General features: G+C 40.5%; 3 protein-coding genes across 6 annotated transcripts in view; 2 read left to right on the forward strand and 1 right to left on the reverse strand.

Annotated features, from left to right (window-relative positions):
- Window positions 1-12,372, forward strand: part of TBXAS1 (thromboxane A synthase 1) — a 259,885-nt gene extending 247,513 nt beyond the window's left edge. For both annotated transcript variants that reach the window (XM_066183899.1, XM_066183900.1), the window contains 4 exons: window positions 5,567-5,655; window positions 8,079-8,216; window positions 10,088-10,250; window positions 10,860-12,372. In XM_066183899.1, the coding sequence (XP_066039996.1) occupies window positions 5,567-5,655; window positions 8,079-8,216; window positions 10,088-10,250; window positions 10,860-10,934 (465 nt within the window). In that variant the 3' untranslated portion in view covers window positions 10,935-12,372. The remainder of the gene's footprint in view (window positions 1-5,566; window positions 5,656-8,078; window positions 8,217-10,087; window positions 10,251-10,859) is intronic.
- A 4,426-nt stretch (window positions 12,373-16,798) lies between these two features.
- LOC136289779 (protein mono-ADP-ribosyltransferase PARP12-like) lies at window positions 16,799-33,293 on the reverse strand. Its single transcript, XM_066183901.1, has 12 exons — window positions 32,956-33,293; window positions 32,036-32,171; window positions 30,071-30,365; window positions 29,009-29,107; window positions 25,249-25,372; window positions 24,307-24,502; window positions 23,571-23,691; window positions 22,218-22,314; window positions 21,258-21,336; window positions 20,876-21,006; window positions 20,092-20,243; window positions 16,799-19,177 (listed from the first exon to the last, which is right to left on the reverse strand). Exons 1-12 carry the CDS (start codon window positions 33,270-33,272, stop codon window positions 18,909-18,911), a joined length of 2,016 nt encoding a protein of 671 aa, XP_066039998.1. The 5' UTR covers window positions 33,273-33,293; the 3' UTR covers window positions 16,799-18,908.
- A 2,265-nt stretch (window positions 33,294-35,558) lies between these two features.
- On the forward strand, window positions 35,559-60,096 carry SPIC (Spi-C transcription factor). Of its 3 annotated transcripts, none has more exons than XM_066183904.1 (6): window positions 35,559-35,645; window positions 51,547-51,573; window positions 52,184-52,277; window positions 53,884-54,002; window positions 54,918-55,026; window positions 58,558-60,096. In XM_066183904.1, exons 2-6 carry the CDS (start codon window positions 51,571-51,573, stop codon window positions 58,983-58,985), a joined length of 753 nt encoding a protein of 250 aa, XP_066040001.1. In that variant the 5' UTR covers window positions 35,559-35,645; window positions 51,547-51,570; the 3' UTR covers window positions 58,986-60,096. The 3 variants fall into 3 exon arrangements, with proteins under 3 accessions (XP_066040001.1, XP_066040000.1, XP_066039999.1); XM_066183903.1 differs by lacking the exon at window positions 35,559-35,645 and adding an exon at window positions 50,096-50,166; XM_066183902.1 differs by lacking the exons at window positions 35,559-35,645; window positions 51,547-51,573 and having other exon boundaries at window positions 52,152-52,277.
- The last annotated feature ends 9,625 nt before the right edge of the window (window positions 60,097-69,721 follow it).

The following is a 69,721-nucleotide window of genomic DNA, read 5'->3' on the forward strand; positions in this document are numbered from 1 at the left end:
GAGAGGTGGAGTTAGGGGTGAGGGTGACTGCCAGGTGATTTAAACAAAAAGCTGTAAGACTAAGTTTGTCTGGCACTAACAGTCTTTAAGGGGAGCTGGGAGGAATTTGTTTGAGGAGTCTGAAGCACTGAATGTTGTCACATCTTGAGATGGGCCTCAAAGTAATTTTTTCAAACCCAGTGAGCAGCCACCCAGGGTGGGGGTCAGACCCTGACGATATTCCACTTGAATAACAAGCCAAGCAGATGAAACAGGTGGCAGATAACCCACACGGAATAAAGAAATAAATTGAAATCTTGGGAGTTTGTGTTTGGGATAGCTTTTTCTTGCTTATGGGGAAAGATGCAAGAGGGGACGGAGCTGAGAACTTTAATGTTGATTTCTGAGAGCGTGTGAGAAGACACAATGCCGATGGCAGAGGCTCTAGTGCTATCAAGGTGTGTTCTAAAGATTTGAGGGGTGCTAGGCAGCTCAGAAAGTCTCTTTATCTGGAAAGTCAAGCATTCTGGAACTCAGGCTTGTTGTCCTATGTTTTTATTCCTGAACCTTGCTCTCGATTCTATAGTCAAGAACTTAATATTTTCCTAGAAGTTTCTGCAGGCCTCTGTCACTGGAAGTGGCCAACAGACACTTGGTGATTTTAGGCAGGCTTTTCTCTGTCTTAAGGCCGTGATCTGTCTTGCAGAGTGAGTGGGACTCAGGAGCATCAGGGTCCTGTTTCCCAAGCAGCATGGGCTGATTCTCCCTGGTGCCTTGACTCAGAGGCATGTGTCACCTGGCAGCTGTGGACAGGAGGGAGGGAAAATTTGCAGTAAGTATTGCATGAGGACTGCCTTAAGCATTTTTTGAGTGTTTGGTCCAAGTTGTGGGAATAAAGATAAGAAATTTTACCTCATCAACTTTGTCCCTATCCCGCTGCCTGAGCTTGTAGGGAGGCTTTAGTGTGGTATTTTATAGGGGTTCCAGTATGGTGTCATAGAAGTGGTCAAACATGAGACAAGCTTTCTTTAAGCATGTTAAAGACAGATGCCTGTTAAACCATCCCACCCCTTATTTTCATTGATCTGCATTTTGAGTGCAGTCCAGTCTCTAACCTTTCCTTTCCTGATAGGGTTGTTGGCAAAGTTGTCATGGGGCAACCCTAATTTGACTTTCTTGTACTTCACATTCTTACATTTCTTCCCCCTCTGTGAAGCCGAGTGAGACACACAGGCTCTAGTTCTGTTAGAGTATGATCAGCTCCTAGAGGTGACCAAAGAGAGGTCAAAACCACAGGCAGATTCTTTGATTTATCAGCAGCTTTTGATGCCTTTGATCGAGAAACATTATTGACCTGTTTGTGAATGGCTGTGGTCTGATTTGGCAATTTGAGAGGGAGTGGGGTGAGAGTAACCCGGGGTGATGCTGGCTTTTTTTCTTGACTCCTATCCTATTGCTATCCAAAGTCTATATTTTGGGGGAGAGCCCACGTGAGCTGTGTATCTATGCATTACACAGATAACTCATGGATTGGCATCTGTGCTTAAGCAGATCTGCACGTCATCGCTCTGACCTGGACTTTGTCACAGCCACACCTGCCCATGAGCCACTGGATTTAGATTGCAATTTCTCAGAAACCTCAGCTGGTTCAGTATCAGGCCATGACTCAGCAGTGCTCCTTGTGAGGAATGTGGTCTCGGCAGGCTTTGCTGCTTCTAAATTGAATTCAGGTGCACATCACACTGTCAGCTGCACACAATTTTTTCTGATTTTTTTTCATTTCTGGATGCTGAGCATCACTAGAGCATGGCCAATAGGGTAAGTGGAAATCTCGTATTCACTGAGGTATACCTCGAATTACCATTCCCAAAACAGAGGCAGTAGAGGAGGATGATCATCAGCTGCTTTGGGGAAAAGTTCGTGTCTCATCTTGAGCTGTCACTGAAGATAGGTTCATGCTGGACATTGTATGGAAGCAACTGAGGTGCAGGCATATGTTCCCTTCTGCTGACTTGGCTGTGGTGACACCAACCACAGCCAGCAAAGAAGAGCCAGCAACTGGGAACAGTAACATCTCAAACTGCAGCAGAGTGATTGGCCAGACCACTCCTGTCAGCACTTGGATTCCCTTGCTGTTCATTGAGGAATTAAAAGTTAACTGAGGGCGGTGGTAAAAAATAGGTTTGCCTGCCTAGAAAATGCTAAAACCAATGCTGAAAAGCAGAGGTGGATCTGAAGGTAGTTATCTCTCTTGGAGTTTATATGGGGATTAAAACACGCGTCATCCTTGTAGCACATAGGCAATTTTATAATCACTGCTGGTATTTCACCTCAGGGTACTCTGTGGGAGGAAGAATTAATTTCCCATCTTTTTCTAAGTAATGGAGGCTTGTGATTTTCTGTCAATCATAAAGGAGAGTCTGTGGCCAAACTAGATGCCAGAAGTGATTGAATAGTCTGGGGTTGGTAAGGGTGTACCACCTCACCTCCAGAAATCAAACTGGGGAAACATGCATGCAGAGAAATGCCACAAGATGTTACGTGGCCATTTACTTCCACATCAACAGGAAAAGGCACTACAAGGTTGTGCAAGGCATAAGAAAAACTGCTGTGCAAAGCAGGAGCTGCAAAATTAAAATACAGGATGTTTTATTATATGCAATCCTCCCTCACACCCCTCATCTCTTCTTGTTAAAGACAGAAATCTTTCTTAGTGGAAAAAAAAAACCCCTCATCTTGGGTACAAGGCAATTTAGACAATTTTTTTTTTTTTCAGGGGGTTAAAGAGGCATGTTTGCACAACATCACCCTCACCCCAGCAAACCTGCCAGCGGTTGATAGATATAAATAGGGACATTTAGGGAGAAAAGCATATTTACGTTCCTTTGAAATGTGCTTGGCTAAAGGCATATTTTTAAGAGAGGGAGTGGAAAAACAAATGGAAAATATTTTCTTTGAAAGGGAAAAAAAGCAACAAACTGTCCTTCCTAAATAGAGATGCTTGGCTTGTGTGTACTTTACACAGCTGCAGGTCAGACCTTGCAAACAACTACTAAATTAGGTCCAGCTACTTTGATGCTAAAAGCATGGAAGTGCCAATAATTAAGTTGCATCAGATGTAGGAAATGACTGATGTGTCTGTCATTCTCATGATAGCAGAGTTCACTCTGCTGCCATTCGACTGACCCCTCCTTCTTTATGTAAGCAAAAGGAATTTTCTTCTAAAAAAAATCAGCTAGTTTTACACCTTTGTTTTGTTTTCTGAACTGCTAATCCCCTGAAGGTATAGAAGCTATTTGAAAGAGCAAATCAAAGCTCCAATAATTTAGTGTTATATTATTCGTTGATGTATGGTTTGATTTAGCGGCTACTTATTATATCAGGTTACTATATAATTATCCTAATTATTGACTCCAGAAGTAAGTAGAGGGATTATGAGAGAGACAGGAAGGCTCAGTGGAAAGAGCATGGTTCAGAGAATCAAACACATCTCGGTGTGCGCTTGGCTCCACCACTCATTTTCTCTGAGCCTGGACTCTTCTCACAGCCAGCCTGTCCATGAAATCAGGAGGGATTGCAGGAACAGGAGTCAGATGCTGACTCAGGATTCAAAGAGATGCAGGAGAGCACTATAAAAAGGCGAGGAGAAAGTTGTGAAAGATAATTGTAAAACTGGCAGATAAAAATAAAAGAATGCACACCACAGAGTGCATTTGCATTGAAGAGTGGAGCACCTCTGTGGGCATGGAGAAAGGGAGTTGTGCCATGAAGACCTGAAATTTGAGACTGCATTTCCAGCCTCTGCTACTGATTTCCCCTACAAAATTAGGCAGCCCTTGGATCCCTCTCTGCAGAACAAGGGTGATAAAAATCATTCTCCTAGCTTTGGTTTCAGCGCTTGGAATTATTGGAGCACTGTTCCTTACACCATGGTTCTCACGTGGCTTTTAGGCTCCTAGCCCTTTGTCTGATAACCACTGGCCTAAGCCAAAGGTTTGAGTTAGCAGGCACCAGTGCAAGATAAAAGTCACACTGAAAGGCTGTCAGTGCAGTCCATACTTCCTGTATTGATAATATTTGTCATATACTGACAAAATACTTCATCTATTGACAAGCTGAGTTGCATATTTTCCCCTGAGAGAGAAGCACACACATGAGTTCTACTCAGCCTGTGCAAATTACTTTCTCTGCTTCTGCTTTTCTTTCCTGAGCCAAAAAATGGGGATAATAGAATGTATCTATTTCCTTCCTAGAAAAGATCAGTTGATGTGAAATGGTGCATGGTGGCTTAATGCTGAATAAGTGGGATACCCTAATCCAGCAAGGTATCCTTGTTCTATTGTATGCCTTTTCTGCATACCATCTGGAGTTGTTCTCTGCTTAGTATTTTCAGTATGTACCATATGTTTTTGCATGAAAATTCAATAAAATATGCATTATACATGAAAAGTGCTGTAGTAAATAAAGGAAGGATGGAATCCAGTCCCCTTTGTGAACGGCCAGGGCCTCAAATCTTCATAAAAGGTTTAGTCTAGTCTGACGTCTGTGCTTTTCTCCAATTTACTCTGTGTCAGTCTTTAGGAGATGCTCTAATTTAAAACAAAACTCTACTTTTTTGATGAGGTTATTCGATGTTCTTTGGCTGCCCTCTGCTGAGAGCACTGAATAACACAGGGAAGATGGCCTTTTTCCAAGGAAGGTAACTGTGGAAGAAATTCCCTGTTTGTCTGTGTGCTGCGTTGTGTCAATGCTGCTGTTTGGTGTCTTTCATTGTCTGTTTGTTGCCAGTCAGAAGGCAAAGTCTTCTGAGGTACAGCCCTGCTGGGGTTTCAGTGCCCACCAGTCCTTCTCAAGGGTTGGATGGCTTTGTAGGACTGCGAAGACATGGGCTCAGGCATTGACCATCGTGAAAAATTAAGCAGCATTAAGCAAAGGCTGGAGGAAACAGGCTTCTCTGCTCAGGCACTTTTGCAGTCCTGCCAGGTGGGATTTGAGCTATACCTCGGCACCTCCCTTCTTGGCAGAGCAATTTACCACCTCATGCTGTTCCTTATTGGGGTTCCAGCATTTTCCAGTGCCTTCTCCACTCCTCCACAGGCATCACAGCACCACCGCTTTATTTCTATAGCTGGGAAAGTGCAGAGGGGTTGTTCCAACATTAACAAGAGTAACTGAAGGAGTTGCTGTTTCTTGAGAACAAAGTGTGAGCCGTGCTCTTGCCCTTGGGGAGAAACAAGGGTCCTGTGCAGATTTTGGTACACGTGGAAAACAATAGCTCTGTTACAGCTATTGATGCTCTCTGTAATGACCTGCTTTTAATACTTCCTAGCAAGTTGATTTATTATTATACCTTCAGCTGGGCTGTGCACCAAAGCATTTTTGATGATGAAAGGAATGTTACACGCACATTTAATTACTGCCCACATTTTTGTATAATTTTATCATTTACTGTTTTAGATGAGACATCGAGTTCTTCTACAGGAAAGATGCCCAGTAAAAAAATAGATGATTTTAAAAGCTAATCTGAGACGAGTTTGGCACTTACATGTGAGAAAACATAATTGCTCCTTTTGTCCTGCCCTTTCAGATGGTCCCTGATTACCAAAATGTGCAAGAACTCCCTTATCTGGACATGGTGATCGCAGAGACGTTGCGCATGTACCCACCTGCATTCAGGTATCTTTTTTTCCCCCTTCTGATTACATGGGATAGCTCCCTGGCTCTAAAAAATGGAAATCTGCTGTTGGAAGACCAATGGTCTCTGAGTCTCTGTGCCAACATCAATACTGCTTTGTGCATTTGAAAGGTATAATGTGGCCTGTTGAAGGAAAGCTGGATAATTCTGGTATTTCTAAAGCTCATTTTTACAGTGAATTGGCCAAGGTTGCTTCCTCACCAATCTTCATATCCCCCAAGGTTAGAGGATGGAGCCATTTTGAAGCAGGTGTGGCCTCAGAAAGCAAAAGGCTGCTGCTTCCAAATGCCTCAAGCTTGCAGGATATGCACCAAAACCCATCCCTACCCTGTTGCTTATTACAGCCCTGACCTGTGGAAGGGTTGCACAGTCTGAAAGCTGTATTTTACATGTGTATTTAACTTTGGCCCATTTACACTTAGCACTGCCTCATACTAAGAGAGCTAAACTAATGGTAACATCCATTAACTCTTGAAAGTTTTGTCCCAAATCACACATGACTTATTTTACTGTCTTAATGAACTGAAAACAAGGAAAAAAGAAATTAGAAAACTCTTTGATTGTTAAAGCTCCAAGTTATCACAAGCATAAATACAAATATTAAGAAATACAGTTTTTCAAAGTGATCAGCCAATTGCAATGCTTCTCATGAAGCTCAGGGAGAAAATCAGGTGACTGGAAAGAAGCCAAAGCTGAGCTTGCTGTGAGAGCTTTTGAAAAATTTAACCCATGACTGCAGGCACCTTAAAACAAAAAAAGCTTAAAATCATATTCTCTTCTGTATGTTCAGCAGGATTGGAAGTCAAGGTATTTTTCATGGCCATCTGCAGGATTTTTCAGATAGTAAATATCAAAGAGATCTGCTCCTGGATGAGATGATGGGGCTTTACTATGTTATACTTGGGGTACAAGTGGAAACTGTTTTGCTGGTTAAAGTGACAGGGTCTTTGGGTTTGGGCTGTATCACTGGGAAACAGTCTTTGTTTATCAGATGGGAGACAGAACAAGAATGGAACAAAGTTCTTCTGAAGTTTTGTTTGGTGCTGTCAGTGCTGTTTATTGACCTGGCTTTTACTCTGATGAATGTGGAATGGGTGGGACAACCCAGGGCTGCTGAAAGATGTTAATTGCCTATGACAAGGATAATGCTGAGTTAAGGGAAAAATCAGTAGCAGCCAAGTTTGTTATTCAATGAGTTGGTTTCATTTTTTTAAAAAATGAACTTACTATCCAGAGAACTTTCTCCCCCAGAACTCAAGTTTCCATTATCACCAAATTCATGTAAGAATGAGAAGGATAGCTTGTCAATGTTTGTTTTGGTTTGTTTTGGGTTTTTTTGAATGCTAGATTTTTGTTCCAGGTTTGAAGCCTCTGTTATTTATTTGTCTATGAGAATGGGATATGGGTGACAGCAAGGAAAGAATGTGTTTCTGTAATAATACCAGACTGACAGCCCTGAAGGTGAAATCTTTGTTCAACTTTTTAAGCGGAGTTTGGGAAGCAGCAAAGGAAGCTCCTGCGCATTGTCTCACCCCTGTGTTTGCAGATGGTGGCAAGGAATAGTTCCCAGACTGAGACAGCAGGGTATCCACCTGGGTCTGGGCTGATCTGGGATCTGTAGTGACCACTCAAGCACCAAAAGATCTGGATAAGAACCTACCACCACAAGTACACAGCCACACACAATCTTCTGTAAGAGACAAGCTGAGCTTTGGCAGGTGACTTTTCTCAATCTTGTCATGGTGAGGTTCCTAAGGACACCTCTGTCACCTATCACCACAGAGTGGGAGAAAACTGCAGAGTTTTGTTTTTAACATCATGCCTGTCTTTGATGAATATATGTGAAATGTTTTCCAAGGCTTGTGAATTGGTTGTATTTCCAGAGTAGCATCAGCAGCAGAACACTCAGCCCTAATATTAAAACCATGCCTTGCTAAGTTTCAGGTTCTGCACCAACAGGGGGGAGCTTCTCAAATAAACAAACTCAAAGCTTTATTTACTATGCTTTTTTTTGCTGGAAGCAAATCAGCATATACTCTTTCTACCTGTTATTAGAGATGACTGACACTTTTCATCAGCAATTTTCATAAAAAATGAGTCTAAACGCAACATCAACAATAAAATAGCAATTTAGCAGTTAATGCTTTGGAAAGCAGTACACAACCAGAATTGCTTTCCTGTGAAAAGGGCAAAAGTCAATCACCTGGACTGAAGCTACGGACTTCTAAGTGGAGATGATTATAACCTGAGAAGACACTGGCATCAGCAACAGTTGTTGTATTTACCTATGAGAAAATGTTACCCCAGAAATTGTTTGGTCAGATGAAGACAGATACTTTTATAGATCTCTCCTGCTGTATTTTTAACCTTTATTAATCATCTGGGATGCATGATGCTGTTGCAGATTCACTAGGGAAGCAGCTAAAGACTGTGTAGTGCTGGGGCAGCATATTCCAGCTGGAGCTGTCATTGAAACTGCAGTTGGACACCTTCACCACAACCCTGAGTTCTGGCCAGAACCTGAGAAGTTCATTCCTGAGAGGTATGTGGAGTAATGGTTTTCATCCTTAGGTTGAAGTCCTTACTTGGGCCCGTGGGCACAGAACTCCAACCTGTCCAGTGCAGGCACCAGATTCTGCTGCTCTTTCACAGCCACAGTCACCCACTTGTTCGTCCAAAGCAGCATTTCCACCAAGAGGAGCACAGTTTTATTTAGACCATAAAAACATGTTATTTCTACTAAATCAGACAAGTGATGATAGGGTGTATCCCACAGAAGGCGCAAGGTTTGGTCAAGGTTGAACAGTGGCAGAGGTTTTCAGACTTGTTTCCAAATCAGATACTGTGAATAATGTTGCTTCTGGGTGAGAAATTCTGAAGTGGGACAATATATTCACTGGCTTGGCTGTACCTGGGAAACTTGTGCAGCTCCTTTCTGGTTTAGAGGGCCCTTTTCATCTGAAACATAATGGTGTGGGTACTCCGTGAGTGGGGAACCTACCACTTCTCCCACTGGGAATCTGCTCTCTGTCTGTAGGTTAGGATCCTTGGTTCTTGCTTGGCAAGACAGTTTTACGTGGAGCATTTATATCTTCAGTGGGTGAAACCCTGTCAAGCTGTGGTTTTGTATATGCCCTGTGTTACAGGTGCTGGGCTAAGCTTACAGGGAGAGTTTCAGCTGATGTGGTGCTGTGTGGAAGCACAATTTAGTTTTGTGGGCAGCTATATTTTTAAACTGTTTTGGGGGCAGATGCATTATAAGCTGCCACTACATTCAAAAGTTTACTAAGAATAATGTGCCTGCTCCATTAACAACTGGGTGTGAGGCAGGCAGCCCAGAACCATCTTTGCCAGCAAGACAACAGTGTGTGGTGAAGGTGCATTTGCCCAATGCTCCTTCTGGAATAAATCTAGGCATATGCTCCATCAGAATCTTTTTGGCCATGAAGAAGAGCAATGCCAGGGTTAGAGAAGTGCAGAGATTTTGCTGGAGAAGAATCTTAGCAGTAACTGGAAGTCTGGAGTGGGTTTTTTAGCAATGCTTATCTAGAAATACTTTCTTAATTCCTTATTACTCACCACTTTAACAGTAGTATGAAAGGGTAAAATGGTTAGTGAGGGCTGCAGTCACCTTGACTCACACAGTGCTGTTTGGTACAAATCGGAGATAAATTCCCTTTTGAACCTTTCCTGAGGAATGATCCATAATTACTAACACTCTGCTCTGCTTGTATAGTTGGGAATGTTAGCAGGAATTATAAAATTCCTACAGCTACAGCCTTCCCCCCCAGTATTTCATTTTGAAATTGGCCATAGGAGTAAAACAGGAGTAAAGGGGGACTTTAAATTTACTAGAATGATATATGGGGGTGATCAAGGCAAGAACGGTCTGAACCTGTTTGCATGGGATATGCAACAGTGCTTAGTACATGAGGTCCTTCAATCTCGAATTAGGGGCCTCTACAGTACTTTTTGGAGTAGTGGCTCAATCTTATTTAGGTTATCTAAGCATGGGGGTGGAATTAGTGGAAATACACAATATTATTTTTTTCCAAAGCTCCAAATAGCCTGTATTACCTCTCATGTCTTTCTACCATGCTTGAGTTCTCTGGACCTTCATAGTCTAAAGTTCTTGAAAACTGAATCCAAAGACATGAGAGACTTTCATTAAAGACAGATTGGAAGCAAAACTCATATGTCCATGTCCTCTCCTGAATCACCAACTGACAAAGGCTGATGGCAAAACGTCAATTATCTTTTTACTTACGATGTCAGGACATAATCTATCAAGAGTCCCCTTGACCTGTCCATTAAGATCATTTGAAATAACCAGCTTTTGAGATTTAAATGAAAAACATGGAATCAGGAGCAAAAAGCATTTCTTGAACTGGTTTCCATCTCTGCACCTTCTAGGTTTACAGAGGAGGCCAAGAAGGAACGACATCCCTTTGCATACCTGCCCTTTGGGGCAGGACCCCGTGGCTGCATTGGCATGAAAATGGGTTTGTTGGAGACCAAGATGACTCTGCTGAGGATTTTGCAGAAGTTTAAATTCAAGACCTGCTCAGAGACTGAGGTTTGTACATGCAGAGGCTTAAAGATCACACTTTTTAACTTGAGGGAGTTGACAGTATGTCTTAGTCAGGACAACTGATTTGCCTTTCTGACTTCTCTTCATTTGAGAAAACTGCTAGAGACACTTCCATAATGAGAGATGAAGCATGGACTGCATGTTTTAAGCAAAATGTGATTTCAGATATGTAATTTTTCCAACAGAAGAACTGTAACACAGGCCTGCCTTAATGGAGAGCAGTATGGCAAGACCACAGGCAAAATATCATAATTCATATGGGGTGAGAACGTGTGTACGTATTTCACAGGATTTCAGCTCTTTAGTATATGCCTATTGCTATGGACATTGCACCCAGCTCTAGAGTTTACAGAGTTGATTTCATTCTGTTCACATCTGCAGCATTTCTGGGTAACCACTGCCTCAGCCTCTGGCTGTAAATTCTATTTAATATTATACCATCACAGCTGACTGTAAAACAAGTACTTTACAGGTTCCACAGTAATCCTGGTATGGACTGGTCCTCCAGCAAAAATGTCTGTCTGTGTACGGGGGTGTCATACACACATAAACAAACACATACAACTGCACATAAGATGCTCTTTTCTCTTTCAGATTCCTTTGCAGCTCAAATCAAAAGCCACACTTGGACCAAAAAATGGAGTCTACATAATGCTGGAATCTCGCTAAAAGGAAATGTACATCCTGAAGCTTTCTGGAATGAGACCCTTTGTTACTGACTCACTGGGTATAATTAATTTTCAACACTCCAAGGACAGATAGGAGCCTAAGTCCCAGTGATGGTCAGTAGATGCTTCCTCACTGCCCTCCTGTGGGACAGCCTCCAGTCACTTCTTAAAATGGGCTCTCTACAGTCCTTTTTGGAGGTTTTCAAATTACTGTGAATAGTATTTGTAAAGAAGCACCCCACTTCCATTTGCTTTTCTACATCACTCTTCTTTTATCTGTGAGAATGCTTTCCTCATGCTAAATTTCCACAATTTACAGTAATTTTAATTACAATTTATTGTACGACACATCCTTCTCATGCACTTATGAGTCCTAGAGAAAGCCCAGAAAACACCACAGTTACAGCAGAAGACCTGGGACACAGTGCATTGGATTTTTTTATGAACTCCACTAACAGTCAAAGCTGCGACCCCAGTACAATGCTTAATCTCTACCTGTGTCTGTAAAGCTGGAGAAGTTGCACCCCCTTTATCCTTTCAAATGATTTTAAATAGATTAACAATTTGCACTTGGCACATTCCACTGAGGTGACAGAAGAAGAACAAACAGTGCCCTGGCTTACCAGTAAAGTTCCAGCAGCTAAGACCAAAGAAATGAGGTGACAGCCATTTTGCTGGCTGCTGAACTGCTGTTGGAAAGGTGGAGACAAAGAAGAAATGAATTTAAAGCAAGCAGGAGGACTGGAAGAAATTTAAAAGTAATCAGAAGGTGCTAAAGGTAATCAGATGTGCTACCACATCTGCTTCATGGGGAGGCCTTTCCTTTCCAAGCATTGCAGTTGGCACCATCCCTGTCTAGCTCCTTGAATCAAGGAAATTAAGAGCATTCACGCACTAGAGCCGGTGGCAAAGGAGTGGGATTCAGGATCATCAGACCCAGCAGCTCTCTTGACTCCTTCTGTGACACTGGAGCAGGTCATGTCCCAAGTGCCTCACCCCCCTCAGGAGGAACTTGTCTGATTGCCAGCTGCAGCAGCATGGAACTGCTGTGTGACTGCACAGGCATCTTCCCAGACAAAACAGCTGTAGCTTCCACTCCTCACATTCCCTCTGTCCTCCTCCTCTGCAAAGCCTTCACCTGCCACACAGCTAGTGTTGCACAAGAAGCTAGGGGAGGACACAGCTGGGCCAGTTGACCCCCACTGAACACAGGGACGTTCCATACTCTATGGCAACATGCTCAGCACATAAAACCAGGGGAAGAAGGAAGGAGGATGACATTCAAAGTGATGGCATTTGCCTTCCCAAGTCACTGTTATGCCTGCTGGAGCTCTGCTTCCTGGGGTGGTGGAACACCTGCCTGCACATGGGAAATGGTGATTGAATTCCTTGTTTTGTGTGTGGCTTTTGCTTTACCTATTAAACTGTCTTTATCTCAATCCATGAGTTCTCTTATTCTTACAATTCTCTTCCTCATCCCACTATGGGGGGCATGAATGAGCAGCTCTGAGGGGCTGAGCTACTGGCTGGGGTTAAACCACAACAGAACTGTGAGAAGAGATTGGTGCAGTCCCAAGAACCTTTTTTAAAATTCATTTATTCTTACATTTTTCTTTAAAATTTCTGTATATAACAAAAATTCTGGCAGCACTATAAAAAGAAGGAGGCATCGTCGGTTCTTTGCAAGTCTTGACCTTCTGCCTGCTTGACATAGTCTGCTGGAGGGTTCCTTAGCTACAGCATCTCTCTTAGTGGTGTGCACAGAGAAGTGTTGCAGCAGCAGGAGGAAGAGACTGACTGCTCAGCTTCACTGCACGGATGGAGCCATCTGCTCACTGATGCCTGGCTAGGTCCCTGAGTTTCTCTCCAGCAAGCATCTTTTGCTGCCTTCTTCCCACATACTGCCTGAACACTGATCAAATTACTGGATCTTGTTCCTCAAAGATTGTCTCTTCCTCTTTCATGTAATTTTATTTTTTTTTTAAACAGATCTGTATAGGCAATAGTGGTGAAGTACTAACTGGGGAAGTCTTGGAATTGTTCCTTTTTCCATGGAGCATTTCTGGCATGCTAAACAGAAGTGCCCTGTTACAGACACATTGATTATATGAATTTCTGAGATGAGTGATTGTTATTTATTTGAAAAGCAACATGCTGTATTTACCTTAGTTTCTTCACATTATGCATAATTTTTCCCCTCCTAAAAATAGTATGCTGGAGGCTGATTTACTGTGTAGCTTATATACACAGTTGGCAAAAAGCTGGGTGGGCCTTGCCTAAAAACTTCCCACCTACCTGAATGAGCAGGAAGTTTATTCCATCTGAAGTCAGCTGTCAAAGGCTTGTTTGTATTCCTCACATGAATTAGAAAGTTGTCATGTGCTTCATTTTTGACAAAATAAGTCAAGCCTAAATCAAGCTTGTCCCTTTCTTATTCATGATTTTTTATAAACTCTTCTTCCCAGTCTCTGCCTCTGCAACTTGGGTGGTGTGGCTGGAGCACTTAGCAGTGAAGACTGAGGCAGAAGTCGTCTTCTTCACGTTCTAGGTAACCAGAGCTCCTGTTTCCTTCTAGAGAGGGCCCACATCTTCCCTAGTCTTCCTTATATCACCTACATACCGGCAGAAGCTTTCTGTGTTGCCCTTGACATCCCTAACCAGATTTATTTTTATCAGGGTTTGCTTTAGCTTTCCTAACCTGATTCCTGACTGTTTAGACAATTTCTCTGTATTCCTCCCAGGCTACCTGTCCTTGCTTCCACTTTCCATAGACTTGTTTTGTTTGCTTCTTATTCATCCATTAAGGTCTCCTGGTGTTTTTGCCTCACTTCCTCTTCATTGGGGATGCATGACTCCTGATCTCAGAGAAAGCGATCTTTGAATTTTAACAAGCTTTCTTGGGTGCCTTGTCCTTCCCTTTAATCCTCACCTGTAAGGTCTCAATCAGCTCCTCATCCATCCCCAGGTGTACACCGAGTCATTGACAGAGGATGACACCCCCTTCTCATCTCCTTTGTCCTTCTCCAAAAGCCTGTATATTTCTATATATTTCCATTCCAGCACTCCAGTCACAGGAGCCATCCCACCATGTCTCTGTGAGGCCAGTGAGAAGACAGACTTGCAGGAGCACACATTTCTAATCCCATTTTTTTATTCTGCATGCTGCATATACTTGCAGAGAGGCATTCAGGTTGGGCTGGAGTGACTGGAATTCCTTTGTACTGCTCTTCAGGTGCTCTCCGGCTGATCTATGAACCCTCTCCAGGCTCTGTGCCTCTCTTGCTGGCACAGGCATCAAACTGGTATGACTGGGATGCATTGAGTGCCTCTCCACCAGCCTAATTTCAAATACTGATTCCACTGAAAAAAAAAACAGTCCTGAAGTGCCTGCAGGTGTGCATCACATTTTATAGGCTTGGAAAACGAACAAAAAGCCTTTCCCATCTGCATCCACATTGAACATGGACATTGAACATGTGTTCAAGTAAACTCACTTCAGTCTATGCTAAGAGTCTTTCAACTCTTCTGCAGGCTTCTGGTTAGAAAGTGTTATGTGTTTTCACCTGTCAGTTTGTAACACTATGGAACAGAGAAATTATTTTTGCATCTGAAGTCAGATTTCTGGAAGTGCATCAACCCTTGTTCTACATGCAGGCTGAGACAGACAGCTAGAGAAGACAGGAAAAAGGCTGCCAAGTTTCCAGTAATACAGGAAAAGCCCCAAGCCATATTGTTCCTTCTCATTAACAGTTGGTGATACAGTCACCAGACACTGCAGACACTGCACCAGGACACTCAGTGGCACCGGACCTCACCCTAGCTGTGTGAGCTCAGCAACACACCTCCAGAGTGAGCTGTGCCAGGGATCAGTGAGCCTCTAGAAGCACACATTTCCAGAAAAAGAAAGCATTAGATTGCCTGCAGCTGTTCAAAACAGAAATTGATAATATCCATCCCTGCAATCACGGTGTGTTTGTGCACCTATAGAACATGGTCCCAAACCAATCTTGAGCAAAACTGGTTTTAGAATTATTTAAGGAAAAAACTCTCATAAACAACAAACCACAAAAAAGATTTAAAAAAAGGTACCAAAACCCCCTCCAAAACAAAACAGTAACAACAAAACCCCCACCCCCACCACTCTGTTTATAGTTGCAATAGCAAAACATGGCTTTATATCCTTAAGTAATGGTAACTGTTTAGCATTCCGGTACAACGTGCTTCAGTCAGCAGTAGTTGGGTCTAGGGAGGAACAAGGAAGCTGGTTTAAAATAATTCCTTTCCTCAGAAACAGCAAATGTGTTGTCTTGCATTGCTGAGCTGTGAGTTTGTTTAAAATTGGGCATGTCTGCGTTACAAAAGGGTTTTAGTCATTCTCTGACAGCTGATACGAAGCAAAGGCTGTTTGGTAAAGGAAAGCTTCTATTAAATATGTCTTCTGGTCTTTGTAATGATGACAGAAAGCTGTCAGTATAAAATGGTATTTTTAATGAGGCTGCTGAGAGAAAAAAAAGCTTTACAGTTTTGTACTTTAAAAATAGTATTCCTAGAAAAACAGAGTTGGGTGGCAGAAATTATGCTTCATGGATTGCAAATTGGAACTTTCTATTCTTACCTGGCATTAAACTGCAGATTTCCTCTCTGTGTGAGATACTTCAGGCAATGATCACCTTCTCATTTCCCTTTGTTAAACATCCTGGACGTAGCTTCACCTGATACCAGACTCTTCCATGTGTTTACAGCAGAAAGTATGGTAAAAGGATTTATAAACTGTCTGTCACTGCTTGGTTTATACTGGCCCCACTCACTTGCTCCTGACCTTGAAAAATCCCATGTTGCTAAGATGTTTTTCTCCCTGCACTGCTGGGGGCTGTGGCTACTTTCAAGGAGGGAGTATTCCCTCAGTTGCTAGGATTTCTGCGTGTAGAGATAAATTTGCCATGGGGTGAAGCAAGAAGTGCAATGGAGCTTTGAAAGCCACTAAGTCTATCCCTTGGAAAAACAGGGAAGCACCAGTAATGCTGCCCGTGTAACAGCCATCCCACCTGGATCTTCTGCTGGATATTCTCCAAGCTAAGCAGCATTTCTGCAATTCCCACTTGCCCTTTGGCCCTAAGGCAGCTCTGAGCACTGGTTCCTAAAAGAAAAGCTCCTTCTCCAAGCCCAGCAGAACTGAGCACACCACTGCAGCTGGTATGTGCCATCCACACAAGTTCCTCTCACCCACCAGTCCCTACTTTACCAGACTGCAGGTATCCAAAACTGATACTGCCACTCCTTTGCTGCCAACACTTAGACAGGATTTTGACACCCACATCTCCTAAAATCCAGTCAGAACATGATGACAAACCCAACTCCAGGTAACCCTCCCAAGAGGGTGCAGTGCATTGCCTTTGGCTGGCTGCCAGCCCCTCCCCAGCACAGCAGGTGGAGGATCAGGGTTCACAAACCCCATGCTCCACACTCCACTGCTGGCACAGCAAAGCTGTTTGGCTTCTGCTGGCTGTGCCGTCTGTCTTGCCAGGATGGATCCGTTACCGAAAAAGGAAACAACCTTCACAGCTTATCTTTCTCCTCACATGGCGTGGGAGTGAGTGACAGATTATTGCACTCTTCCTGCTCAGTTGCTTGTCTTAAGTAGCCAAAAGAGCTCCTCCTCGCTCAGAAAAGAGGTTCAATATTACTTTTTGCCTAAAGTTTGGATTTAATGCAAACATCTCTTTAATCTGTTCATTTCCAAATGCAACCCGAACAGCTGCAGGACTCCTACTCCCTAATAGCAGCCTCTAAACTCACAAGTGTATTGAAACATTGTAATTTCAGTATTGAAAGAGAGAAAACCATCAGAAGGAATTTACTGGTTTGAGTACCTGTTTATTTACTATAGACAAGAAAGTTACCCCTGCAGTTTCAAAAGTGGAAAACATGGCAACTTTTCTTTTACTCTGATAATGGAGAAATAACAGATGACAAAGTACTACAACCAGGCATTTTATTCACTGTTTTACTTACTCTCATACACACACACAAGCATACACACATCCTCTCCAAGAACCACGTTAGAGGTTTTAAAAATACAATAAAAAATGTCAATAAAAATATTCTTTTTGCCTGAAAAAGAATGTTTGTTTCAATTTTCTGGCAGAAGATTAACATGACTTTAGCTATCCTAGATCTTACCTGAAATTCTGGTTATGTTCAGAGGAAGAAATGCATACGACCAGTATTCTCATTTGCCATTACCGTGTAGATGAACATGGTTTTTGTTTCAGCGGAAAAACCTTATTCTGCACAGATAGGAAAGCTTTCCTCCATAACTGTTATCCTCAATTTGTTGACAAGCTCATTTGCTGACATGAGATTTATCATTTATGTCTTATTACAAATCTTTCAAAAGAAATAATACAGTCAATTTGCCTTTCCCTATCCAGTGTTTCACTGGGATTAAACACAAATAGGAGTTACTTTCCTTTACGTTTCATGCTTCTAGATGTGCAGTTTGCATAAAAAGGAGTCTGCACAGCCTTACTCCAGCTAATCATGGCCAAGCTCCTGGCCCACAGTGCTGAAGTAACAGTTACCCAGTGAACACCTGTCAATCATCATCCAGGTGAATTAAAAAGAATCATACAGAATGCAGCTAACGATGAGCTTTTTTTAGATCATATAGAAAGTACGTCTTAAGGCTTCTGCAGTACAGTATAGCTAACTTATAGCTACTTTAGCACAATAATCCTATGATAAAGTATCTATCTATGCATCAGCAACTTTAATCTTAAAAAAATATTTGATAGCTCAAGTTTTTTGATTTTGCACACATGTAAGCTGACTGCTCAACACTATTATCTTCTTCTGATGGGAATAATAAAATATTCAACCTAATCTTCAGATTTTAAAGGTTTCAGCCCTGTGGCTGAAGACCACTTCCTAGGTAAGCACATTTTTCCTGAAAAAAGTCCAACAATAGCTTGATTACACAGGAAATCTGTGAATCTTCTGCACCCAAAGAAACAGATCACCTAATGAGGGACAGTTACTCACCATCCTCCCCAACAGCTGTAAGGGAACCATAAAGTTAATCTACAGAAACAAGGTACTGATAACCAAGCAGGACAAGCAATATATTTCCCTCCTACGTATGGTATTAAACAACAGCGTGAGTTTCCTCCTCTGCTTCCTTCACAGCACCTGCCAGCACTCTTTCATATGTAGGCACAGTGAAAGTCACAAAAAACTTGTGTTCTCAGACATAAAATACAGTATTTATTTGGTACAGTAAATCAATTGAGTCACACAGCACCAAGCAGCCCCTGTTATGCTTGTTTCTTTGGTAGTTGTTTTAAATGAGAAACTCAACCAGTGAAAATAAGTCTGTTCTTTTTCAACAAGCAAGTCTAATTCTTGAAGTTTTGTAGGTGCAGATTAAGTAGGGACAAAAAAAAGAAGAGTGCTGCTAAGAATTTATGCAATGAGTTGAGTACAGAAATTGTACAATCACATTTGCAAACACCTGAATGTCTACTCTTATGGGAGACAGATTACTAAAAAACTGTGTTTTATCTAGTTTTGAGTTAAAAGATAAACAGGTAGAGGGATGGCGCCTCTGACCAAAGTGCCCATGTAAAAATCTATCCTGAAACAGTAACTAAAAATTGTTTAAACTCGGCAGTCGTGGCCAATCCTCATGCTACAACCATCAGCAATTTCTTCTAATAAATTTATGAAAGGCTCTCATAATGCAGGGTAATGTGAAAGCTGCTAAAAATAGGATACAGAAACAGGATTTTAGGAATTCTAAAACATCCTCTATGTCTTTTTATGCCTTGTTTTCTACTGCAGAAAAAAGACAGAGAAAAAATGTTTCTGAACAGTCACCTATCTGATCACACAGCTTCTTCAAAATCAATTTTTCTCTCTTAAGCCAAACTAAAAAACCGTTTAAACCAGTTAAACATAAGGATGACAGGTTTTGCTGCTATAGAAGTCTTGCCGATGCCTGGTATTCTATGAGATACTCTGGATAAACCTGCTGCTTCTCAAAGATGACAAAGATAGAAGGGTTTGAAGAGTTATTCACACAACTGTCATAGAAGTTTTGGCTGTCCTTCATGGGAGGCCGAACATAATCAGGACTACCAAGAGTGAACTCCCCCACCAGCACTCGTGCCAGAAACATGGTCTTGGTGTGTGAGTCTGGCCCACAGTAGTTGTCAGAATAAGATGCATCCCTTGCAAAATAGCTTCCTGCAGAACAGACACCAAGACAGAGTTGGTAAGACACCAAAACTGCAGGAACAAAATGATACTTTGTGAAAATTAAGTAATAAACAAAACCATCAGCAATTCAAGAACAGCCTTTCCAAAGTTTTCACTTTTCCTCTATGTCCCTCGTAGTGGAACTGACCCCTATGCACTTTTTAGTTTTCACAGCACACATATTAAAAAGCAATGTTTAAAATGTTATCATAATCCTTTAAACGATTTCCTCCTGACCCTAGATGTCCACCTTCCCCAATATCACTGCATTTCTTCTCCTGGTAGAGGCTACTAATATTCATCAGCACAGTTGGACTTGATGATCCTTGCAGGCCCCTTCCACTCAAAACACACTCTAACGTTCTGCGAGTTACAAAGTGTTCAAGCAGAAAGGTGTGTTGTCAGCCAGTCAACCTGTTTTGGTTATTCCACTCCATGTGCTGGTAATTTCCTGTACACAGCACAATGTAAAAGGATGTAAGAAGGCAAAAAAGCCTGTAAGCTGAATGGTATTTAGATTTCTGGGGGGGAAAAAAAAAAAAACAAAACAAAAAAAAACAAACAACAAACAAACAAACAAACAAACAAACAAAAAAGCCAGACTGCTTTCCTATAGGAGCTGGGAGAAACTGGAACAACAGTAAGCCTGGAGTCTAGCAGAAACCATCCCTACAACTGACCTCTCCTGTCTTTTCTTGCAAGGACTTAGGAGAGCAGAGGCCAAGGCCTTTCAGAGTGCCTTAGCTCCAAACCACCCTTGTGAAACTCAGCTCTGTTGCCCACATCACAACAGAGAGAAGCCCAGGACTGGCCAAGTACCACCTTGTAAACTTTACCCCTCTGCAGTGAATACTGAGAATTTTATAGCAAGTCGAGGATTACTGAAAGAGCTGAAAAACAACCTTTGCCATAGACTGTCCCATGAAGGCCACAGATTCTCCAGTCAAAGTTTTGCTGACAGATGGCATCAATGTCTTTTTTACTGGTCCCATGAAATAAAAATCGCTCATCTGCAGCCTTTCCACCATTGCTCTTCTGCATCAGGTCCTTCTGCCTGCAAAGAGAAGCAGAAGCAGTTCCACAGTGGCTGTCACCACAAGTTCCAGCCACTCAGAAACAATTTTACACAGAGTGTATTCTGAAAATTTTTACAGTAAGGCCTAATTTGGGCACACAAACATGCTTTCATTATACATAAATGATTTCCCGCAAATGTTTTCTTTAATTCACTGCCTTTGAAGAGAGAGGGAGGATTATCAGCGTTATTTTTTTTCCCTGAACACAGGAGTTTATATTAAGGACTGCCCTCCATGAGTTTTGCATTTAATTTTGAAGGCTGTTTCATTTTTGACCAGCTGCAAAACACTGTGCTAGATGTGACTCATTACCAGCTCCAAGGTTTCACTGGAAGGAAGCTGTCATGGACACAGGCCTGGCAGAAGTCAGGAGCAAGGATTCCTCCTACACAGCCCTGAATTTGACTGTTCTAAGCTCCGTGTCTTCACTGAGTTTTGGGTTTGTTGATACCTCTTTATCTACATGTTGATACTAGGTAGGTATTTCAGTGGGACAGTGGAAGCAGAGGCATTTCAGGAATGTGTGTTCTATCTTTAACACAGAACATACAGCTAACTGCAGAAACAATAAACATCATGCATACATACCAGAGCAGTGTTTTACACATACCATTGATACAGTTCCCAGAGGGATGGGTTCTGAACTCTACAAATCTTTTTAATAGCTGCTTTGGGCATTGTGCGCTGGAAGTCCACTTTGACTTTCTTGTATTCTTCAGAAGAACAGTCAAGCTCAATCAGCTGCAAGCAAAAGTTTGACAAGTTACTTTTGCATGCTTTTATGCAGCCATTCAACCCCTCTTAATATCTGGGTCAAGATATATTTGCATGCATCAAACAGTATCTAAATACATAGCAGAAATGAGCACATAAATAAAAAAGGAATTGAGAATTTATGTTGCAGAAAACCAGAGGGTCTTTACAGAAACACTGAACTTGTGATGGAACAAACCTTATATGACACAACTGACAGAAAGGAAAAAGCTCCAAACCTTGAATCCCAGTTCAGGCAGGGCAGATTTGTCCCAGTGAGCTGGAATGCCCTTAAACCCTTCTGTATGTTTAACACCCCTGTAGATTATAAGACATTACAAACAGACAATTAAAATAAAACTTAACATGACATTTTATGTACATATTATACTAAACATTTTTGTCACGCTTAGGGAGAATACAGGCAACTGAACATATTCAAAAGTATTTCAAAACTGTCGTATCTGTTCAGCACATGAAAATATTTGTTCCAACTCATCACGTCAAGACTTATGTCAGGAAGCAAGATGCCAAACGAGAAAAAAAGAATTATATACTCTGAACTAGACACATAAGGATTTCTCTTCTCTTGAATGTATATATAAAAGCTCTGCTACACCAGGGGAGGTAAATACAAATGTATCCAGTATCACATCAGTATGACAGAAACAGGATAGACACAGCCCTCCCCTGTACTTCCATCCCAATTTTAATTAGTGTGTTTAGCTGTTCTTTTCAGTGTTTAAGCAAGGACTGTGTGCTGCAAGGGAATGTCCAAAAACTGGCTGTTACATACAACTCTATCTCCTTGCGGGCTCCCACCTTTTGCTCTACCTGTAACAACTACTGCTTTCCTTTCAGATTGTTTGGCTGCTCCGAAAAGGATTTTTCTGAACTTGCACTGAGCTTTCAAAATTACTCATCTCAAAAAGAGCTAGTACATTGCTACATGTTGAATTATTTCCTACGTTTCCATACTTCCTGTGGCCAAGCTCAAATTTTCTTCACCGCAGAGGTTCCTGAGTTGATTGAAAACTGCATGCCCTGGCTAGACATGGTTGTAAGAAAGGTATGTCCCTTTCCCTCTCCAAGTCTTTTACAATTGCCTTAACAGCTACTTCTTCACTCTACCTGCACCCAAGATTCAGCATCCACAAAGCACTAAACCTATCACATCAGAATGAGCAGTTGTGGTTTACCTGGCTCTTGTCTTTTCCACCTCTGATTGAGAGACAAATTTAGGTCTTCTGCAAATCCTCCTCTCTGTTCTGTAGCAAAGGTTCTTCTGCTTCATGGCTGGGGGGGAAAAAAAAAAAAACCAAACAAAATCCCATGAACAATCAAAGATGTTTTAGAAAGCCTCCACAATGCAGCCACGATTGCCACTAAGTTGTTTTGTCAAAAACACTGACAAAAAGGCTCCCTCCTCTTCATTTTGCAAGAGATACTTTTTTACTACATTTTGTTGAGGATTTCAAACCCTGTAAACAGAACCCAACATCTATCACAGATCATTTATTTTTATTGACCACCAAGAGAAACAAGTCACAGCAACCTGAATTTTAGAGGCATCCCCTCTGGATCTTAGAACTTCTGCAGTGACTGTGACATCATACTAACCAGCCAGGACAATGAGGCCACATCTTCAGAGAGAGATACACAGCAAAACAAACAAAAAAAACCTCGACACCACCAAGCCTAAAAATTAAGTTCTGGAAGACATCTACACTGCATATATTTGCCTAAGTTACTAAAAAAGCCCAAACTTTAGAAAACAGATTGCTTCACTATACAATTTTCACTTCTAGGTCAGACAAGTTTTCCCAGCTTTGCTTTTGATTGAATCACTAACAGCAGATAACATGCTCTTTCTTGTTTTTGCTTTGGGTTTTTTTTGTTTGGCTTTTTTCATGCAGAATGAGATAGTAATAGAGAGCTGATTCAAAGACAACTACACCAAACTGACAGTCCAGGCAGGCTGATTCCCACCACTGTTCCACAAATTTTTTTGAAAGGATGCCAGGAAAGGTAACAGCTGAGAGTGAACAGTGCCAACACAAGTGGCTTATATTTCCTCAAAGTCTTCCTACTTTGTCAAGGTATTTTCTCAGCCTTTCCAGACAGGATGAAAAGAAAGTAACTGCAAAAATCTTGCAATGCTAAGGATTGTCTGGACCCTACATCTTGACCAAGTGTTTGTTTTTCTGTAAACCAGTGATTAAAGTAGACCAGAAGCTGGCTTGTTAAGTCTTCTAGAAGTTCCTCACAATTAGTGTTTGTGCCAGCATCAGTGTCATACTTGGACTTTCTGGCAGACATTTTGAAACCTAGCATAGGAACTTCTCAAAAATAAAAGCTTTGAAGTAATAGAATGCCACTTGCTCATGTGAACAGCTTTTATACTGAGAACTTTGATAGACGCTCTGTCTCTGTAAGAATTGCAATTCAAAGTCTAAATTTCTCTCTTCTATCTCCTGCAATAAGGTAGTTCAAAACCACAAGAGACCTGGGAAGGAGGGACAGAACAGAAGAACAAAGCAAATGCAACCTACACACAAAATTAATTTCATATTCATGTCTTCCAGCTTTGAAGGTCAGCTTTGGAGAACTTCCAGCCAAATAAGCTTTCTCCACGTCATCACTGGAGACAGTAGCAGCGGCATGAAGATCATCCTGTCATGCCAAAAATAGAGAAAAAAAAAGTTTTTCCTGGTCTGTTATAGACAAGCAAGTTTAAAAACCAACAACTCTTATATGTATGGTGGGTGCAGGATATATCAGCATATGAGAAATTCTTGATTTAGAGAGCACCAGGTACCATCAAATAGAACCTAACTGGTTTGTTCATGTTATTCTCATCCTAAATGGAAACATAGCACTGTGCCAGCTACCAGGGAGTAAATTAGCTCCATCCCAGCTGAAACCAGGACAGACCACACATTCACCAACTAGACCAAGAAAGATGGCAGAGTACTACTGGAGCTTCAGAGAAGGAGGCTTTTCTCAGAAGCAATGAAAAGAACATATTATTACTGTGATCCTATCGGACACAACTCACTGAATAGTTATCTGTTGAAAATATTTGTGACTCACCAGTGATCAGTCCCCTACCTGAACCAATCAGAATCACAGGGAAAAGACCCCATTAGGCCTTTAATGGCCATCTGTACAGTGTGAGTGAGAGGAAGAGGGTGACAAAAGAGGGGGAGGATATAAACACTGTGCACTTTTCAGTAGTTCTGCACTTCTCACACTGAGTCAGGAGTCTCCCCGTTTCTCCACACTTACTTGCTTTCCATACTCCTGCCATGTGTCATTTTCGTCTTTCCAATACCAGATCCATTCAGTTGTAAGAATGAAGTGAGGGGGTTTGGTCACAGAGGAGGCTGTAGAAAGACGTCGGACTTTATGCAACCCGCAGCACATGTCGTTGAAACAGATACAGAATGGGAAAAAGACCCCTTCAGTAAAAGCATAACCAAATCTACAAAAAAAAAGGAGGAAAAAAAATCAGAACTTTTTGTGAAGCTTTACTCATAGATTCAAAAGCACACTACAAATTTGCAAATTAAGTCAATCTCACCCAAAAGCAGAACGCAAAAGTGCACTTTTCAGTACAAGGTGTGCTTTTCACTTTGCTATTTTAACAACTCTGTATGCTAGCTCTGTTTTTTCTACATATTTTGCATTAAAATATTATGTCTCACATTGGTTCTACTGGCAATAACCATAACCCATTCCTAAATTAGTGAGTTACATAAGATGAACAGAAACAGTGGAAAACAGGCACTGCCTTCTTCTTGCTGACCAACTATATTCTAAAGAGAACCTTGACATAACTTAAGAAGGGCTTCAAAGAGACTGTAACATAAGAGGAACAGGTAATTTTCCAGCATGGGATGTGGCATATTGGCATGAGCCCCTTCCAATACACTCTTTGTGCTATATAACCAGTTCCAAACTCTGAAAGGTGTTTCCATATTCTTCACATGCTCTGCTCCCAAGAGTATCTCTCTCTCTCCCTCCAGGTATTCTGCCAGTTCCACAACATGGACTGCAGGAAAAGGGGGAAGGAGGGGCAAATCTCATGCAAAGTGAGGTCAGTAGAATAATGCCAAATTAAACTACTTATGTAATGACTGCAATAAAATTGTAGCAATTTACGGCCACTAAGGATCTGATAAAATACAGCAAATTCTAAAAATTATAAATTTTTGTAAGAGCTTGTACCTGACGTTTTTTGGGTCACAATATGCTTCTTCTATTTCTTCAATATTTTTGAAGTCCTTCCAGGTATTACCCTCAGAGTACTGCCATCTATATGGCAAGTGAAAATGGGTTCTGATACACTTTTCTGTAAAAGTTTTAAAATAAAGAAGTAGGAGATGCATTATTTTGACAGGCTATGAGAGAACTCCAACATATCAGGACTGTATACCTAGCTGATGAAATCATCAAAAGGGTACCTAAGGAAAGTGTTCACCTATGGAACCATTACAAGCAGTAGTTTGGAATTTTTCAGCATAAGCAAGCAACACTTGAATTTTTGGGCTTAGGCAGAAGTTCAATTTCTGTACGTACTAGACTCTCTCTGCACATTAAAATTGCACAGATCATTCTCAGTTTCAGAGACAAAAAATGAATCAAGATCACAGGCTCATAGAAGGCTATTATTCCATAAACAGAAAAAAAAAAGTGTTTATGATCAACCACTAAATCACAAAGTGGTATTACTGAGGAAGAATCCAAAGCACAGCAGTGCTTAGTTTTAAAATAGGGGAAGGACTGTCACTGTTTAACCTCAGATGGTTACTAAGTACAAAACAGCCACTTTCAGTGGGATGGGAGAAAAGGAAAAAAAGCTAAATCTCTGGGTTGAAATCAGAAAAGTTTAGTAACTGAAATAAAATACAACAAAATAAGTGTGAGTGTATATATATATATGTATATATGTGTATATATATATATATATATATATATATATATATACACACACACACACACATATACATACATATCTTCATATAAGGAAGCAAACAAAAATGTGAGAGAGGAATAAAGCCCAAGAAATACAAGCGATGCACACTACGATTGTTCACCACCCACTGACTGATGCCCAGCCCATTCCCAAGCAGCAATCAGCCCCTCCCAGCCAACTCCCACAGTTAATATGCTGAGCATGATGTTCTAATGGTATGGAACAGCCCTTTGACAAGCTCAGGTCAGCTGTCCTGGCCATGCTCCTTCCCAGCTTCTTTTGCCCCTCCTCATTTGCAAAACATGGGCAGCTGAAAAGTTCTGGACTTTGGGTAAGAACTACTTAGCAACAACTAAACAACACATCAGTGAGTTATCAGTGTTATTCTCGTACTAAATCCAAAACACAGCACTGCACTGGCTTCTAGAAAGAAAATCAACTCTGTCCCAGCTGAAAGCACGGGATATTTACACCATGTCTAGGTCCCACACCTTCCAATACAACCAGTTAACAACCATCACCTTCCCTCTCTTTTGATAAATACACAGATATCATTCCTTTAGTCTGAAAGTCCTTTGCCCTTCAGTAGACCAAAAGACGTTCAGGCCCCACCAAGAAGAGCAATGGCAGCAGTGAGCCAGGTATCACAAGTTCAAAGAGTCAGTATGCAGTCATTCCTCAACGGGAGTGAAGGTGACATCACCAGTGCACATGTGCATAAGCCCGAGGCCAATTTCCACAGCAGAAGAAAAGGGAACTTAACTACAGGGAAAGTCAAGGAGAAACTGCACCACACAGTTCATATGAGGAGATGTTCAGTACACAGGTCAAGAACATCAAGAAGAAAAAGGATGACAAAAAAATCAACAAGAAAGCTGGCAGAGCAGCCTTTTTCCTGGACACTTTGGAACATTTTGAAAAGGAGACAGCTAAGACAGATGGAACAGAAGACTACTAGAAGAAAAAGCAGAGAAAGTAGAATTCAGACTATCTTTTGTATCTTTCCTGTTCAGAAATGTGACTCCTATCATTCAGCAATCCCTTAGGTAAACAAAGGTGGAGTAGCCAATCTTCAGCACAGGCTGACTCCAAAGGAAAACAAAACACCTCCTGTTTGGTGTATCAGGTCAAACACTTTCCTATAGTACGCAAGACAGAAGTGAGATTTAACTGAACATAAGCAAAACTCTGCATTTTCCCCTTTCTGTGAAAGGTGTCTACCACTTCCTCTTTATGAGAACAGAAAAAAAGGCTGGACTTTTGGTAGCTTGGTTCAGCTACCAAGAGTAGCTGAACAAAAAACATGGAATTAGATCAAATGATATATTGGTGCTTGTAAGTTTTGCTTGCTTGCTTTTGCAATGCAGATATGCCTGTAGATCAACAAAAAACAAATGTTTGGGTTGCTTTAGCCAAGTCAGCAGGCTCAGACACCATATGTTTGACTAATTTGAGCCCAGACAAACCCTTTGCAACCTGTTTAGTCGGTGTGCCAGCGCCAGCCAAAGAGTGGCCAATACCTAACCATGACAAGTATTGGCATGCAGTTGCCAACGAGATAAATCCCATAACCAACTGGTATCATTGGGCCCCTGATCTTCTTAAGGCACCCTTTGAACCTCAAGAATTGGAAATTCTTGGTTGACAGTGGAATTTTGTGCTGAGTTTCAGTATCAGGGAGATGCAGAATTAAATGTTACTCCCCATCATCCTGTGCACAGAAACTCAAATTCTTGGTGCAATTGTGCCACCCCTGTGGCCCCCTAAGGGTAAGACTGTTGATGTTGACAAATTCCCACAGCAATTGCCAAAAGGATATTGGCTCATTTGTGGAGATAGGGCCTAGCAGGGCATTCCCTCAAAAATTAAAGGTGGCCCATGTAGCATTGGACAGGTCACTATGACAGCACCTAGTGTTAAAAAGACCATCAAGAAAAAACATAGAGGAAAAAGGTCTGCCCATCATTATGAAGAAAACTGTAATAGCAATTTTAAACCTTGGAGCCCTGCAAATCAAGTTACATCAGGTTTGTTTTTACCTCAACTTGCCTCAGCTGTAGCATTGAAACAATGAGACCAGTTGGGGTGTTGGTTGAGCAAAGAAATCAATGCTACTTCCATTGTAATTAGTGAAATCATGACAGATGTTAGTGCTGTTAGACATGCAACCTTACAGAACAGAGCCGCCATCGATTTTCTCTTACTGGCACACGGACAGGGTTGTGAAGAATTTGGAGGACTGTGTTGTATGAATTTGTCTGACCATTGAGAATCCATCCACAAATAGCTTCAAAAACTGAAAGATTTGGCAAATCAAATTACAACAGAATTGGTTAGAGGATTTGTTTGAAGGATGGAACTTTGCACCTTGGCCAAAGGAACTTTGCAAAATAGGTTTACATGCATTGATTGTTATAGTAGCAATATTACTGATAGTGCCTTGTGTGCTTCACTGTGTGCAGCAAATAAGGAATAAGACTATCAAATAAGTTTTTACAGTTCAAGAAAGAGGGGGAGATGTGAGAAATGGATTTGTAGAGGATTGCCAAAGCCTGACTGAAAGTTCACATGGTCTTTGTACATCTGTATGCAAACTCTGAGATAAGGGGCACTGACTTAGGCCATGGAATAGAGAAGACATTGTTGAAAGGGAAATTGAACTGGAAACAAGTTTCCAACTATGGCCTTGCAAACAGACCAGATATTTTGGAGAATTAGAACTGTGAAAGATGCATTGTAGCAAGACCATGTGGGTTAAAATAATAGATGATAAGTGTTAGAAGTATCAGCAGCATTGTGTGGCAAAAGCTAATAGGCTGAAAAACATTTATAAGGTATTGTAACAAAGAAATAATTTGGCTTCTGATATAATGGCATTGAGTTTTACATCTCTTGTATCTCACCTTTCTACAAGATTGATAATGGAATGAAATCTTTAAAAATGCCTCTCAGCTGCCCCGTCTCTGTAGAGCTGGGTTTTTCCAACATGAACTGATACTTGAGACAACCTACCTTTAAAGCCACAACTTCTGTACAGATGATGTAAACATATCTGTTCTGATTCATCATCCTTTGTAGCTGAGGAATCCCGTCCAGTGCTCGATTTTCTGTCTAGAGGGGGGAATTGTAACTATTAATACACTTTGTATCAATAACGCCTCTTAAAAGTGCTCCTATCCCTAGGGAAGACACCTAAAGGCAATGTTTGTAACTACCGAACTGCACTCAGCTCCAGAAAGACACTGAAGCCTTTGATAAACTTGTATACTCAAAGTCCCCTTCCTGTATCCATCCTTTCTGAACTTAATTTCCCTGTAAATGCTGAGTTCCTCAGATACAGTTTTTAGCTATCACCACAAAACGAGAATAGAATTCAATGCCTTTATACTTCCAGATGGACTTGAGTTAACTGCACATTCCACACAGCTGATCACACTGGCAGCTATAAAATACAGTTTCAAAATCTGATACTTCTGTAAATTGAAGCACTTTAAGGAAAGGAAGAAGGAACTGCAGGCATAATAGTGGAGATGAGCATACACACATGAATTCTCCATTCTGTTATCCCTTTTTTTCCCTGCTAAACTATATTTAACTTAAAATCCTAAAGAACTTCTAAAGAAAAGTGCAAACAAAATATTACACTTCTAAGAAGTAAGTAGGATAGTGCTATTTGTGAATTCTTGTGCTAGACAATTAAAGAAAAACAATTAGTTTATAATCAGACAATTAAACAGTTTATAATCGGACAACCACCACTCCTATTCTTAACAGGTCTCTACCTTTACATATTTTACCTAAAAAACTCCAAAATTATAGAGCTCCCTAATTCCAGTTCCTGTTATGCTTTTTTAATCCCAAGTTTAAGAATTTCATAAACACCAGCTCTTTATTTCTCAGGAACCTCTCCTGAATTCACTTGTCAAGACAAAGATTTCTGTCAATGGGACAGGTACAAGGTCCCTCCTAAAAGACAAATCAAGATGTGAATCCAGTTTTCTTAATGATACCAGTGAAAATTTTAAATTCACTACCATGACTCTTCTGATGTTTTCACAAGATGGTATTATTTACCTTTGCATGGTGAAGACTTGGCATCTTCTATGTCATACATGCTTCTGTTGCCATTTTGTATGTCATACATGTTTCTATAAGTGGAAGGTAGTTTCTCAATAATGTTTGAGCTCATTCCCTGTCTCTCCAGTTTCTCAAAACATTCTGCATTTAATAAGTCATGGGACCGTTTGCAGCTGCTGCCAAATCTGCACTGACCCCTCAAAAAGTACTGGCAAACATGAAGTTTGCTGCAGGATGTTTTAAAGGAACAAGATCCATGAAGTCCATCACCTTTGTTATAATGCAAGCAGACCTTGGGAAGGAGAAGAAAAAAAGAATTTAAAGATCAAACTACATTGTGCTCATTTAGACTGTTTGAATCCATGATTTTTAGGTTTTTTAGGGCAATGTGGATACATTTGCTTTTGAAAGAAATGTTTCTTCTTTCGTCTTGTTTTCCAAATGATTACTTGACAGCTTTTCCTTTGCCCTGCTAATGTTTAAAACTATCTTTCAACATTCCTACAGACATTCTCAAGATGGGATTTAGTGCTAAGTCACACCTCTTTGATTTTTTAGTTTTGGAATAGTTTTGGAATTTTTTTGACCCCAATTTCATGGTAAGAGGTACTGGATCTGGTTGGGATGAGGTTAACTTTCTTCATGGCAGATGTTGTGTTTTGGGTTTGTGACAAAAGCAGTGTTGCTAACACATTCCTTTGGTCTGTCCTGGCCAAACTCCCCCCCAGCTCCTTGTGCACCTCCCCACTGGCAGAGCAGGGGAAGCTGAAAAGTCCTTGACTGAAGGTAAGCACTACTTGGCAACAGCTAAAACATCAGTGGGTTGCCTATGTTATTTTCATATTAAATCCAAAACACAGCCCTGCTCATGATACTAGTAAGGAAATTAACTCTATTTCAGCTGAAACCAGAAGAGATAAATACCCCACAGCCCTCCAGGGAATGAGGAAGAGAACCAGAAAAAAAAAAGTGAAACTCATAGGGTTGAGATAAACACAGTTTAATACAGCATAAAAGGAAGGAGAAATAATAATTATTATAAAAGAACAGACAAAACAAGTGATGCACAATGCAATTGCTCACCACTCACTGACCAAAGCCCAGCCAGTCCCCATCAGTGTGTCCCCACTCCTGGGCCACCTCCCCTCAGTTTTACAGTTCAGAATGATGTCATATGGAATGAAATATCCTTCTGTCAGTTTGGGTCAGTTGCCCATTGGCTGCATTCCCTCCCAGCTTCTTGTGCACTCCCAGTCTACAGACCAGCAGAGCAGTAGGAAAAGCTGAAAAGTCCTTGACTTAGAGCAAGCACTGTCCAGTAAAAACTAAAACATGAGTGTGTTATCAGCATGTTCTCATCCTGAATGCAAAACACAGCTTTGTACCAGCTATTAGAAAGAAAATTCATTCTACTCCAGCCAAAACTAGGAAATAATTCAAACTGGCCAAAGGGATATTCCAAGCCACACAACGTCATTTTCCAAAAAAAAAAAAAAAAAAAAAAAGTGGGGAAGGGGACAGGGGACAGAGGGAAAGTGAAGGAAGAGGGAGATGGGTACTTCTTTCAAGGTAGCACTTGCTCAGTGACCTGTTGGGGATCAGTCTGCTTCAAGGTAGTGAAGCAGAAGTGTTCCTTGGCAACAACTTTCTCCCTGCTTTTTGTCCACTTGCTACACTGTCTTTATCCCCACTCACAGGTTTTGCCATTTTTTTTCTTCTTGTTAAGGCTCACCTCTTCTGCTTGTGACAGGGGAGTGAGGAGTGGGTGACTGGACTGTTCAAGAGTTTAGCTGCCAGCTAGGCTCCACCCACCACAGGTGAGAACAGAGGAAGCAGATTTATTTTTAGATTTGCATTAAGCTAACTAAATTGAGCCCCAATGTCTCCATCTCTGTCAAGCCTCTTGCACTTTGTGATGCTCACTGAAACACAAAGCTAAGAATCTGTCAGAGTAATACTCACCTCTGGTAAGAGGGTAGGGTCATTTTGAAGGAGAAGCTGGCAAAGTTCGTCATGGTTTAAATTCTCAAGTCCGTACTGCTTTAGAACACGGAGATTGTGGTCAGAGTGGAAGTTGTGAACAAACTTGCATCCCTTCCTAGAACTCAAGAAACCCAACATCAAAATGACTGGCATTATTTTGCTACCCTGTGCGCATTACCCTGAACAGTTGAAAAAGAACACCAAATTAGCTGAAATTTCAGAAAAATCCACATTGCTGCTCTGTAAAGCCATTATATGATTTTCAAAGCAGATTACATAATTACTCTGATGATAGTTGCCACGCTACTTCTGATTCACAATCATTCTAGCCTTAGTGTACTTTGACAATATTGGCATTTTTGACCCGCAGCTCACAACCATGAAACCACCGAAGTTCCAGAGCATCGCTCCCTCCCAGCCGGAGTACATCCCCCAGCACAGGGACCTGCGGGGACACTCAGCTTTGGCACATTGCCCAGTGTCCCGCAGCACAGGGACCTGCGGGGACACTCAGCTTTAGCACATTGCCCAGGGTCCCGCAGCACAGGGACCTGCGGGGACACTCAGCTTTGGCACATTGCCCAGCGTCCCGCAGCACAGGGACCTGCGGGGACACTCAGCTTTCCCCTGGCACGGCCCTGCCCACGGGAAGGGAAGCGCCACAGTGATGAGCCGGGGAGGGAGTGCTGCGACCCAAAGCTGTGAAACCACCACTGCCTGTGTGTGCCTCTTCTGCAGCAACACATACACAAATAAAATAAAATAAAAGGAGACGGGCAATGAGCATTTCCGACGCGGAAGGGGCTGCAAGGCCTTTACTGAGAGCTCCTTCCCCTGAAGGGGCACTCCGTGCCCAAGGCCGAGCCCCCCGCCATGGCGGCCGGCCCCCCGTCCCTCACCTGGCCAGCTGGTTGCGGCAGAAGCCCTTCAGGTGGTACTTGCAGAGGTGCAGCCGCCCGCACTGCCCCGGGCAGCCCGCGCCGTGCTCCGAGCACAGCCGCACGGGGCTGGTGGCCACCACCACGGCCACCGCCGCCTCCGCCGCCGCCGCCGCCTGGCCGGGCCGCCGCACCAGCGTGAAGCGCCGCGAGTCCCGCAGCACGGCCGCCAGCTGCTCGGCCGAGGGCCGGCCCGGCAGCCGCCGCCGCAGCTCGCCCTGCTCCAGGCAGCCGCCGCTGGCGCACAACACCCGCAGAGCCTGGATCGCCAGCGCCATGGCCGGAAAACCCCGCCCGGGAAAGCGACGGAAACGGAAACGAAAGTGAAAGCGCCCGGGAAGGAGCGGGGCCGCGGGGCAGCCTCGGCCCGGAGCCTTGGCGCTGCCGCCGCCGGGCGTGGCCGGCTCCCGCCGGCGCGGCGGGGAGTGAGGCGGCGGTACCGGGGCACGGCCCTTCGCCTCCCGCCTCTGCCCGACTTTTAGGATGTATGGCACGTTTTTAATCACATGTGACCAAAAAGGGATGGCAGCCGGGAGGTCACACATTTCCTGTAGGAAAAAGTGGGCGCAGGGATGATTGGAGCGTCAGCCGGATGAATGGAGCTTCACCAGCTTAAGTTACAGGGAGTGTAACTTAAGGTGTGAATTCTGCCGTCAAAAGCACCTCAGTTAGGGTTTCTGACCTGTGCCGCTTTTCTGACGGTACATCGTGAAGGCTGCTGTCACACTCCTTCCCTTTCAATATCTAGATTAAAACCTCAGTCGTGGTCACACATCTCGACACAGAAGCTTGCAGTGCTCGTAGTGCCACCCGACACACGGTGGTACACCACTGCTTCTGCCTGCACAGCATCCGTGGCAACAGCGTGGCCAAGCAATGTCCTCACCCTCCAGAAACACACAGACCCTTTAGAGGGGTCCCCATCTTTTAATCAAATGCCTTTGTCTGGGTCATTTTGACACTCCTGGTTCTGGATCACAGTCAGAAGCATGCTTTAAATGGTGGCAGAACAATGATACTGCCATCATTTCAGTCAGAATAGGAGTGGAAGGCATGGGGACTCTCACTGATGGTGGTTCTCATTGACCAAAAGGCCTGCCTCCTTCCTTCTTCTGCCAGTCCTGTTCTGCTGTGCCTTTCCCCTTGTCTCGTCTTACTTCCTGCTTGCCCTGTGAGACCAGGAAGGGAATGGAAAAAAGTAGAATCTAGACAAGCACACTGAATGGAAAAACAGCTCTACTCTGTCACAGGTTCATAGAGATCTATCTGTAGCTTGCCTGTGCCAGACCATCAACAAATGTTTAGGAGACAACATGAGAGGCTGGAGTGTCCTTCATCCCTCCTTTCCAATGTCCACTGATTAGCTTTCCTGAAACAAAGGAAAAACGCTATTTTAGTCATTGGTTCTGTGGAAGTAATTCCATAGCTTGGACTGTCTTTGTTGTCCTTTCTTCCTTAGGACAGTCTTGAGGGGCAGACCTGCAGATGGCCACATTTGTCACTGACGGTCACCTGGTAGTAAGGCACTTTAAAGAGTGATCATACAACGCTGGCAGAGGTTGACAGTATCACAGAACAGCTGAGGTGGAAAGAGGCCGTAGGAGGTCATCTGGTCCAAACTCAAATCCAGCTGTTTCATCACTGAAAGAGAATACGGGTGGAAGCCTCCTAATTTTGGTGTTTTGTCTAATGGTCTCAGATTATTGGATAGCTGTATACTGCCCCATCAGTAGGAGGTGTCTTGACTGAACCGAAAGTCAGGGAACCCTTTAGCATAAAAAACATTGAAGAAACATTGTACTTGATAACTCTCATTCTCCCCAGAAGCCATTTGCTTTTTCTGTCCAGTGCCAAAATCCTATCAAACCAGCTCCCAACTTTTTACATCTTAAAGACCTGTCCCAGCATCACTGTGCTGTCCAGGTAGCTGTTTCAACTGGATCTCCCTTTCACACTTTCTTTCCTCATGCATCTGAAAAACCCCATTCATTTGGCAGAAACATGGTAATTTTTAATGATAAAATTGGTATGAATGACTACGCCAATGTCAAGATTATATAAATTTATATATTAAATTGTTATATAACCAAGAAAGAAGAGCAGTGTAGGGTCAGGGTTGAGGGGTGTTTTCAGTTAGCTTAACAGCATTTCAGTTCATTCCAAAGTGTTGGTGTGTGTGTCACAGGGAAGTTCTCATGGCTGTTCCTGCTTTGCAGGAACTCCTGAGTAAGTTTTTTGAGGCTTTGGAGTAGAGCTATCATTCTGTCTCTTTTCATGAGAACAAAAGTAAAAGTATGAAAACAAGCAATGATCAATGCGAGAGAAAGTTTGCAGAGCTGCCTTTGAATTACAGCACCTTCCCATCCCTGAATTCACATCCAAAATAAATCATAGCTTATTCTTTTCTCACACAAGTTTCTTGTAGTTTGTTTTGTGGCATGTTCCTCAGGAAGAATAAAAGTACCCCTTTGATTTGATAGAACTTCCCCACCTATGAATTATATATAAGCAAAATTGTACTTTCTTCTTCTGAAGAAGAATTATCAGCTAACAGAAAAGTCAATTTTCATTTGTAAAATTAAGTGCCATTAGACATGAAGGGCACCTAAGGCAAGTGGCTCCTCTTCACCTCTCAAATACTGTAATTAAAGGTAAGGCTGTTTTCTTAAATGTCATTGTAGCATAATTGCATATGAGCAATTCTACCTACAGGTAATGACTGCTCTGTGCATTGGTCCTGGAATAAGCTCCCTCTAAGCAGTTCCTAAAGTTTCTGAACAGTTGCTGAACTCAGAGCACATGGGATTTTAATAACTGTGGGACTTCAGGTACTGCATTTCAGTGAGTCATCTTTGTTAAAATCTGATATATTGTGCTATGAAAACTTTACTCTAGAAATTAGCAGATGTCAGTCATTAGACTAATATCTTTATTTTTAGGAACAGTTTATGGATAATTGTGTTGATTTGAACTGTGGCATTATTTCTTAATCTTCAAAATGTAGTAATTTAATGATTTTCATGTGAATTTTTGTATGCATCTTTAAAACATCCATTGTTGTTATGGTGCACGGTGCCTCCACTTCCCACCCCATCCATGTGTTTCAGTCTTTCTCCCAGCTAGCATGGTGAAACTCCTAGCTTTGTGTTGTCTGTCCTGGGAGATGATGTAAGGAAAATGGGCAGAAGACAGGAATATGATATGTTTTTCCTTGCAGCTGTTTTTGCTTGCCTGTCAACCTACATTTAAACAAACAACTGAGGCTTAGTTGTCCCAGTCATGGTCTGGCAACATGGTTAAACACAGCTAAACTTTCCATTATTTTGTCTGCAACTGGTTGGTTTATAATGGCTTGTATTTGCTGTTTACCAAACACATATAATTTATATATGTTCCTTTTCTGGGTAAAGTATAGGTGGCCTGTCCACCTTGGTCAAAATCGGTAGAATTTTGTCCCAAAGAGTTGGTATGTTGGGATTCCTCATTTAATTTTTCTTTGCTCAGAATTGTTTCGATTGTGTTATCTGAGGATTATGCAGTCTTTGGTCTTGTACACTTGGAATCAGTCCCATCCACCTATTATTTCTGTGTACTTCTCTAATTTCTTCACTTACAACTAGTGTTTCTGAAATCTGTACTAATTGTCAGCGTGTGGAGCTTACAGCTACAATCCCAAGAGTCTCGCAGTGAGTGATACCCTAACCTAAAAATCAACCATCCAACAGGTAACACATGCACCCACAACTTGGAAACAAGAAACAGGAAACTCAATTCTGTTGCAGTATGTGAGTAGCACCAGACTGTGGGGCTGTTGGCTGTCCCAGGGATCTTGCAGCCTCTGCAAAGAGCAGGATAAATCCTCATTTTTTGCTCTTGCCTCAGGATACAAATATAAACATATATTTTCTCATGCAAACAGTATAGTCTGGGCAGGATCAAGGATGAATTGTCTGTTTTATAATAATAAACCAGCCTAATGTGACATGCGAGAAACCGTATTGTGTATAGTTCGGTTCATTACATAAGTAAGTTTCAAGAGACCTTGTTCGTGAAAAATAAAAATAATTTGGGTTTGAAAAATCACAGTGTAGTTAATGATGCTGTTATTTGTCACTGGCACACTTCTAGTCTTATTCTGTTGAACATTCTGTTACTTGGTGCCAGTGTAAATGTCTGTTTATTGTGTAAGCCTTAGACTTTTGTTCTTTTTCATACACTCAAAAAGGTAATGTATTCACACACCCCCATCATCTTGTACACTGGTTTCCTCCACCTTTCAGTAACCTCCTAAGAAGCTCCTTTAAAACTACCCCGATCCTCAAATGAGCAGTAACTTGGCTGAAGTCAGAAGCCTTTTGTTGCTCTCACAGCACTTTTTCAGGCATTTGCCACTGTATTATCTATTGTCTATATTATCTACTGTTCTAAAATACTGAATCTCAATGCGTCTGTTAATTCTTCCTTTAAGCATTCCACTTTCTTCCTTTAAGCATTCCACTTTCAGATGGGAGTGACCTCCCTGTTGTCAGATAGTGAACAGCAATTCTATTTTCTTTAACTGTAGGAGTTGCCACCAAAACACTTACCTTTGTATCACAATGATTTGCTTAGCATGCATGCAGATCTAACAGCTAAAAAGTCCTTTCAAAATACAGCACTTTTTCATAGTTTCTTGTGAGTAAAAAAAAAGTAACTTGTCAGGCACCAGGACACTTACTGAATCCTGTCACATTTCATTCTGCACTGCAATCAGCAACAACACAGAAGTTGCCGTCATCATGTGGCGTTTCATCCTGTGTTGGACAAAATATGAAATTCCATTGGTAAGGACTTACCTCTATCAGTTCTATGAAGAGATATGTTCATGACATCAGGCAATACTTATGAATAAAAATGTTATGTCTGCACATAGTAGCTCAAAAAACCCTTGCTATTTTATGGCTAGATGGTTGTTATTTTTATAAGATCAAACTGATGGGGAACATGAGACTGAAGGGATCAAATGGATCCTCAGTTTTAGCCGCTCATAATCACAAGCAGTTAAATTTTTAGATATCTGTTTCAGAAGCATCCGCAGTACAATCCACAGACACCCTGAGCCTCAGGAAGCTCTTCGGTGCTTTGTAACAAGTGAGACCTAGAGTCTCTGAGCACACCAAGGACAAAGCAGGATCTTTGTCACTGTAGAAGACAACAGATTTCAAAAGAAGAGGGTATGTTTCTCAGGCATTTTGCCCAAAGCCTTTGAAGAGGGCAGTCAACCGCATGTGGAAAAGCAAACATTAAAAAAAAAAAAAAAAAAAAAAAGCAAACAAAAAAACCTTAAAACTGCTTTTGTAAGAAATCAGAAACTTGCAGCTTTATTTTCCAGCTTCTAGTCCATACTTTTCATTGAAACTTCCTTGTTTCAGTGAAAACTCTCCAAAATTCTCTTGTGACTTTTATTTTCTGTGAGTTCATTTTCTTTTCTCTGTGTCCAACAACTAAATTCATAAATGTTCGTGCCCTGACACATCACCTAGGATGTCACAGGGTATTGATTTGGAGAAAAGTAGCAGCTACTTGTAGCAGCAGGGGTTAAACAGGAGGAACTGAGGATCTCATCAAAAGCAAGCAACGATCAGGTGCTTTCAAAAGCTTCTTGGAACAGTGTATTAAGATGTGTAACTAACGTGTTTATTTCCTTAAATATGTGCTAAGATTCACAATTCGAACAGAGGCTTGTTGAAAGGAGACCTCTCTTGCACATTATACTCAGGAGTGCAAAGTTCAACTGGAAGTGTTGCAGTGGAATGGGAGTTTATTCAAAGATAATCAGATAAAGGGCATTCTGCAGAAAAGTACTTCCAGTAGGACCAAAGCCTATATGATCTGTAACACACAGTTCAGTGCTGGTGTAACAAACCCCATCATTTCAGAGAAGTCTGATGCATTTTTGGTCATTTCTGTTGAATGATGACACATGAGAGAGGGTTTTTTTTCCTGGCTACCCATTCAATCTAGCAAGGTAGTCTGGCTAATATGAATTATCTATGGTTGATCTATGCAAGGCAAAAGTTCTACATGGACATAGAGCAAGCATGGCTATCAGCTCAATTGCTTTTAGCCCTTGTTTTAGCCCTCTTGACACACAAGGGCAATCTACCTTAAAATTTCTGGGTAAAAAAATACATTCTGTGTATTTTTGGTCTAACAATTGCATTTACACCTTCAAAAGAGCCTTAAAATAAAAGTAATATGTCTGCTGAAATGCACGTGGAAATACTGCTTTTGTTCTGCAAGAATTGTGCTAGTGTATGTTAGCAGGTTTCAAGCTCTATTAAAAAAAGAGGAACTTATTTGCAATAAGCATTATATTGAGTCATAAAACTCTTCTAAAAGTAGATTTACAATTGTTTCCTAGCATTCTAATGGGAATTCCATACTTGCAACAGAGATTATTTTAATCAAAGCTGATGACATTTTTTTCAGGCTTATTTTCCTATTTGGTGACTTTCAGTTTCCAAGTTATTACTAGTCTATGTAATTTTCTCAAGCAAAACTTTTTTTCATCAGTCTTTGTACTCTGAAATGGCAAAAGAAAGAACACTGACAGGCCAGTTGTGGGATTTATTATCACTGATGCCTAATATTTAACAGTAGGTAAATAGTACTAAGAGACAGTCTGATTACTCTGAAATGATACATAGAGGAAAATACTGACATCTGGTTTTTCTGCTTTTAATTTTTCTTATTAAGAGAAAAAGACCTTATTTCTCTCTGTGCTCATCAGTATATCAATCGACTGCTTGATTTTGCACTACACATATCAAGATTTTTATGTCATGTTTGTATTAGAAGGCACAGGGCTGCTGAAAATGAATGAAAACATGAAATATGGAGTGCAGATGTACCAATTTTCTGGCTTCTTCACAGGCACATGTCAAGCTCCAACTGTATCCCTTAACAAGCTGGGGTTTCTACAAAGCAAGCTCAGTCTAGACCACTTCACCAATGGAACACTAGCAATGTATTTGTTGTGTCCGAACTCCAACAGATTCCCGTTCCTACAACTTTCTGGATTATGCTGTATGTTCTTTTTGACTCTAATTATTCTGAGATTTTGATGTATTAGCTTTTTTTAGAGATAAATACTGAATATCTGAGAACTGAAGGACAGGGACTTTTATCTAGTTACATTTTTTTTAATGTTGTTTTATATGAGTACATCTAACAGGGTCAAAAGTCTTCAAACATTATGGGAAAAAATATTTCTGCTTTTAAAGCACCTCTGGTAAGGATTAAGAAGTCCCTTAGAAGTCCCGATTTTATTCTTTTTTAAAGGAAGATGCAGCTATATTCTATAGTAACAAACCAGTAAAAAACCCCAGCCCTCCTGTCTGTGCATACAGCGACATCTCCTTTAAATGGATATTAAGATTGCAAATAAAGTAGTTAAAAGTTAACTACAACATGGCCAAATTAAGTCGACTAGTACAGCTTTAATTTGTCCTCATGTGTTATGGCACTATTATGACATGATCACCAGCAGTTCTGCTACAAGGTTCTTTCTTTCATTCAGTACATATTTGGGCAGTGCTCTCTTAAGGACTATTTAGCCTATGGGATTTCAATCCTGATTGCATCCCCAAGCCTTATCCACTACATAGTCAGATACTGCTTTCAAGAGAGAATTGTGAACCTCTTTATGGACTTTTTTATACGTCCTCCATTGCAATGTTCTACATAAGGATTAAAACATTTATAAGTGCATTGTGATGTGAAGACAATTTTTATCCCTGCTTTACAAGAATGATGGTACAATGAGATTAAATTGGAAAATACCCACTAATTTTGTATATTTGATCTATGATACCCAAGAACTCCTGTTTCGGAGAGTTCAGCATTTGTGGGCAGTTTGTGGGGTCAGACCAGCCCTCTGTGACTACACTTGCAGCTGGTCCTGCTCAGCATTTCTGCAAATCTAATGCTGGGGTCTCAAGTCAGAAGTCCCAAAAATGAGGAACATACAGTAAGTGACCACCTGTGAAAGTTTGCTCAAAGGGACTTGCCTTGCATCGTTTGGGAACTCTGTGGTAGAGGCAGGCTCAGAACCCAAACCCACTTCTCCAGGGCAGCATTCAGCTGCTTTGACTTGGAAAGCATCCTCTCCCTCCCTTGTTCACCAGACAGTTTATAACTTCTGCAACAGATGCAGCAGGGTTTCTGCATGTGATGATCTCATTCACTGAGCAGGACCACTCATTATTAGAGCAAAATTTATTCCGTACACGTTAAAAACAGGAGTCTTCAAAGGAAACTGTTAAAATACACACTCACGGAGGAGGAAAGGCAGATGATTATGTTTTGATTTGATATCTTCTGCCTTTGGAATACTACCATATTCTTCTGTAAGAAGATCCCTCATGCCCCACTTTCAGATGCCTCAGTTAACAAAAAACAACATTTGGAAAAACCCTGGCATTAAAAAAATTCCCTTCAGTCTGCCACCTGCATCTCCACCATCTGAGTTAACTGCTCAGGTGATGGCAATAGCAGGTTGCTGTCTTCTTGCTTCACTGAAGAATTTCACCAATGTTTTCTGCAGCAGGGAAGTATTCCAAGTCCAGGTGAAATCTTGGCCTTCACTGTGGTCTTAGGAGACTGGGAGTGGAAAGATGTCATTAGTCCTTCCCCCTCCGTTCTTCCCTTCTTCCCTTATCTTTCAAAATTCAGTCTTCCCTTTTCACTGTATTTGGCTTCTATTCTTGCTCCCCTCAATCCAAGATATATTGGTCCAAGCTTCTCATCCCTAATCCTACACTCTTCAGCCAGGTCTCACAAAATTAGTGCAGATTTTCATATGAATCTCAGCCTTCCTTTTATCTTCTTGTCAAACAGGTTCCAATCCTCTTTTCTCAAATCCTGGTTAAATCTCTTTCTGGCACCTATCCCCATGATTCCACTGAGCACCTTGGAGTTCAGACCCAGTGTCTATGCAATCATCTTCCAACTATGATGACTTCAAGCTCTCAGTCTTAATTCCTAGCATCTTCTGCTCTTTTCTTTAGCAGTTGCAGTTTCCTTCATGTGTCTCACCTGGTGTCCCACACAGCAATCGTTGGTACTGCTCTGGCACTGCTTCCTCCCAAATTTATCCCTTCTTGTGCCTATGTTCCAGTCAAGCATCTACTCATCCAGTGAAGTTTCAGTCCTGTCCAGGTGTTAGTAGAATATAAAGTTGATCTGAAAGAGCAGGAAAAAGTTCTTGAACTGTATTTCTTCAACTGTACTGAAACTGTTACACTTTCTGCGTCTGAGGAACAGCATAAATAGAGAGTCCTAAAGAGGATGTTTTTTTAAGGACGAGGCTGTTCTGCTTGCCATGTATTTCAGGTAACACTGTTGAACAAATGTTCAACATGAGACACAGTGGCATAAAAACATGACACCTACTCCACTTTTTCTGTCATTATTTGCATTTACAGACCTTTTCAACATATATTTAGAATCAGCCTTATCCTCCATGTTGTTATAATTCCCTAACGAGTGGTAAAGTTTGATCTTTTAGGGTGTGCATATGAAATATGTAATGCTGCTGTTGCACTTGATTTGACTGAGTAGTCGCTATATCCCCTGAATCTGAAAGTTGTTCAACATGTATTTTACACAGGCAATGTTAAGAGCTTAGCTTAAAATGAGGTAAGTATGGCAGACAGGTGAAAAATATAATTTGATTTGAAGATTGACGTAGAATGTGTGTCATTCTCCTGTGAGGCATTGTGTTAACAATGTAACTTGCAGGCTGAATTCTCTGGAATCCTATTTACATTTTCTTCTGAAGGTGTTTGACATCTTTTTGGGGAGCTATAATGCAAAGCATTACCTCTTACCACTCATTAATCAGGAACTCAGCTTGTCCAGGCATGTTAAGCACCTGCTCAGTTTTAAGCTTGAATATGCTTCTGATTAGGTGTGAATTTCAGATTATAGCTGAATGTTTTCTAGAACTGGGTCCCTTGCTCTAAATATCTTTGAAGTATCTTTTTAAAAAGTCTCTATGAATCGAAGTCTCTCCTGCCATTATTGAAGATTTTTATGTATGACTGAATTAAGTACTTGACTGCCCAACAGCTTAATAACAAGTCAGGAGCCTTAGTTTGTCAAGGATTCCTTGTCTTGATTTTTAAATTATTTTCAATGTTCTTTTCTTTTACCTTTAGCAGATACATCCCATAAAACTCACTCAGCTAAACTCACTGAGATCATGTAGATATGATCTTGGAGGAGTTCCATGGAGAACATTTCCAGGACATACTTAAGGCCAAGATATGATGCAACTGCCAGGCCTCTTGCTTTTTTTGTTGAATTCAATGATGATACAAAATGCAGGCACCTCAAAGAGATATGGAAAAGAGTGTGAAGCCATTGCTAAATAACAGTTTCATTTGAAATTTAAATTCAAAAACCACTCAGTTTTGGAAAGTCCTCATTTAAAAAGGGTTCCAGGCCAGGAAACTGTTTTACTGACATGCCTCCTACCTTACCATCAAGATGCAGGATTTCTTTAACATCAGTTAGTAAAAATCCCCAAAGTTTAAGTACTTCTTCAGCACTTTCCTGATAATATAGGAAGCATTTATTTGCTAGTCATAGCACTTTATACCCACATCACTGTTTGCCTCATCAAAGCATAAATCCCCATTATTTGGGACAGCTGTTTTTCAGTCACCTGTAGAGTTTACTAGTGACAGGAATTCTATTTCTAAAGAATTTCTTTTGCTGCTCTGCAGTTCCTTAAAATGTACATTTTAAGTCTAGCATTCTGGCAGAAATCTGACATCATTCTACTCTGACACGATCAGACAGAATGTGCTGGAATTTTGTTGGTTTTGTTTTTTGTTATATGACAATTATAACACCAAGAATGGCTGTAAATAGTTTTTGTATTCTAACTACTTTTACTCAAGGGCATTCAATTATAAGGTCAGATGTATTTTTACATACCCAAGTGAACTTGGTCAACTGGTTGCCTCTCACATCTATTCGTTACCACCTTCCTCACAACCTTACATCTTCCTTCATTTCAGATGACCTGTTTTCAAGTCTTTGTTACTTTTTTTCCATCTCAGTCCTGTGTGGGAAATATCTGCCCAACTCCCAGGTGGGACTAAATGTAGATGTCTGTCCCTGAAAATGGAGATTCTGTCAGAGGCTCAAACCACTCTGCTTTTGGTGGTCGAATGCTTGAATCTTTTCTAAACTTTGTGGTGCCAGTCATGAAGTATGGTAGTAACTTCCACGAAGGTGATGTCAAAATGTAATTCCAAAGTTTCCTTTAAGAGAAAAAATAGGAGCATATTTGCTTTGCAATGGATCTACCTGGGAACGGCAACTGATCTTCCTGTTGCATGTGGCAGAAATTGGTCCAGCCTGTCAGGATACCCTATTTATAACTATTTAAGACAAAAGAACCTGCAGCAAGAATAGCTGTAAAAAAACTTCTATGGAATATATCATGTTTTGGTTGAAAGCCCAAAACATTTTCTCTTTTCAATTTTAGGAGATGAATGTCAATATACAGTGGGTTTTTCTAATTCTTGGTCTTTTGATGAAATTGCATGTTTTCTATGAAAGATGGTGCATTTTCTTAATATTTTCTGCTCTTTTTTAAAAATTTCTTTTATACTGTCTCACACAATTTCTGCCTATTTTGAAGTTGTAAATGAAATAAATACACCTTATACGCCTTATGATATAATCCTGTAGATTGTTGCATTTCATTTCAGGTGAAGGTCAGCTTGTATTCTTATAGTGAAAACAGCATGTTGTATTCTTTTAATGCATAATGTCAGCATTTTCATTAATAGTGACTTGTTATTTCTATCCTTAATGGACTTGGGGATCTCAGACTGGCCTGTTGATTTACTTTCACCACTTTTTCTTAGAGGCATATTCCTCCACTGCTGGTAATTTTCAGAGGTTTTAAAGATAATTTAGGGCCTGCACAATGATCAAAGTTGATTTTTCTTCCTGTTCAACAGCTACAGATGCAGTGCTTCAATACATGCTTACAAGGTCTGTCTGCCTGAACCTGGGTTGTATTTGTCTTAAAAATGTTAGAACTCTGTTACATTTATTCTGTTTGCTCCTGTATGTCTGCTACAGGTCTTTAATTCTTAATGGTTGCAGATGCTGCAGCAGTTATTATGTCTCTCTTTCCAGCTTTTCCAGAAACAGACACAATTGCATCCTTCCATTCTTTGTAGCTGACAAGGCTCTGTCACCTAGACTTAACATTTTTCAACTCTCAGCCTTATGGTTTAGGGGCAATGGAATTGAAATGGAGTGTTGAATTAATCCTGTGTGATCTAAGTACCCCTTGAATCTGAAAGCACGTTTCTTCCACAAATAGCTCAGTTACTTGGAAAATTGTTAGTTTCTATTTGCCTTCCCCAGTTTCACTATCAAGGGTTATTTAAATACTATATTAAATACTTCTTTCTATCTCCTTTCTTTTTCAGGGGAAGACTTTCACTTTTATCCTTTATCAGGCTCACCTCCTAATCATCAAGTCATAGAATGGTTTGGATGGGAAAGATCTAGAGTAGAACTCTTTCCATTATTCATTGCTATTTTAATGAAATGCTGTTATATTATTCCCATCTTGCTCTGATAGTTTTCTGCTGAAGTATTATTGTGTTTTATTTATCCCAATATTTGACAGTACTCATTATACCTGTAAATGAATCAAAATTATTCCTTCATATTTCACTTCAGAGTCTTCTTTTAGTTAGGGCTGGTTCTTGTTTTTTCTCCCAATGCACTTTTTGTTATTAGTTCCCTGTGCTTCTGTTGTGGTTTCTGGTTTTCTATCTCAGCGGGGTTTCCCATCAGAAATTCACTTCCTTTGGTTAGATGAAGCCAAAGAAGAAGCTCCCTGAGAAGCCTTGCTGACATGAGCATTTGGACCAATACTCTGGGTCTAGTTGTAAGATGGGGGCTTTAGGTGTGGGTTTTCCACTGAAAAGATGATCTGTCCACTCATGCAACTTCAGCTTCCATGATGCTCTTCTCTTTATAAGCCCTAGAAGAGGTAATTCCATGCTTAGACCTAACCTCTGTAATAATTTATCCAAATAACTAATTTTATGATTGTAATGATTTACTGGCCCTTAGTGAAATCTATTGCAGATCTAATGTTGGCCAAATAAATAGATCCTAAGGTTGGATCATAACTTACAATCCACATTGAGATACCTCCAATGGGATATGCAAATGTTTTGTGTTTAGTGGCAAGGACATGTCTGAGGGAGATAATGTCTCATTTCAGTATTAAAGTTCAATTTGTAAAACATTTTCAGTATCTTTTGTCTTTCTTAAGGTACAAAGCTTCACACATGAGATGCACTTGAAGATAATGAATGAGCAAAGCTCTTTCAAAAATGAGGCCCAGGAAACAACTATAAAGACCTCTTACAAGAACTAAAATGCCAATATGACATTCTTTAGGTAACCAACTGCAATGCTTTATAAGGTAGACAAAAAATTAGAACAAATCAGGAATTCAGGGAAGTATGTGCAGCCTTAAGGCTGGCACAACAAGTTTCCCTTTAGCGTAGTGAAAATAGCAGTGGTGTCAACCTCTGTTTGCAGAAATTATCACTGGTCCTTCGGCTTTGGTGGCTCTATACCAATTTCCACCAGCTAAGGTAACAATACTATAACACCACCAATTACAATAAAAGTTTATATTTTGCATTGGAGAGAGTTTGCCATTTGCAGAATTATTTGTAAGGCAAGTGATGCATTTGAAATTATGATATATCCTCATCTTTTGGTATTTGAAAAAATTAAAAAATGTGTATTTTAATGTATAGACTAAACTTTTCCAACACAAATGTGAGACATATAGAGTCAGTTTCATAATCTGATTTGCTAATATGATATGATGGCATAATCGGGTTTTTTTGTTTGTTTGTTTTTATGTTTCCTTTTCAGTTTTTGTTTGGGGTATTTTTGTATGTGTTCTATACTGAATTATCTGACCAAAATCATGGTAAACAATAGTAGTGAGGCTATTTAAGAGCTGCATTTATTTCATTCTTGTGTTTGTTTGGAAGTTTGACTTTGGTTGTTTTGTTGGGGGTTTTTATAGGAGAGTTTTCTTTGTATTCCAGGGCTGGGAATGTGAATTCAGGGATTTTCTGAGCCCACTAGTTTGAAGTTCAGACTGCAGACGCATTGACTGTGAGATATTCATGCCTAGATTATCATTGCACACTACATGTTAAAAAAGAGGCCTCTCCATGTATTGATCCCTGTTCTTCCTGCATAGAGCAAAGGCTTCATCCTTGCTGCAAGAAACTTTCCAGCTTCTTTTGAGCCTTGAATGGAGCTTAATGACAGAGATTTTAAAGTTCACTGGTCGGCATGGTTAGACTCAGGATGTGAGCACAGGCATGTGATCCCTCAGCTTTTCCACTTTCAGGGAGACAATGTTTGTGGTGGTGTAATTATTGTGAATCTACACCCATGAGGACTTGAGGCAAGGGTTATTACAGAGCTGGTTGGCCAGAAGAGTAGTGGCAAAGGCATCTGACAATGGCCAGAACAAGTATGTAAGCACAGAAAATCTCTGAATCTTCATCATTCAGGATGTTTTTTTATGAAGTGCCCTCTATTTTCAGGGGTATATTTGGGCAGTTACAAATTGTCTGATGTTCAAGAAACTTCAAGAAATCTACAAATGTTAGGTGAGAAAACTTGCCATTTCAAGTTTTAAATTACTTTAGGAAGGATAAGACTGTATTTTTTTCTTTATTTGAACAATGCCTCATGCAAGAATCTTTATGCTTTCTCAAACCCTCTGACAAGCGCTGTAATACACTATTTAGTTCTGAGTTTTATTGAGATGTGAAAATGCTTCTACTGTGCCATCACTGTGAAGTATCTTTTATGCCAAGCAGAGATGGAAGAAAGTTCTGGAACTTAAACAATAATTCTGTTGTTTGAAGTTTATTTTTAAAACATGGAGGAAGAAGAGCTTGATGTTGTGGTTTCTAACGGATACTCAGATTTTGTTATCAGGCACATCAATTGTTTGAGACATGAAGATGTGAAGAGTGAGTTCTCTATCTCAGACTTTTATCTGGAGTCCATCCTCCCATCCAATGCAAAAAATCAAAGTAGGCTTTCTTCTCTAATAGTATGTCTTAGTAGAGGTCATTGTGCTGCCATTCTTGGCTGCACTGTGATGTGTTGATTGAGCAGTGAATGTCAGCTGACACTCAGTCCTCAGCTGTACCTTCCTCTCCTGTCCTGAACACATAGAGTGAGGTAGGCTGGGATCTTGCTCAGATTTGTGTTGGGCCAAAGATTCAATGCACAAATGGGGTGCAGGGTTTAAAACTCCCCTCTGAGACAGCGTTTGCTCTTGTTCTTATGCCGTGTGCTTGTGCTGTGTATGGCACTCTCCCATTTCCTCTGAAAACAAACCTTTTGCTGACTGCCTTCTGGTGTAGCCTCTCATATGAAAAAAACAACTTTCTGATAGAGAAATTTGATTTAGGAAGATGGATCATTTTAGTGGTGGTAAAACCATTACCTTTCATCCCTTGACCTTCAACCTCTTTTACTACACCCAGCCAGCAGCCACATACCCTCATCGCTGCTTATGCACTTTGAGAATTTAACTTAATTATTGCTATAATATATTTAGTTGCTGATTTGGGTATTGGGAAGCAAAGAAGATAAACATTAAAACATTTTTCCTTCCCTTTTCCCAGGCTCAACTGCACTCCAGACACATCTCCTCCCCTCTTGTTATCTCCACAGGTTATACTCAGTTCCTTTGGTGAGGCAATGAGTGGCACAGGGGTTTGGGGTCAAGACCTTGTGGTTTCTCTCTGCTGCTCCTTGTTTCTCACCCTGTGCTTCCACTGCTGCTTCCTTCTTACTAATTTCCTCTACTCCACTATGGTCACTCTTTGGGCCACAATCTCTTTGGTTTTGTGGCTACTCAGTTATGGAGCACCTCCAAGTCCTCTGACCTTGCTGCTCCCTCATTCCCTTGTTTCTCTCATTGTCACATTCCCTCCTTGTCCCCTCTGGTTGCCAGCTAATTTTCTTTTATAAGCCCAAGTCAGACCAGAGAAGTGGTGCAAAATAGAACCTGAAGTTCAAAAAAAGACATACATATATTAACATATTTCACTAAAAAAAGATATCCTGAAACTTTTTGGCGCAAATTTTGAAAAGGCAGCTTGCATCTGAAACCAGTAGAAATGGTTGATGGCTTCAAATTGGTTTCACTGAGCTTTCATAACAGGGCTAGTTTTTGACTAGGTTCTTGGTTGAGAGAGTGTACATAAATAATGTAAGAGGTAATTACTGTTTTACAGCAGCTTTGTGGCAAATGCTGAGGAAATTCTGCAAAATGTGCCTCTGAAAGACTTGGCTGGAAAGAGCTATGGCACAGACTAGATTTTGTCAGCAATAAGAAGCTCCAAGCTAAAACTCTCAGAGTTCTGCTCCTGTACGATGCAACATCATGTCTTGGAGCTGCTCAGAAAGTGTTTGGCAGACCACCAACTACAGATTGCCTGATTCTGTACTGAATGCTGTAGCCAATGCTTTAGAGCTGGCTACAATGGGCTACAAACATGAGCTTTGAAGCAGAACTCTGAAATTCCTTCAAACTCGTATTTTGAGGTCTAGTTTGGTCCACCCCTTACACTGAGATAAAAAGAAGGTTCAGATAAAAGCTCTAAGTCCACTTCAGTCTGTGTGGGACAGATGAGGAATGTAGGGTTTTGCCTTAGATTCACCCTACCACGATACCAGTGACAGATTTGTTAGAAGGTGCCACAGAAAAAAAGGAAAAAGGAATATCTCCCAATGTTTAAAACCCACATGTTTTGGATGATAGTTAAAGCTTTTTTTTTTTTTTTTTTTTTTTTTTTTTTTTTTTTTTAATATCAGTATAAATCATCCCCTTTTGTGCAGAATGAGGGGAACATGATAGCAGGTTACTACATCTATACTCTCAAAAAAATCCCTAGGCAAAAGACTTCCCTAAAATCAGCTATTTAATGCAGCCCCTTTGCCAGCCCTTTGCTGTGGGAACTTAGTCTTTCTTTCATTTCCAAAACCAGACAGATTCTTGTCTTGTGTGTGGAACTGAATTTCTAGGTAAGTGTCCAGGTTTTTTTGTTAAGCTTAGTTAAGGTGTGCCTTTTTCTTCTTTGGTATGAATTCATTGGTGTAATTGGTATGACCATTCAACAGTACCTTGCCTATACTTGTGCATTTTAGACTTTGGAAAGCATTGAGGTGACTGTAGATGTTCTGTCAAGGAATCAGTTTGGAGTCTGAGTTAGAAAACATCACTTTAAGGGAAGTGAATTACTTAAAATTATGGGACAATATGTGGGGATCTTTACAAAGCAGATTCCTGTCTTTAATTTCTACAGCCCTGTGCTCCAGGAATCTGTGGCCACCATTGCAGCTAAAGGATTGACACTGCCCATTATGGTTTTAGAATAGATTTAGGTCAGATCATTCAAATATTTATTGCACTGTACTCAGAGAGAAATATCCCACTGATTTCAGTGAGGTCAATTTACTGAGTCACTGGGATTCCACCATATATGCCTGGTTGTCAAAATTTAAAAACACTTCTGCAGATTTTGACCGTATCCTGTAACATACTTTCCTGAGGTGAAATTCCCAGCTTAGAACATGCATGGTTAATGTTGGATAAAATTCTTTCTCTGTAATATTTATGTATCCTCTCTCCTTTGTATTTTGAAACATTGCACACAATCAATAAGTATTTAATGAGTAAAATACTGATTATTGATTATTATATTTACAGTTTTGAAATAATAATGTAAATTATAAGGGAGGGGGGGAAATCTGTGAGGCAAAAAAACTTGATTATAGTTTTCTTTAAGAAATATAAACCTAAAAGGAGGTACTAAGGATATGTTTCTGAGTAATATTGTTCATGTTAAACAGGCTGGAAATGTGTCTATTTACACTGTTTATTAAACAATCAAATTTGCCTCTGGAACTCACAATTAGTCTGAATGTTTCTTTATGTTCATATACCGCCATATGCTAATCTGTATAAGAAAAAACTCTCAGCTTTTTTCAAGTGGCTGTGAACCAGAGGGACTTGAACACTTGCATGTAATGTAGGTCAGCATTTTCTCAAAATTAGAAGTTATGTTGACTGAGACTCAATGTCAACAATAACACTTCATAGTGTCTTTGAAAATGTATTTGTGAGGATGCAGATAATAATCTAAAAGTTGTAATATTAATGAAATTGTAAACTTATAAACAAAAAATAATTTGATTTTTAAAAAATACAATGTCAAAAGTATTTATTTAATTCAAACATCAGCTTCTAATAATAAATCCCTTTTATCTGTGTTTTTAAAGAGATTTTACTTTGTAATTGGAAACAATACTGAGTTGTTTCATTTAGTTATTTTAATTTATGCTCAGGGAATTATTATTCGTTTTGAAACATACAATTTTTAAAATATTGGTTCTTTTAAACAGGATTCAAGTCTTGACATCTAAATAATGGTAAGTCTACAACACCTGTATTCTTTTTCATTATTGAGTGATTCAAATATACTGTAGAAGACTCAGTCGAACTCAAATTCGAGGGTATCTTTAGGTTTTTACAACAAGGTGTTCTAAAAGTATAATAAACAGTTTTCTGAAAGTCCACACTTGGTTTGCTGTTGTGGCATAGTGTAGCATTTTCTCTGCTTAACTGCTTCAGAAATTATGTTTAATTATTTTTGTCATGTCAATGTTATTGAAAGATAGCTCTGGCTTCATAAACAATGTTACACGAGTGATACAAACATCTCCGCATTACAGACTATAAAACTCTCCACCCGCAGTAACACCCTTTATGTAAACTTCTTTTGCAAATTAAGGAAATGAACCTTGAAACATTTGACTGGTGAGCTGAGTAATGTTCCCTGTGTGAATTGTCTCACTGACCTCGAAGGAGTGAGAACTTTCTCATAATAGTAAAATATTATGGTGATGCCTTGGTGCCTGCAAAGATCTATTCCAGGAGAATGTGTATTCTATGCCATCACTTTTTATTTAGGGTGGACTGGTTGACAATGTTGAAAGAACCTGGTCTTTTCTGGTTTCTGACAGAAAAATGTTCTTGCAGAGCTTTCCTGACCACGACGTGCTGGGCCAGGCTTTTGAAGATGCTCTAGAAGTGCTGCAGCAGCACTCTGACAGAGAAATGCAGTGTCCCCCAGGTAACAAACACCCTTATTCTACTTCATTTTCCAGCTCCTATTTTTACAGGGAACCACCTCTTGAAACGTACAGGTGGGAGAGTAATCCCTCCAAAGTGGATTAATGGGAGGTTTTGTGAGGATGAAAAGAAGGAAAATTGTTTGGAGGGTTTCCACCCCTCGAAGAGTACTGCCCAGTGTGGTGAGTATCTTCCAGGTCACAGCACAGGGGAGCTGTTGGACTGGCTTATTTACCCTCTCCCCAGCACCAACCCTGGTGCATTGATCTCACTTTTCCTACAATCAGAGGATATATGACTGTTGTGCAACAGCCTTTTTCCAATTTTAATATTTTAACTTCAAAATGCCCTTCTGCAATGCCATGAATCCCAATGCAAAAGAAAAAAAAAGATCAGTGAGTGAAATTAATTTCCTCATATAATTTTTTTGTGCACTAATATATAAATATTAAATATTTTTATGCGAGAATGATGTTTTGAGTCTGGATAATTAATATATTTTTTATTGGCTTCAAGAGTTGTATATTTTACAAAACCTAAAATGCAAGAAAGCTGTAATTTTTTTCAGTTCTGGCAAAGTTTTGGTAATTAAATTACTATAAGATATAAAATTTGTGTTTAGTGGTTTTACACTGTAAGCAGAAATGCAAGGAAAAAAAAATAGGAGGCTACATTACAAACCCTCTAAGCCCAGAACAAAATACCTGCTGTCTTTTGTGTGAAATGCCTTTCACGTGAGGAAATTTATTTACATATTGTCTATTATAAAATAAAATGTAAATAAGACCCGTAGGGCTGTATCTTTAGCTGTTGTTAAAAATTTTTTGACTCCACTGCACCAGTAATTTACACATGCTTGAGGATTCACTATATATATTACTTCCAATCTTCTTCCTTATATATGTTCTTAGGGCTGCTGGAGTTATTAAACTCTTGCAATGCAATGTTTAGTCTGTTGCCAGTTGCACCCACATTTCCACTTGCGATAGGTGTACCAATACCCTTAAATATCTTCTTCTGACCACCTACAGTGGGTAATTTTTTCAAATGTCTTTAGTCTGGTGCTCTCCTCCACTTCTTTTAAGCATCACAAGTTCTTGGGTTCCTCCTGTGTCATTCTTTCAGGCACTGCAGATGTTCTGATGCTTCTTTACTTCATTCACCATTGGAGACTCTGACTTGCACTGTACTAGTGGTCTGCAGAACTGCCTGGGAGTCCCTTTTCCTTTCTAGGTGTATTATTGGAGTCTATGTCTATCCAATTCACTATGTCTGGTGGTCTGGTATGATCCTCTGTTATCCAGTAACCAAACAATTTCATGATGCTACAAAATATCTGACATTTTATCTTTAAAAAATTGCTTTTCTTTGTGAGGGCTAACAAAACCAGCCCAAGGATGTGATCAGCAGTAGCAGTACAGATTTTGCTGGGTAACCTGCTGATGTGGAACATCTTGACTCTGGACACTTTATTATCTAGAAGGCAGCCACAGGATAAAAGCTTTTTGACAGGCCCAATATGACCATGTCATATTGTTTGCTGTTGTGGTTTTCTTTTTTCCTTCTTTCTTTTTTACTCACTTGGTTTTTTGCTCCCTCCTCCTAAGTACCAGGTTATAAAAACTGCCTGACTGTGATCAACCATCACCACCACCTCCGAGCAAGTCCCAGTTACTGTGCAGCACCATCTGTGGAGGAGCAAGGGTATAGCTGGAGAAACGTGATTGTGAGTGAACTCATTTCTAGTAATAGTCAGACCTTACTGGGAAACTGATTGCTCATTTGGGATTTCTGATACAAATCACTGCACTAACACCAACAGAAATTTGGTCTGATAAAACTGCCTTGGGAAATATTTGCAAAATGTGATTAATAACATCTTTTGAGGAGTCAGCAATTTGCTTCTGATACCCTTCTGTGGTTAATCACATAATATGACAACTGACAAATAAACCTACTAGGGAATTAATTATAGGAAAAAAGCCTTCTTTTTATTACCTGGGAACAGGTGGAGAACAACAACTTCCAACCCTGATGTAGCTTCTGCCACTGTGAAAAAAACCCATGACTTTGATTTCTCCAACAGCAGTTTGTTCTAACAAAGTTCTGGAAGGACCAGCATTATCTGAGCACAGCTTCAGCCATTACAGTCCATATGCATTCTTAAAAACACTGGGAGTGTGGTCTCCAGGAGTGATGGAAAATTAATATTGCAGGGGAGATTCAGCCAGGAAATGGATTCCACAGAAGCCCATTTTCAAGCAGCAGATTAACAACAACACAGCATGGGAACAACAGAGTCTGTAGGGGCTACTGTCCAGGTGGCCATGGTTTTTTCCTAACTCTGAAAGCTGCTCCTGCCCTGGTTCCAGCAGAAGGGTTGAAGGTCCAGAGGGAGGCAGTCATGCTGTTTTCCCTCTCAGCTTCTCCTCTGGTGGGCAGCTCTTGCCCCTGGACGTGAATTAGTGCTGCTTGTTACTGGTACACTACACTGAGTGCCCACGTGGCTGAGAAAAGTCTTCCATGGGTGAGGTGATGAAAAGTTGCATTTTGAAGGCTTCGGGCAATTAATTACCACAAGTTTCTTTTTATTCAGAGAATGTACTCTATTAGTAATTTTTTATTGTCTTAATTCTTGAAGAACAGTGCAGCAGATTTTTATGCAGATGAGACTGTCTACAATACACTGCAGAATACTCCAGAAAGTCAAGTGATGCATGCTGCTGCTGGCCAGCTAAAAGCAGGGAAAGGTCAGTAAAAAGATCGTATCTTGATGTGTAATTTATGTTACTTTGAAGAAACGTCTTGGCAAATCATGCTTTCTCCTTTTTTTATTTTTCTAAAAATTTTCAACAGGAAAAAAGATGTGAACATTTGTTAGTGACTAGGATACAACTGCTAGTGTTCAATTTCCATCTGCTAAGTTTTATAAGATGTTATAAATCTATTATTAAATTATTCCATCCTTGTTTACTACACAGAAAACCAAACCAGAGACACGTTTCACTTCAAATCACTCAGGACGAAGTCTGATGCAGAGAAGTAAATCTAGCTATCAATAACATCTTTATCCACTTACACAACTTATTTTATTTCATGTGGCCCAACAAGCAGTGATTTTCCTGAAGGTTTTTTACATACATGAATTTTTTTTGCACACCCAATTTTATGCCTTTATTAGTTTACTTTTCAAATCACCTTTCAGCTCTTGTCACTTCCAATGTTCATTTTTGTGGCTATTTTTCTGCTCCTTCTGGTTGACTTTACTTGAATTGATATCTATTTTGCAAAGGATTGGTCGTGTCATTGCATTGTCATTGCAGCACTTCATTTTTTTAATTGCATTCATTATTTGGGTTTTTGGCGGGGAGGAACTCAGCATTCTTTCTATGACTGTTGGATGAGATTTTCACAGCTTCAACTGTGAGCTGTTGTACCTACTTTTGACCATGAGGCCTTTTTAAGTAGCTTCCTGATTTAGCTGCTTTTTTGAATTCCCCTTTTTTCAGTTTTTACCACATGGTGTCAGTTTTTGGTGTTGTCTCTGCCCATTGATGCTGAACACTGTGGTTTCTGTTGCCTAATAGCTGCTACTACTACTACTCCTATTGCTACCATAGACTCTTTGGAATAGTGGGAATAGTAGCCTCTCTTTCTCCGTTTTCGACTTCAGATATCTGAAATTCACCACTGCAAATGGAAAATTTTCAAATCCAGTAATGTTGCTTTTCCAAGTCTTATCCAGTGTTTCATTGGGGAATTTTACATGTCAGTATCTGATTTGACCTTCAGTTATTGCTGCTCTGTTAAACCTCATTTCTTGTTTCCTATTTCTTTTCCACTGTCATCAGTCCTTTTTTTCCAGAAGACAGCCTGCAGGTATTTGCAGAGTGATTAAGTATTCTTCTGAGGTTATTTTCTGTCCTCTTACAGATTTCTTTGTGTCCATAGTGATATTCCTGCCAGAAACTGTGATTTTGGGGACTGTTTCCAGCATACTAAATTAATTTAGTCCTTCTAGTTTCCTTTTGGGACATAAGAGGTTTTCTGTACACTAGCAAGTAGTGTGGCATTTTAGGAATAGATCTGTAGATTAAACTATCAGCACTGATGGCCCAAATCCTGTGTTTGAAGTCTTTCACAAAATTTTATTTAGGACAATGTTTAAGCTGGTCACAAGCTCTGAAGATTACATTGACATAGATATGCTTTTGGAAAGCATCTTTTGGGATAGGTTTCCTCTGAAAAGAGTCCAGTTCATTCATGACAAAACCATTCCATGATCTGAACTAATGCTCAGTGGAGTGGAGGCAGTCAAGAGAGGTTCTTTAGAATTGAATTAGATGCATTTTCCCTGAGACTATTAGGTGGCTTCAGGACAATTCAGCACTGAAATTTAATGCAGATGCTCTGAAACACCTTCTGAAGGAGCCTGCTTGCCCCCAATCACCACATAAGAAACCTGCAGGCACTCAGCTGCTGGCTTAGATTGATGTTTAGGACCTGAAAATGAACATCACTGGCTTATGCAATGTGATACAGTATGAAGATCTATTAACTGACCCAATCTCGAACTAGTGTGTAGCACTTCGGCCCTGGAAAACAGCTGGGCCCTGGAAACACAGCTGCATAAAAATGTAAGAGCAAAAAAACCCTCTCCAACAAAGGCATCAGCTAAAGGTGATGTGTTTAGAAATAAAAGCGTGGGCAGAAATGACTGCTGAACTAAGAGGCCAAACAGCACTAAGTCAGTTTAGTCCACAGTAGTCCATGGATTTTCCCCTGGTCCTGTTTATTTTACCATTGGTTTGTAGGATAATTCAGGTTGGAGGGGTCATAAGGAAGTCACCTACTAAGAAGTGCCCACTGTGACAAGGCAGTGTCGTTCATGGGTTTCCTTTTAAGCTTCTTAGTAATCTATTTGTATTTCTAGTAGAATATGTACTTCCAGTCACAGGCCAATTTTTATTTAGATAATGAAACTTTATTAATTTTTTGGAAAGTACCTCTGATTTCAGCCTCTTCTTCTTCCCAGTCCGACTGTTACTTCTGTCCTCTTTCCTTATCAGCAGATACAGAGTTACTGTCATCCCTGACAGATGTCTTGGCTTGACCTCAGTGTTCCGTAGCAACTGTGACTTTTTCCCCTCTTCCTAGTTTAAAATAGCCACATAAGACAAGACTTAATGAACTTTAGGTGCAGCTGCTTATTTCCACTTTGGTTAAAGTGGAAGATGTTCTTCTGCATAGATTCTCTCTTCTGCAAAATGTTCCTCTTTGTCTGATAATCTTAAATTCTTCCTCCTTACAGTAGCTTCTTGATCCCCTCTTGGCTTTGGGAAGGGAACTAGAAATACTTCATAGAGGAGAATCCACAAGAACTAAGCAAAACTAAACAATCCTCACTAGGACACTGAGAACTGAGCCTGTGGAGAGAAGCACTTGATTAACTGGCAAAAATTTCAATATTAAGCTTGCTTTATTCTGCATGGGAATGCAAGCTGACATCTCTGCAGATTTTTTTAAATATCACAGAGTACCAGAAGATCTAGCACCTTTTTGATTACATGAGATTTCTGGTTAAAAACTAACCTGCCTTTCCTGCTCACTCACTTGCCTTTCTTACACCTTTCATCCCCAAAACATTCCTGAAACAAATCTGACAAATCTGACAAAATGTCTCAAAATCTCTGAGTCTTAAATAAACAGGGAAACCATTTATTCAAAAACTTTCAGATTGGCTCTCCAGAACCTCTTCCCTGCCCTGTCTGAGATGTAATTTCCTACTATGAGTTCCTTGAGTGTGCATCTGCGCAGCATGTGTCTGAAGACTGATGCTTCTGGGATCCACCACACAGTGAAGTCACCAGATACTTGCCATGATCCCCACATAACCTGCTCTTGAAACTCTAATGACCAAATCCCTTTCTGTCACCACAGATCTGCACACCCTTCAGAACTAGAGTGTGGTGCTGATAATGTCAAGGTTGTGGATTTGATCCCTGTTTGAGCCGTTCATTTAAGAGTTGGACTTGATGATCCTTCTGGGTGTCTTCCCACTCAGACTATCCCATGATTCTGTGTTGCTCATATCTCTGTGATCCCATTTGCCGTTGCTGGTCTTCCACTAAACAGTTTATATTGATCTTTTAATTTGGGACAGTGTACTAGGTACAGCTATGCTTTTGCCTATAAGACCCTTTCCAGGAAAAAGACAACTGCTCATCTTTGAAAACAAGCATGAGTTCTGTTCTGACCTCTTGTGATTTATTTCTTTATAGGTAGGAAAAAACTTCGGCTATTTGAATACCTCCATGAGTCTCTGTATGATCCTGCTATGGCAAACTGCATCCAATGGGTGGATAAGCCAAATGGTGTCTTCCAGTTTGTCTCCAAAAACAAGGAGAAACTTGCAGAACTGTGGGGAGAAAGAAAGGGAAACCGCAAGATCATGACCTATCAGAAAATGGCCAGAGCACTGAGGAATTACGGAAGAACAGGTGAAATCATTAAGATTCGTAGGAAGCTGACATACCAGTTCAGTGCGCTTGTTTTGAAGAGACTTGCTCCATCTTATTTCTTGGGAAAAGAAACAATTTATCATCCCTACATTCAGTCTAACCAAGAATACCAGTGTGCAGATGACTGGACCAGTTACAATAATTACATGTACAACAATGGTTATGCATTACAGCATGCTACCAGCTAGACTTACTGTCACATAAACAGGCTTCTGTTCTCCAGCAATATTTTCCAGCACAGAAACTCTTCTCTCTACATAGCTTTTCCTTTAAGATATCATACGAATGCATAAAGAGAAAGGTTTAAAAAATGAAATTGACCTTGTTTTGTTCTTTTTGAAGTTAGTGATATATAGTCATTGCCTATTGAATAAATCCAGCAGCTGTAGAACACATTCTATTCTCCATTATGCTAATCAAAAGAATTACTGTAGTTTCAAGCTGGTATATTCAAGAATGGGACCAAGGCTTTTTTGTCTGTTACTGGACATCAAGATCCCATAGTGACAACACTCACTGGAAGTTTTATGCATATCTCCAGTCAGAATTTAGGTGATGTTGTACCGTGGTCGCTGATTCCCTAGGCTATAAAGGGAAGACATTTTCCAACTGCATGAAGCTGTTGTCTGTATTTTTCACCAATGTTCATTATAAAAGGACATTTTCTGAGTGAATGCCTGGCTGAATGATAAAACTCCACAAGAGGGTGCGCCTGTTGACCAAGTTGTTAAGCCTTAATCACCTAAATTAACATATCTTAGCACAAATCCTGCCAAGTGGTATTAGGATTGCCAGGTGCACATTTTACTGTTGGCAATGGTTTCATTGGGACCATGAGAGAGTTAGTATAGGATTGTGCTTTTGATTAATTTTTCATTAAGTTTTGTGCACTTCTTCTCCCACTAATATGAGGAGCTCCACTTTTATCCAGCAGGTCTGTACTGACCTAAAAAATTAGCTTTGCCATTTATTTTAGGAGTTACAACTTTATAAATAAAATTTCACTTCTCCAGCTCTTTTTTCTAGATGGGAATGTAGCTGAAAGTCTCAGTAATTTGACAGTCTCTTCCTGGGGAAGAAGAACTAAATTTAGGCAAAAAAAGAGTAGTGGCCCCTTATGTCAGGATAATACCTCTAAATCTACTTTTTCTCATACTTCTGTTACCTGATCAACTTGGATCTTCATTTGAGTTGTCTTTTGCGCTGAAATGTTTCCATTCAAGTGTGTTGAGTTCCAAGTTCTGCATTTTGCAGTGTGTAGGCCTGGATATTAATAAAGACAAAAATAATTTCTGTGGAGAGCTATAAGTAGTGGCCTGATATGTTTGATGAAATTCGTTGACTTTGATAGTTTCCCCTTGTTCTGACTCCTATTTACTTGTACAGGCCTGTAATTTTATGTAGTAGACATAATGCAAGACACTCTGCTTAAGCAAAATTCAAGGTTTAGGGTTGGTCCTTTGGTAAGGTGGAAGATGTTTGCTCTTAGAAATATGAAGCACATTAAATAGCACTTAAAAGAGATCCAGACTTAAAGTCAGGGGGGTTGGATCTCGGTGGAGTGAGCTCTGTCTCTTTGGAATGGGTGGTGGCTCTGGACCCACAAGATGGCACCAGTGGACAGCTTTTCACACCAGGGCTGTGACACCTGCAGGCCTCCAGGTCATTTGTTCTCCCAATGTCCCTTCAATTTTTTTTTCCTTGCCCACCATGTTTAGTTTTTTCATCTTCGTGCACAGCACTGCTGCAGATGTGGGAGAAGTAACACTGCCTTTGGAAATCACAACCTGTCCAGTTCCAGCTGTGGCAGATACAGAAAGTGTTGTGACACAATGATGACACAAAACCCACGAACTAAAGCAGATACATTATGCCAGCAGATCAGGGCTCTGTGCTGACCACCTTGGACAGTGGTCAGTTTTACATCTGAAGCTCAGCGTCTTCTCCAAAATAAATCTGACTCAGGCAATATGGCTGAGGGTGATGCATGAGGAAGATAGAAAGCTGATCTTTCTGATTTAGACTTCAGGATTCCCGCAAGCAGAAATTACATCAAGAGCCTTGCAGGCTCCTTACTCTGTGAAGGAGGCAGAACTAGAGCCCTTCAGAAACATATTTTACCTACCCCATCTTGCCTGGCCTATGCAGTATTTACAGATGTGTGTGCTGTTCAGTAGACCAAAGGCAGGCAAGACACTTAGCTTTCAGATGAAAAGGATTTGATTTCATTTAGTTTGGCTTGAATTTGACTCCATTGAAAGTTTTTCACTTTGGTAGAACTCTGAGCACCCATCAAGCAGCTGCCTCCACCTTGTCAGACACCAGACGTGCCTTCTGGTGGCAGATGGGCCAGACTGCCATCCCACGTGCAGATGGAGGCTGTCTCATGGAGAGCATTGGGTTACCAATCCACACTACTTACAAGCTGAGATCTTCCATCCTATCACGGGCCTGCATGTGTGGGTTTACCATTAGTGCATTTCTTAACGAGTGCAAAAAATAATGGAAAATATTACAGACAGAAGTTAGGGTTTTTTCCCAAGAAACTGCCCCATGGATTGTTGAAGCATTCTAAGTGCCACATGTAAGCAAAACTATGTATTATTCTTCTTTTCTTTCTTTCTTTCTTTCTTTCTTTCTTTCTTTCTTTCTTTTTTTCTTTCTTTTTTTTTGTTTGGTTAGTGAGACCTGCCTCTTCATTCTTGGTAACATCTAAACAACCAGGTTAATTGCCTAAAAGATGACTGACTGCAAACACTCACTGAGTATATCAAGGTAACACTGAAGCTTAAGCTGGCCATTCAGTCTATTTCCTAGTTATGTTCCATTTATGGCAATTTCCCAAGTTTTCAAACTTTCTTTTATGGACAAGGTCAAGGCAAAAGCCCACATTGTCTCTAAACTGCAGGGGCAGATTCCTACATCCATGACTAAGCTGAGGGCTTAGTGTGAGGCTGAGATTGTGTGTGCTTGCTGCTGTCTGCATGAACAGATTTCATTGAGAAACTAGACAGAGTCTGGGATCAGAAAAAAAATATGAATTTTAGATTTTTTTGGACAATGATCTTCACTTTTCCTTTCATTCTGCATTTCAGACTGAAATATTTCCTGTACTATTCCATTAAACATTGTGGTTAAGGTCTCACACATATTACAGAAGACCTGGCAAACTGAATAGCAAGTGCACTGTGTAGAAAAATCCCTTGTTGACAGTGACAGCAGAGGGCGTTTGCCGGGAGGCATCGGTTTTTTGGGTTTCTTAGGTCCAGCAGAGTTCCCTGTGAGTTACCAGCAGGCCTCCTGCAAATGACACTTCTCTTCGCTTCCACCTGTGTGAGGACCTCTGCTGAAATCTACCACCGTTTTAGATCTTATTCCACCCAACTTTTAGCTGTCTTAGCTGCTGGCTTGCTGTTAATTTCATGTGATGAAATTTGGACCAAAAACTGGCAGCAGTATCTGTGAACTCGTCCTTGGTTTATAAACGTGCATCAACCAGCAGCACAGTGCCTATCTTACAATATCGTCCTGTCTTTTCTTGCATCACTTTCACCTCCACTGGTGGACTTCAAAGGGCTCTGTAAAAATCCCAATATCAACCATGGTATCTGCAGGTGGAGCACAGCATCCATGAGGCATGGTCAGACATGCATGGATCAGTGGCAGGTGAGGAGAATTCCCGAATCAGAGCTCATCCTGAAGCCAACAGTCAGGCCTGCCATGTGGTGATCCAGTTTCCTGCTGTTTCTGAAGCATCAAAAGAAATAAGTAAAATAATTAACCGACCCTGATCCATGCATTGAAAGTGCCCAAAAGAGAAGCGAGCAGTGCCCCACTGCCTCATGTGGTACACCTGGAGGCAGCACAGGCTTTTTGTGTAACTCAGCAGTTCAAATGAGATTTGAAATGTGGAATCATAGAATCGTGGAATTGTTGGAAAAAACTTCAAGATCATTGAGTCCAACCGAGCACTGCCACATCCACCACGAAACCTTGTCCCTAAGCACCACATCCAAATCTTTTAAATTCTTTTGTCTTTTAAATTCCTCCAGAGATGGTCGCTCAACCAATTAGCCGGGCAGCCCGGTCCAGTGCTTGGCAACCCTGTCAGTGAATAAATACTTCCTAATATCCAGTCTAAACATTCTCCGGAACAACTTGAGGTAATTTCCTCTTGTCCTATGGGCACCTTTTTGCCCGAGCAGAGCATTTCTTTTGCTTTTTTCCCGGGAGGGAAATCATATCTAATTATGACAGCTGGGAACTTCAGGCCAGGCAGTTTTGATGCTGGGCATACATTTTAAAATACAACTCTCCCAAGGCAACACAGCACCTTAGAGGCACCAGCCACCTTGTTAGGAAGTCACACATTGAACAGTCAGTGTTGATACAATGGATTATAAGGTGAATTACAGTGCAACCAGGATGTATTAGCAAGATGCCATCAAACTGCACGCAGAGTGTAAACTGATGGATGGAAAAGTAAATTCCTTATTTGACATTCCAGAAACACATAACCTGAGCCAAGAGTTCAAGAACCACAATGAAATAAAAAAGACAGACAGCTGCTTGTTTGTCAGGATATCCCTGTGTAGAATTAGAGGCTTTAATTACATATGGGGAATATTAATAACAGTTCAAAGTGGAATGTAGCTAATCATTACAGTAGGATCTCCAAGCAGAGTGATGGTGAAGCCATGCAAGATTTTTTTTCAGAGGAAATGAAAACTCAGCAAATCTATTTTAGAGTACTAGCAGTGTGTAGTTGTCTGAGGATCTAGGTTGAATTTTTTGCCTCATTAGAGCAGAAAAATTCAATCACAATTAGAAGACACAAATCTTTGCAGAGCTGGCTAACCTCTCTAGTCATTCTGAGATCCAGAAAACACAGGAGATGGCTTAAAAACAATTATTATTATTATTATTATTATTATTATTATTATTAATAATAATAATAATAATAATAATAATAATAATAATAGAATTAGGTGGTTTGCCTTCTAGTTTTTAAGCTTTTAAATTTTAAGTTTCCAGTCTGTACCCAGAAATGCTGAGGCTAACACTCTTAAAAAAGGAACCAATGGCTGGCAGAGCTGAGATTGTTGGAAAGCAGCACATTTGAAGAGACGCAGAATAGTGGGGAGAACTCCATCTTCTGTACAAACACCAACATGCTTCATAATGAGGCAAAGTCATCCACTAAAAGTGGTTGTCAACTTGCAGAGAGGCATGAAGGAATTGATTCTTCAGGGTTTTGTTTGGCATATGGGACGTATTTAATCCCCTCTCTTATCTTTGTGCAAAAGAAGTCACTTCTTACATTGCTCCGGTCTACAGAGCTGAACTATTTGCCAGACTTTAAACCTAAACTCCTGTTGCTACATCAGTGTTTTCTCCTTGTGTGAGTTTTTATTCCTTGTGGTTGTCTGAGAAATCCATATTTCTCTGAATAAGCATTACACGAGTATACTGCCAGTGGTCAAAGTGGCAAGAATTCTTTATCTGGACTAAGCAAAGATATGTTTTAATGAAACAGCTCTGCAGGATTTGGGCTGATGCAGGCTGCAAGTAACTGGAAACATAAGTCTTTCTGATTTTTGTATTGATTTCTCTCAGATACAGCATGCTTTAATTTCCAGTGTGTAGCTGTCAGTTTGATTTCTTCTCATATTTTGGAGTCCCCGGGTAGCTGTAATTCAGCCCTTGGCCTGCCCTCTGACATGGCGAGGACAGCAGCACACAATCAATGGCAGACTTGCTCCTATTAATCTTGTTCAGTAAGGGCCTGATTCTCCTTCTGCAAAGGGCAAGAGGACAGTTCACACCATCTTCAGAGCAGGCAGGAGAGTGTCCCAAGCACTAATGGCTTCAGCAGCAGGTGTTCCAGGGTACCCACATTAATCTTCCCCTTTGCTAAGATTTAGACTTTTGCCACCCTCTACTTGGCTGAAGTCAAATATCCATGAAACCTGACCCTCCAGCATAAGGTGTGAAAGGTGTTGCCACCTGCCATAAAGCTCTTAATTCATTTTAATTGAACCCCCCCCCCACGAAAACAAACAAAAAACAAAAACAAACAAACAAAAAACAAAACAAAACAAAAAACTCAAAAACCACCACCAACCAGTTCACTTGAAAAAATTACACCTTTAAAAGTGTTTAAAATTACCTTTAAGCTCTTATAATAATGATCTTTTAATGAGCCTGGAAGGAAGAAGAACTAATCTACCATGAGGAAGGTGAATTTCTTACTTTCCAGTGGCAAAGCTCTGCCACTCTTATGTTTTTTATGCTTCCAGATACAGATGTTGGGTGTGGGTCAGAGAAATGACTCCTCAGACTGAGACTTGGGCCAGAACCTTTTGAAAGCAGAGGAGCCCTCATTTGAGAGTCACAGTCTGCCAAGGCCATGAATGCCTGCACTGGGACTGGACATGAACATGTGCCTTCATCCTATTGTGTCATAGTTCATTTTTCAACAGCAGCTGTTAAAAGATATTCAGAGGCCTGGAATGCAGTAGTACTTCCTGAGAAGGTAGATTAAGCTTCAGTCCTACAGGGATTTCCCTATGTAAGTCTTAATTTTGTATGGTGGAAAATTCATGTAAGTCCTTCTAGGCACAGGCTTGTACAGAGGAGAACCACTGGCTAAATGCAGTCCAGCTAATCAGGAGCTCAAGAAATATGCAATTTATGTGATTACATGACCAAACATGACATTTGTTTCATGTGGATTTTTAAACAGTTGGGGCATACATATGTGCCTAACTCAAGCACTCAAAGTGAAGTGTTTTAAGTCTTTATATATTTGCATCATTTATGTTAAGACAGTACATATGCATGTACATCAAAGCTTATGTGTGATTCTTGGACATCAAAATAGTAAATATTTAGATTTTCCGTAAGATTGAAACAGAAAGAGAAAGGTATGGGCTATTTGAACCCTTTCTACCCCTTTAATATGATATCTATTTGTTGCTGTTCAATTGTTTCTGTTAGTGGTTCATCAGATAGGTGAACTGTATCTCATGAAAAAAAATTTCCTATCACGTTGCTCTTTGAGTTTATTTTTAAATTTTTTGTATGATTTACCTGTGTTGGAGAGGATCTGGGAAAAGGTGCAGAAAAGGCTGGCAGTGTTTTATGGTGAGGATAAACTGCCTTGCAGGGATACCACTTGTTTGGTGCTATTTGGTAACTGCAGCACTGCAGGAGCGTTGGAACTCTTACCCGCTCCCAGAGGAGTCACAAGTGTTTAATCAGTGCGTTTCAAAAAGAGACACACAAAGGCTTCATTTACTGCCTTGATCATTAGCTGAACACTCCAAATCAATTCATTATCCTGTCATGCTTAGTCTGGCCTTGGAGTTGCAAAATCAATGTTCCAAATTCCAAAAGGCATTGTCGATTGTCTGTTCCATTTAGGGACGAGCACATTGGAAAGTCTTTTCTCAGACCCAACTCCATGAGAATGAAAGTTATTAAAAATTGATGTATGCATTTGATTGTTTCTTCATCTTTATGTTGTCAGAATAGGAGTATTTATTGCTTTTGGATAGGAGTATTTATTGCTGTTTGGTTTTCAGCCTTTTTCTCTCTTGCCCAGTAGCAACACATGTCATGCTCCTAATACTTTGCAAATATACTCACTAGGTAACAGAGAAACAATGCAGGCTCTTGCCAGTTGTCAATCATATGATCAAAAAGCTCGGCACTGTATGTCCCAGGTCAGTGGTGAATTTATATCCAGTCTTTTCTGACACTTTCTTACTCTGGATACCAAACAGAGTATTTAGATATGAAAAAACTGGAATCAGCGTCTTTGTCACAAACTTATGAGCTTAAGTCCTCCACAGGTTGCTGCAGAGATCACTACTTTTGTCTGAGCCAGGTAGAAGCAATGTCACCTTCACCAATTTAACCTGCATGTGACTTCAGTTGATCTTGACCCACAGCCAAGATGCTGAGTGCTAACTTTATGATTCAAGCTTTGGCATGCTGAAGATGGGAACAAAAATGTAAGACTTCAGATTACACTTTGGCAAAGTCTGTTAAATTCAGCACTAAATCCCTTTAAATCCTTTTGGTAAAAGCTTCATTTTTTAAAGGTTAATGACCTTTTGATCACCAGAACGAGTTGCTGCTGCAAATAAAGGGCATAAACTAGATTGCAGTAGAGCTATTAATATTCCTTTCATGTTCTTTGTATGCCATTTAAGATTTAGCTTTAAAAGATGGGTTTACTCACAGGAACAGAAGAATTTGCTCTGCTATCCTCTTTAGGAAAAATGTGAGATGCCAGCTAATAGACAAGTTCTACTTGTAGGGAGCTGAGAGCTCCATTAGAAGCCATTGTCCGGGTACACTGGGTTTATTGTATTTCCAGTAGGCAGGACAGATAGGATGCAAACAATGCTCCTTAATTTTTCTGAAGCTTTGTTTCAGATATTTGGGAATACAAATATCAATGGGAAGGAAAGACTCCCATTTCAGTATAAAGTATTTGTGGCAGTGTTCTAACTGTGTCCACGAGCTCATGTACATGGCATTTCTGTAAGGAACCTTAGGCCAGTGCATGCTCAGCTCCTATTGTTAACATAATTTCTAACACCTTTCCCTCCATCCTTTTCCCTCCTCTCTGGTCATCCCCCATATTTTGACCCTTGCTAGTCCCAAGTTCCTATCAACCAGTACTTGCTAATGTTCTTTCTCTGCAGTCCTTCCAAAGGCTTCTAGCCTCACTGTCTACCAGTCTTCAATGGGATGGGTTCCTGTCTGACATTGGATGGACCTAGGGAAAGTTTTAGTGTGACTTTGATCCAGGACAACTCCATGCTCAGTGTGTTAGCAATGCTACCAGACCAGCTTTTCCCTTTTCCAGTAACTGCACCACATATCTGTGTGTAAGGCATACCTCATCTGTTTCCTCTTGCTAGACATGAATGTTTTATAGCTTTGTATAGAAATTTTTCAGCAATGAAAATAGAAACACTGATGTCAGTTCTTGATAAGTTGCTCATATCAAATCACATCCCACTGGTAATCTGGCATAGCTGTTTCTTACAGAAGTATTATGTGAATGGATGCCCAAAATAACATTTGGTGTTATTAGGAGAGTATCAAGGTCTCATCTGTAATAACAATAACTCCTGAAAACCCTGCAGGAATAAAACAGATGATGGTTTGTAAATAAATTTTAAAAATTGTGTGAATTTCTTTTTAATTTCCTTGTGTGGCTTATTGAGATTGTTGCAACCTCATCATTAAGTGCCACCAGTGATAACATAAACTTCAGAAAAAGCAATCCTCATGAATGTTTCAGGCTTTTTCTCCAGCTATAGAAATTATATAGAAGTAATTTCTCAAATGCTAAGATAAAGAGTGCATTACTTTCTTCCATAGTTTCCCTGTAAGTTTCCCTGAAAACATTTCTTCTGCCACCTAAAAGTCAACATTTGCCATATGGTACCAGGTAAATTAGCAAGCAGGATTCAATTCAGTTAGGAAAAAGTGAGTGAGTGCAAGGGCAGTGAAGCAATGTCTCTAGGGAAGGTACACATCCTTCAGCCCTGGAAGTATGTGTGGTCAGGTTAGGAAAAAACCCAGGAATCATGCAAGATTAAGTGATTTTGCCTTAGGATAGGGACTGCATGAAACAATCCTTTGAGATTACTTCTAGCCCTATTTTTTTTTTTTTTAATTTTATGTTACAACATTTGCTATTGCAAATAATTTATAGGAGTAATAAGTAATCTTAAGTAATAACTGCAGGATAGGAGCAGTCAATAAACATTGAAACCTGTAAGTACAAGGGAAAAGGTGTCAAAACTTATGAAAAGGTTTAAATAAATGACTACTGTAGCTTACTTAATTAAAATTGAATTAAGTTCAGCTGAAGGAAACGGAAATAAAGTTCTGAGAAGACCATTAGAAACTTAGTGGTGCTTCTGTTTACCTCTGAGCATCCATTGATACATCTGTGTAAATATTCATACGTCACAGGTACCTATGGATAGGGATCGTTATTTGGACTGCGTGTGAGGGCATAACTCTATGAACATAAGTACTGGGTGCCACCTTCGAGATTAACTTCCCAGACCAGAGGCTGGAGGAAAGAATATTTGGGTAATGTAGGTTCTGTCCTCACAATATGCTAAGGCCCTGCCCTGCTTAGCCATGCAATACATGCAAGAGGATGCTGCCTTAAGTCTGGCAGGGCTCTGCCAGCTTAGGCACAGCTGGGAATCAGCTGGGGATGAAGCCTCAATCATTTGGGAAGGCATTGCTGAGCTGAAGCTCAGAAAAATAACTGATCCTACTTGAATTTGAGAATTTAATTTCGACCACTGGTCTCTGGAAGTGACTGTGAGCTCTGAATGAATGATTCTGATACTCAGAAGTTATTAGGTGAGCCTTGGCAGAGAGAGAAAATGCAACATACCTGTGTGGTTCACAATTTTTTCTCATTCAAGTGTTTGTAAGGTTTTCTAGGAGGGGAAAGATCTTCATGTTTTTGCCATCTGATTGTGTCTTTGGCTTCACTCACAATTCCTGCAGCAAAAGCCCCATGCATGGAGAATTATTCAGAGCTCACCTCAGCCTCTAGCCTGAACTGTGGCTCTAGTTTTGACTGAGTGACAAGTCCTGCTCTGAAACTGCTGAGCGAGGAAGGCAATAGTATGTTCTCACCAGAGCAGGGAGCACAACCTTTCCTTCATATACCATTGCACATGTTACAGCTGTGACAGCTTCTCACACTGGGTTCTGCATTAAGCAAAAGGCAGGGAGAACTACCCTGAAAACAGTTGCTCCAATCAACATACTCATTCCCATGGAGAGCCATTAATGCCAATTTTGCACAGGATTGTCCTCAAGGAAGTAAAACTGGCAATCGAAACAGCCCGGGTGAGCATGCTTTCAGGAG

Source organism: Chamaea fasciata, unplaced genomic scaffold (assembly GCF_029207755.1).
Source record: "Chamaea fasciata isolate MVZ Bird 193981 ecotype frontalis unplaced genomic scaffold, bChaFas1.0.hap1 SCAF_5, whole genome shotgun sequence".
Classification (NCBI taxonomy): domain Eukaryota; kingdom Metazoa; phylum Chordata; class Aves; order Passeriformes; family Sylviidae; genus Chamaea; species Chamaea fasciata.

Bases quoted from the DNA above. Each gene is read 5' to 3' on its own strand.
- LOC136289779 (XM_066183901.1), bottom strand. From the start codon at position 33,272: ATGGCGCTGGCGATCCAGGCTCTGCGGGTGTTGTGCGCCAGCGGCGGC. The intron at 21,007-21,257 runs GTTTGGAGCTTT...TTTTGCTTGCAG, and splicing joins TGCCTGAACTGGGATTCAAG to CTGATTGAGCTTGACTGTTC. The intron at 20,244-20,875 runs GTATGTGTAAAA...TTCTCTTTGCAG, and splicing joins CTCTGGGAACTGTATCAATG to GCAGAAGGACCTGATGCAGA.
- SPIC (XM_066183902.1), top strand. From the start codon at position 52,172: ATGTTCTTGCAGAGCTTTCCTGACCACGACGTGCTGGGCCAGGCTTTT. The intron at 52,278-53,883 runs GTAACAAACACC...CCTCCTCCTAAG, and splicing joins AGAAATGCAGTGTCCCCCAG to TACCAGGTTATAAAAACTGC. The intron at 55,027-58,557 runs GTCAGTAAAAAG...ATTTCTTTATAG, and splicing joins CCAGCTAAAAGCAGGGAAAG to GTAGGAAAAAACTTCGGCTA.